The sequence below is a fragment of the Triturus cristatus genome, chromosome 2_1, assembly GCF_964204655.1.
Source record: "Triturus cristatus chromosome 2_1, aTriCri1.1, whole genome shotgun sequence".
Taxonomy (NCBI): domain Eukaryota; kingdom Metazoa; phylum Chordata; class Amphibia; order Caudata; family Salamandridae; genus Triturus; species Triturus cristatus.
This window is the reverse complement of record NC_140581.1, coordinates 685,167,418-685,239,506: the sequence shown is the minus strand read 5'-3', so window position 1 is coordinate 685,239,506 and position 72,089 is coordinate 685,167,418. Positions and strand designations below refer to the sequence as shown.

The window sequence follows — 72,089 nt, the reverse complement described above, 5'->3', positions numbered from 1 at the left end:
AGCATTTTCTCTTACATATTTGTGGAAGCAGGCAGATGACCAACGCCCTAAGCGCATTATCTCGCCCTGGGACCAACCCCGGTTATGCGCCTCAGTCGCCGCCCCAATCCTAAAAGAGTGCGTCCCAAAGTGGGCCCCATCCAAACCAATATGCTGTAACCCCTTACGCAGGACCATACGCAGCTGATAGTCAGAGACGCGCGCCCCATCCATGTGTCGAAAAACTAAATCACCCCCATCACCCCCTGAGAGAGTCTTCCATTGCCTCGCCAAACGCAGAGGGCATGTGCAACTGGGGGATCCTGCTTCTAACCACACCCCTTTACCAACCCCCCTCTGATCTGTTTTGGAACTGGGCAACCAAACGTTCACACCTGTGTCCGTGAAGAACACGTCCTGCCAACAAATACCCCGTTTCACCTTAGTCCCAAGGAGCTCAGAAACCCGAAACGCCCCAAAAAACATGAATACCATAAGGGTAGCAAACAATGAAGCCTCAAAATCATCTCTGCAAACTGCAGGTAAAACAGTCAACAAACGTGCCAGCATCTGCCAGGAAATAGGTAAGCAAGACAACCCAGTCGCACCCCTTTCTCTAGCCCAACCCTCAAGCATCCTGCGTCCTATTTCCCCCGCAGACGGGGCATAACCCCAAAAAAGCTTACCCATGAAAGCAATCCCTGCCAGTTTCCCAGCAATAGTGACTCTGGACAGACCCTTCTCAATGAGGTCAAGGATAAAATGAACTACATCATCCGAACTGCGCCACTCCTCCTCCCTCCTACAGGCTCCTGAAGACAAAAATTCCTGCCATGCCAATGCATATGCCGAACGCGTGGAAACAGACAAAGACCTACCACCAGTTGAAATACCCTACGTTGCCGACCGACCAGAGGTGCTCCGGCATCGGGGTCGGTGTCCTGTCCGCCTCCTTGGCCAGCCCATGGAATCTCCCCCACTGTGAACGAGACAAGGCATCCGCAATGTCATTGTCCACACCCGGCACGTGCAAAGCCCTGAATGAAATATCATAGCGCAAACAGCCCAGCACGAACACCCTCATTAATTTCAAAATCTGCTCGTCCCTGGCTGACTGCCTGTTGACTATTTGCACCACCGCCATGTTGTCCACCCGGAAGATGACTCTCTTATGTTCCAGCTCCCTGCCCCAAATGGTCAAAGCCACCAAAAGCGGGAAAAGCTCCAAAAAGGCAATGCTCCGCCCACCATTCCTCCACTCCTGTGGCCACTTTTCCGCACACCAATGCCCCTGCCAGTAAATGCCAAAACCATCACTGCCCGCTGCATCTGAAAACATCTGCACATCCCACTGCACATCCTCGTCCCTGGCCAATGGCACCCCATTAAAAGAGTGCAAGAAGAAGGACCACATGCGCAGATCTTCCTTCACACCAGCCGACAAACGCACGTGATGGTGAGGTAAATGCTGGCCCGCTAAAGCCCGGCCCAGGCGCCTACAGAAGGTCCGCCCCGCCCTTACCACCCTACAAGCAAAATTCAAATGGCCGAGCAACACCTGTCTTTCCTTCACCGTCACCTTTGGCCGCGCCAACATCTCGTCCAGCAAAGCCAACATTTTGGATTTCTTATCCTCGGGCAACCGAGCCTGCATCGCAACTGAGTCCAGCTCAATTCCCAAAAAGGAAATGACAGTATCAGGCCCCACTGTTTTCTCCGGAGCCAACGGCACCCCCAACTCTCCCATAAGCTCCTGAAAGGAAACCAGAGCATGCCGGCACTCCAAAGAGCCCGGAGAGCCCACAAAAAAGAAATCATCCAAATAATGGGTGACCCAGCTGTGACCCGTGCGATGCGTGAAAAACCACTGTAAAAAAGTGCTGAACAGCTCAAAAAGCGCACATGACACCGAACAACCCATCGGTAGCGCCTTGTCCACATACCACTTGCCCTCAAATTGAATGCCCAACAAAGGCCAGTCATCCGGATGAACCGGGAGCAGCCGAAAAGCCGACTTGATATCGCATTTTGCCATGCCTGCAGCTGCACCCGCGGTCACAACAAGTGACATGGCGACGTCAACTGAGGAGTATGACACCGAAGCAGCGTCTTCGTCGATAAAATCATTAACTGACGACCCTTCAGGCAATGACAAATGTTGGATCAGCCGAAACTGCCCCTCCTCTTTCTTGGGCACCACACCAATAGGGGAAATGATCAAATTATGAACTGGCCACTCTCCAAACGGGCCTGCCATCCTCCCCTCCTGCAATTCTTTGCACAGTTTCTCACGCACCACCTGCTTGTGCTCTGACGCGGATTTCAGATTATCCGCCCATCTTCTCTGCCGGGGCCCGTGGTACCCCAAATGAAAACCCCACCTGAACCCATCCAAAAGAGTCTGTTTTGCCACCAAATCCCCGTAGCCCTCCAGTGCATCCTGAAGCTGAGCCAATTTAATTGGCGTAGGAGCCCTTCGGCCCAGAACCCTGTGCGCCCCTACCCCCTCGTCCACCCTGCGACTGCTGCGCATTGCCAGACATCCCTGCACCTGCTTGCTGCCCTTGCTGTCCGCCTGATGGCCTAACCCCCCAGCAGTTGACGAGAGGGTGCCGCTTGCCGCACTTGGAACACTCGTGCCGGTATTTGCAATATTCCCGGGTACACAGGCCTTTATTGAAGTCCCAACATGCCCTGACCCCACTCTGTGACGCGGCTGAGCCTCCCACCCCACCCCGGGTGGGCTTTCCCTGAAAGGGCCGATAAACTAGAGCCGTAAAAATCGTCTTACCCCCTGGCGCAGCCCCCATGGTATGTTGCCACAGGTCATTATCCAGCTCACCCCATTTCGCTTCCGAATCCCATGCCATACGGGCCCTGAATTCCTCGTCATACTGAGCCCACGCATAACCATTACCTGTAATCTGGGCCTTTCGTATAACATCCATATACTTGAATATGGCAACACAGCGCTCGGGAAACTTTTCACAGTAGACACTGGCATAGATCAAAAACGCCGCCGTCCAATTCTCGATCGTCAGCGGCACCTTAGGGCGCTTGGCCAACTCATACTCCTCCTCTTTAGAGCCCTCCTTAGACCTCACCTCCCTGTGCAAAAGCTTCAAAATCTCCACATATTCGCCCTTCCAAATGCGCTCCTTTGTTGCCACCATTAAGTGGGCACATAGAGGCTTAGTCACTCCCATATAAGGGAGCTTCTTGATCTTCAACTCTTTACCCTGCGGCTTCTCTTTACCATCGCCTGCCTCTGCATTTGACCCACTCTCCACCTTGGCCCCCGGCAACGCTCCCTCCGTCCCCGTGCCAACCCCGGTATCTTTCACATACTTCCCTCTATATAACCTCCCCTCCGACACCCCCGCTCCCCCATCTTCCCCAGACCCCACAGACACCATAATAGGTTTGGCCCGTGTTTTAGCGCTCTCACCTGGCTCTAAAGAGGACGTGCGGACCGACTCCGACCGCTTCACCGCCCGTGCAGAAGAATCCCTTGGAGGATGCGCCCTCGTTGACGGGCCGTGCTCTCCTTTAGATTTCACCACCACGGACTGTGCAATGGGTGCCACACCCGGAACCTGTAACAGACTACGAGAAACATGAGAGTGTCCCCCCTCCTCCCAACCCCGTATTTCCCCTTCCTCGGGGCTATCTTCATCATAATCGAGCAGTAGTGGCTCCTCCACCAGTAGGTTCTCTTCAGCAAAATCCACCACTCGGGCCTTACCGGACCCTAAATGAGCACCAGCGGCCTCCACGGCCTTAAAACCACCTTGCGGGGGAGCCGACTGTACCCGCCGGTCCTCCCCTCTACCACGCTTAACACAAAAATCCATTTTATCAGAAAATTCCATCCACCTCGACCGCCGTGACGTTGGGGCCAGCGAGGTCGCGCCGGACCTTCGTGAGCCGGCCGCGACGGGATCCCCCGTCGGTACGGAATGTGCCGTGCCAGGCCTCATCCTCCCTTCTCCTCGGCGATATTGGGCCGCACCTCGCCCTACCGAGTCCGCTGCTCTGCCACGTGTCCTATCCTGAAAAGAAAAAGTTTGGACTGGTGTGCCGGGAGCAATAAAACTACCAGCCTCCCGCGACCCGATACCGCTCAAAAAACCCGCACCTGATCTAGAACCTCCAGAAACACCCGCTCGCCCTACCCCCACGAGCTGCGATGACACCACCTCCTCCTCATCCCCGCTCCACTCCAACATAGCGTGTCCCAAAGCGGACGCCGAAACCTCGCCATACTCCTCCCCTAAAGATAGCGACCTGCCCGACCTCCTCCTGGCATGACCTCTCGCCCCATAAACCACCCTCTCCTTGACACCCTCCACCCTGGCCTGCCCCCGAGCGCCTGACCAGCCCACTGCACCCTCCCCACTACAACCCCGGACACCTTCGGCCCAGGAGGGGAAAATGTCCAAACCCTCACCCTCAAAACCCCCCCCAGTCGCCTCACCGTCTCCCCCAAACCAACCTTCCTCTCCCACTCCCCCTTCCCCATCCCTCCCCCCGAACTCCTCGCCCCCTGAACACCAATCCGCCCCTCCCTGGGCCATTAACTGGTCCGAACTCCCCCACTCCGATATCCCCTTCATCCTTAAATCCTGCGCCGGACACCACCCCTCATCTTGCGCCCATTCCCCTTCTCCCATAGAGCTCCCCCCCACAGAACAAACCGCGCCCCCTACCGAAGAACCCGGAGAAAACAATAAGGGGCTGCTAGGCGCTGCTTCGCCATGCCCCCCGAGCCTCTCGTCGGACACACCCGCCTCAGCATACCTCAACACACCCCTCCTATCTGGCGCCTGCGTCCTGGACCGCTCAAAGCCTGCCTCCAGTCCCCCCGCACTCCCTGGAACAAACGAAGTATCCCTGAAACCAAAACCAGCTGGCCCGACCAAAAGATCCGTCCCACGCTCGAGTCCAGCCACCTGCGCCGAAACCGCCGACCCGCCCACACCCGACACAGCGCTCCCCTCCCTCGCGCTACATATCGCCACCTCCGGCACAGACGCCGAGCGTCTCTTAATGCCGCGCCCGCCCCCGCGCTTAACCCCCACCGCGGGGGAAGACAGGGAACGCTACGCTGAACCAATCAAACCCACCCCGAGCCTCGCCGCATCAACAACACCCGCCTCCCCCAGCACCTTTGCCCGACCGGCCTGGCCATAACCAGCGGGGACCGCCCTCCTCACATGCGGGCGTCCCCGCTCACTCACCGGTAACTGCCTCGCACGCTTCGGTGAAGTACACGCGGCCACTGCAGCCGCCACTCCGGCCGAGGCCTGCCGCGGGGGACGCGACGGCCCCGCAACCTCCCCGACGACCAAGTCCATCCGGCCTGCCTCCGACAAGAGCCTGAGAGCTTCCAGAACTCGATAATCATGGGAAGCCATCGCGAACCAAACACCAATAAACTCGAACTGCTGACAAGAAAGACAACAAAGAACACGCCACTAGCCTTCCCCCCCCCCAAGCCCCCCTTCTCTGAGCCTCATTCGGCGGAGACTTGTGAGATGATGTACAAACACCCAACCAGCTCCCGCCGCAGGCTGGACAAGGCGAGGCTGGTGCGGACTATTAATGCCTCCTGGCAGCAGGCGGGTACGAAGTGCTGCTGCTCTGGGCTTAGGAGCAGAGATTCTCCTTCAACAGAGACACGAAAACCGTAAATGTTTGGGGGTAAATCCGTGAAACTGCTCTCCAACTTCATTAGATCCTGTTATAAGAAAGCCACCCATCCTCCGCGCAGGCCACCCACACGCAAGCCTCCAACCCCTTCATATAATCCCAATCACCTGCTGTACCCTCACCCAAATAGTTACAGTCACCTAATCTAACCAATAACCCCGTTTTTGTACTGCGCGTCGGTGTTTTGTAGCTTGGTTCACGCGCTATACATTCTTTACATACGGTCCTGGTGTTTATAGTATGCCTGGGCTACAATATACAGAGGGCTCTCCCAGGTAACAGGACAAGCAGGACCAAGGAACAGACGCCTCTGCAGCTGAATACAGCGTCTCCACCCTTAGAGCGTGACTGTCATGGTTCGCCTTGCACATTGTTTCACGTCACCCTAATTAACCAATCGGCAGGGGTTTGCTGTTACTGATTACTATGTTCCCACGTCGCTGGATGAAACCATCTCATAGCTGGTAGTGTGGGCAAAAATATTTTGCTGGCATCCACTTCAAGTGCACCTCATGGACTGCTCTGCTTTCAGTGGGTTTCTGGGGGAACATTAGGGTCACTTAAACCATACAACTCGAACATTCCAGCCCTAAGAGACACTCACACAAGACGGAATCTCACACAGGGCACACATACATGCAAACATTTTAGAAAAGGAAAGAGGGAAATTAAAATAAAAAAACGGAATGCGCCCGGACAACGGGAGGAAGCAGAACACGGACAACGGGACGGGGGTGGTAACAAAGAAAACCACAACACAAACGGGAAGACGCGCTGTGTGCGTTCCACGTCTAAACTGCAACACAACACGGCAAGGCAGTACCAGAATGCCGATAATATTCTAAAATTGCTAATAAAAAATTATGAGACACAAAAAAAATACCTCTGCATGCCTGCAGTCCCTGGGGTCGTGCGCGCTGAAAGAGATGCCGTGAGCGTGTACCTCAGCTGTCTAGGCGCACGTTGAAAGAGACGCGGTGAGCGTGCACATGGGCTGTCCAGGCGCTAGCTGGAAGAGACGCCCTGAGCATGCACATCGGCTGTCTGAAAGAGACGCCGTGAGCGTGCACATCTCCTGTCCCCCTTCGGCAACCAAGTCGACGACAATAGATCTCGCCAAGGCGAGCAGCGCATGCGCTGCGTCGCTAGGCAAGACCTAAAAAGGACTATCCCATACTTTGCCCATTACCTATAAAGACATCAAAATAGAGTGAGTACCACCCTCTTTTGAGTTGCCACATGAATCATAATCATAAATTCATTCTATGTTACGCTCACGGGTAACCAGATGCATTACCTCTGATTAGCGGCACGCCACATGCCTGGGTTAGGCATCAGGATGTGTTCCTACATTATCATGTAACAGAGTCATTTGTCTTAACAAATCTCACACATCCCCTAATCCTATTTAACAGAGATCAACACCAAGACCTATTATAAGGGAGGTTCCACATCATTGATTCCTATTTAGCTTGGTACCCCCCCTAACAAATTTAGCTTTAACACTAAAAATCTCCACTTTTTCCCCACAGAAGTAGGAGCCATGTTGTTTTGAGGAAGACAGACTCGTCTCTGTTCTTGTCCTCAGCAGGGGAAACGCTCACACTCAAAATCCAAGGAGAAACCTTTATTCATGGAAACACCCCAAGATTTGGAAGAAACCAATTCACACCTATATTGCCCCAACTAAACAGGTACTCCTGGGGGACACTAACAAACGAGAGAGTTTATACAGCAAGCATTAAACTGCTATATAGATGAAAACAAGTTGGTGGAAGTAACATTTGTACAACTAGGTATTGTGATGTGAATGTTTTCTGTTTGAAGTGGGAAGGGGGGAATATCACAATCCATTTTGACAAAGAAGACACACATACTGTTTTCGTTGATTCTGCTTTATTTACTGTATTAAGATAGATCCAAGTCCAAACCCTGAGCGTGCCAACTACTACATTCAATTGAATAGCGCTAAGCAGCTCATTAAAAACATAAGTGATTCAACACAGGTCACATGTCACAGACGTGACACTTAACTATTCTAACAGTCAAACGAGGGCCCCCTTTCTGCAGCCCCAAAGCAATGAATGGATATTATGAGGCATAGCTCCCAGTGGTGAAGTCAATGGGATGTTGGGAGTTCTCGTAAAAAACTATAAGATTTTTAAGAGCACATTCATATTTTGTTGTGTTTCTGATTATTCCTATCATTCTACTCCAAAGGGTATTAAGGATGATGCTTCACAAATGGTGCACTTTAGTGCCAGTAATATTGGCCATTATTGGGTACATTTTGATGAGGCAGGCAGGTATCCTCCTAAAAATCTGCTTGATAGACTTTGAAGCCAAATGGACGATTAAGATGTGCTTAAACTTATTAATTATAAAAATAACTTCATTGGCGATCTGTGGAGTCTTGTCTAATGTTTTTGAAAATAATTGAAATATTATGTGTTGTAGTACAATAGGTCAGTAACATTTGTGAAGGCGGTTGTGCAGAGAGACTTGGGTTTCAGCTTCCACACTTCACTGCAAACAATTTACTCAGGAGCAGAACCTCCTTCCCCCTGGAGAAGTAGATTAATTCTGTTTCGAAGTGTCAGTACAATTCAACTGTACTTCTTTTCGTAATAACTTTATATATAGTACTTTATAATACACTTCAGATGTTACTATTAATATATTTAGTAGTAGTCAATTTACCAATCCCTAAGAGGGCAGAACGCGGAGTCTGCAATATCAGTATTCAAACGTGTGACTTGCTGATCACTGCCTATGGTAGTAGGAAGCCATCTTTCTCCTGACTCACAGATTCAGAAGCGCGTGCAATGTCCCTTACAAATGTTACCATTTTCGTTGAAGATGAGTGTTAATATGCCTCACCAAACAATATCTGCCCCATTTAGAAGATTCTTTAGTGTCTACTGAAAAAATTAGAGCCCGACTAATAAATGTTGCTCTATTTTGCTAAAAGGATGATAGCGTTGCTGAGAAATGCCAGTAATAGTACCTGATCACATATACAACATCCTACATGAGATGTGCGTATACCATCTAATTCTTGGTGCAGAAATCCTCTCATGAAGTGCTGGTGTTCTTTCTTTCAATTTATTGTAGATCTATGTTGAGCACCATGTGCTGTGCCACTGGGAAGTGCGGGGACTTTAGATTAACGTTACATTAACAGTACAACTACATGCTGAGAAGGTCCGATATTATCTCCTGGAGAGTAATGCTGTCTTGTTGAGCAGGGCAAACACAGGTCATTACCTCAGTCAGCTGAGTTTGTAACATGCAGGTTACATGCAGACCACTGAAGGAGGCCCACTGACCTACCAAACTATCCCACCAGGATAGCAGTGGGGTTCTGCAGATGTAACCCAAATATCTGCAGGAGGTACATTGACCAACAAAGTTAATTTCAGTAACAGACTAGTGACACTTAAAATATTTTAGGACTGGAGAAATGCTAGTGGTGGAAGGTTTGTGATACTATCACCCCCCTGACATTAAAAGGAATAATCTATGGAGACCTCTGAAAGATCTTGGAATATACGATCAACAAATGACTCTAACAGACTAGTAGGGATTATACGGTGTCAGTCACTTGGCTGGTAAGGTACAGGCAAGAAAATGTAAGGTGCAAGTATGGAAAGACTCAGTAGCGTAACATTAGCCCCTGTGGTACGGGGTGACCTGAGCTCCAGGGGGCCCCCTCCTGCACTGTGCAAGGGAAGGGGAGTGGGCCCCTGGCTTGAGAGTGCCTTACTGGGTTGAGGGGGCTCCATGTACTTTGCGAGGGGGCCACTTCACGTTTCATTACTCCATTGGAAAGACTCTTCACCCACCAGTAGCCATACATATCTATACATTTTTGACACTGCCTAGCAGTGTGCAAGAACCCTGATGAGAGGGTGGAACAAGTAGTATAAACATCTCCAGGCTTTTGTCCTTAAAGCTTGTGGCAACATATTTCTTTTGGATGCGAAGCCTGCTGTATTTCCTTCAGCATTCTTACCTCCCTTTGATATGTCCCATCTGATACAACCAATGGACTTTTACCTAAATCTGTTCTTCTTTTTAGGTCTTGCCATCGCAGCGCTTGCGTTGTCTCTTCAAGACATGTTGTATTCAGAATATGGGATTTAAGCTCCGTCCATGCTCTACTCATCTTCTGCCCATGTTTTTAATTGGCTCCTTTGACTGTCTTTTGCAAATGCTTTTTTTTCTTTGGGTCATTTCTTTACTAGTTCCTCCTTAGTCCCTCTCTTTCTACTGTTGTAACCTCCCATGAAGACTGCCCAAGTTACATGTGACCTTATTCAGTACGTTTTATTGACAAATTCTGAGCACTCTTTTGTGAATTACTTTTTTGGGATAGCTGGCGTTGCAGGCATGACAGCTACACAGTTTCCCCTTAGTGAGCTGGTCAGTAAGAGTGCCTGGATTAAAACATTCTATATTTTATTTTTGCAGTGCAGCACACCATGTTTCATCCTTAACATGGTGGCCGCGCTTTTGTTTTCTTCTGCCCAGCTCGCCCAACTCAACTTTTCTATAATTATTTGTTTAATTTGGCGCACCTTAACTTTGATAATAGCGGCTGCATGCCTTGCTTTTGTTCTGCATGACTTGCACAGGAAATGCCCTTATAATACCGCTTTAACTTTAGTTAGGGCGGCCACTTGCCTTTCTTTGGTTCTGCATGGCTTGCGTCAGTACAAATGTAGAACGTGGAGCTAGCATTCCTGCTGAGCACCAACCAGAAATCCTATCCACTTTCATGTAGCATTTGGTATTAGATGACAATTACACACTTCCCCCAGTGTGGCACACTGTGCTTTATATTTAAAATGGCAGCCGCGCTGTTGTTTACTTCTGTGCGGCTTGCCCAACTCAACTTTTCTGACATTATTCTTAAACTTTTTGTCAGGGCGCCAAACCGCACTTTCACTTTCATATTAACAGCCACGCACCTTGCTTTTGTGCACACTGCACTTCATCTTTAAAAATGGTGGCCGCACTTTCGTTTTCTTCTGGGCTGCTTGCCCAACTCAACTTATCGAACAACATTTTTTTTATTTTATGCAGCGCGCCATGCCACACTTTCACACCAATAATGGTGGCCAAGCGCCTTGCGTTTGTTCTGAAATGTGGGCAAGCACTCCTGCTGAGCACCAGCCAGAAATCCTATCCACTCCCACGTAACAGCTGGTACTAATTCCTGTATTGTTCTTTGCAGAGTTTCACTTACTTAGCACTCAACGCTTACTCCACTCTCAGCCCGTTCTGAAACGTTCACTACACCTGGCTTTCCCCTCTTATGCATTACTGGGACCTGAAGCATTCACCTCCTCTACTGTAAGTACATTGCTGTCTAATTAAAACATGTATCATTTACAACACCAGTAGGTCTAACTTTCACCAATGCTAGACCTATTGCATTGCATTTTTGTCAACAAATATCCCAGCAGTAGCATAAGTACTAAAAGAAAATGGGTTCAGTATCACAGGCTGTTACAAGGTGTCCCTGTGGAGTTGTAAGGGACCTCTATTAGCCTCATAAGGTATTGCACCTTTAATTTAATTATAAAAAAAGATTGCAGATCAGCATATATTTCCATTTGTTTTTATTGGAAGTGAGATGCTAAATAAACAACAATAGTGCATTTTTAGAACACAAGCTAACAAAAATTTCACTTACAATAAAAACAAATGGAAAGGTATGCTCAGCTGCAATCTTTCTCTTTATAATTGCATTAAGGGTGCTGTACCGTATGTGGCTAATAGGGGTCCCTTAACAACTCCACAGGGATACCTAGTAACAGCTTGTGGTACTGCACCCTTTCCTTGCTTTGTGGATATTCTTTTATTCCTTATGCTACTGCTGGGATATTTTTTGACAAAAACAAAATCTAACTAACCTCATTTGCAACACCAATAGCTCAAACTTTCAGTAATGCGAGACCTATTGCACTGCAAGTGCTTGTTGTTGTTTTTTGAAGCGGCACCCTGTAGGTCAGTTGTGAGGGTGAAGGTGCCAGAGTGTTCTTGTAACAGTCTTTTATGGGGATTAATTTATGTAGGGCTTTCTCCTCCGTGGGGTATGGGGTGAGATTTTGCATATATTCTTTTTGATGGTCTGTCAGGTATGTAAGGATGTAAGGATATTGATCCGTGCAGTTCAGATTATGTGTTGAGCTACAATTCCTGCCTGGTCAAAAAGATCGCCGCGGTAAAGTGTCTTCTGATAGATCTAATCATTTGCCCATTGATGCATGTTTGCCTGGACCACCTTCGGTGATTCTTCCCTATAGGTGCTTGTGGCCCACTCACCACTTGGTCAGGTGTCTGTAGCCCTCTACAATTGTATCTTCTGGTCTTCTGAAAGAAAGAGTTTGTGGTCTATAAATTTGGGGCTAAAGCTGATGCTTGGGCAATCAGAGTTTTCCATGGGATCACTTCTTACATAAGATACATCAATACCCTGTCAAGAGGATATGAATTCCTCTTGATGATTAGAACTACCATATGTAAATGCGAAGATGTCCTAAGTAATTGTGCATCTATTTCCATTAGGTAGAGTTCAATGCTCTAATTGCTAGTGTAAGAGGGGTGTTTATCGTGTTTTTTGCTGTTTGTCTGTTAGTGATAAAACTGGAGATGTCCTTGCCCACTTTGCTGCTAGCAATCTCTTAAGAAAATCAGTACTGGAAACTCTTATGCAACAATCAGCCATCCATAACTGAATCTGTGGCTTCAACAGGAACATTATTAACATTTTTTACCGCACACTATTAGTGGCAATTCTAATAGGTTTGGGTTGTAAGTGATTGTGTGTGTAGAAATATTTTGGTGGGAGATAAGACAGCAAACATTGCACATGATTAGTGGCAATTCTAATAGGTTTGGGTTGTAAGTGATTGTGTGTGTAGAAATATTTTGGTGGGAGATAAGACAGTAAACATTGCACATGGGTAAGTTCAGTGCTAACATGATGCTTGATTATTGTATTTGAATCAGGAATGGAAATTCTACAATTTGCATTTAAAACCACCATAATTAGGTCTTCAAGCCTGATTTTGGGAATTTGGTGCTTGACAAATACCAAATAAGACCTTTTAGGTGGTTGAATCAATGCAGCTATTCCTGTGATTCTGGCTAGCTGGGCATACATCTAATTCCAAATAGATTATAAATTAATATTTTAATTTAACTGAGTATTTTAGGAGATTTTATTAGCTTCAGGTAATTTCTCACTTGGACTGTAGATATTATCCAAAATATAGTTGACTCTCTATGATCCATTCACTCTAATATCACCGTAAAATTGACATTCACAGTGGATGAAGGCTGCGATGGAACCAAGAACATTTATATAAAATATTAATTGAAATGCCTATTGTAGGCAAATGCCTCTCTCTGCATGATCACACCAACGTTTTTGGACTGATTGTGCTGTTGTTTAGGCTCTGTGCATTGGAGCTCTGCTCGCCAGACCCCAGGGCATGTCTTCTGATCCCTAAGACGTGTCAAAATTGGCTTTATTCCTAATTGGCATACAACTTATTTATAAGTCCCTAGTATATGGTGCAAAGTTTATTCACGGCCTGTAAGTTAAATGCCACTATTTGACTTCAGCACACATTGTGCCACATGACTGCAGGCCTACCACTGTAGCCTGTCTGTACAATTTTAAACCTGAAAATGTGACCTATGAAAATAACCCCCCCTTTGACAGGCCTAAACCCTCCTTTTAAATATTATTAAATTCCCTTTAGGTAGGCCTTTAACATCCGTGCTATGGCAGTACTACTAGTTTCTAATCTGAACTATCAACTGTGACACATCGTCCTCCCCAGCCCGGGCACTCATCAATGACTATGCCACACACACGGGGTAATTTTACACGTCTTAATTAATCATTTTGTAATTGCGAACTCAGCATTCTAAACCAGCATTTACTTCACTACGCTCTAACACTTACGTCACCGGAGTTCATTTGGAGCCAAAGGGTTCCGCCATTTCTAATTCAGACGACACTACATCTCCCCCTTTGTTAATTAAAAGATTAAAAAATGATTACAAACATATACACAAATACAACTCTTCAATGACCCTTCGTGGCGCTCTCATCACACGTCCTGATCGTGTCGTGAGAAACTGGGGACAGGCCATTGAAGTGTCTACAATCTGCATTGGCGCTGTAGAAACAACAACAGTCAGTGGACGCTCGACTGTCTGTTCAGTCCCAGTCTCTGCGTTGACACCAATGCTCCACAAGCAATGGGCCACATGTCTGAAACGCAAGGAATCTCGTGTAATGGACTTCCCAGTATGCTGGGCGGTCACCATGTGTCCTCTCCTGGTCTCAACTTGAAACGCCTCCGTTTCAAAGAGAGCATCAGATTTCTTTTTCCAAGGTTGAAGTATGAGCGGTCAATCTCCTTTAGTGAAAGTAATGTTCTTGGCATGTCATCTCTTGTCGGCATAGGCATTATCTTAGCCTAGCCATAGGTACGAGTTTCTTCCTCAGTACTTGATCTCTGGTTGGTCCACTGAGGTAACTTGGTCATCATGACTCGCCCCAAACATTTGGGTTACAGGGCTTTCACCTGTGGTTGAGTTAGGGGTCGAACGATAAGCTTGAAGAGTGGAATTCAAAACAGTTTTAAGACTGTGCTTTTCCAACACAGCACGTTGAACATCTGTTTTTAAAATGGTCATAAAAGCTCCGACAAGGCCATTGGACTGTGGCCAAAGAGAAGTGCTCTTCTGATGTTTCACATTAAGATGACTGAGAAAGTCTTTGAATTCTCGACTGTTGAAAGGCAGGCAGTTGTGGGATTGTACGATCACAGGGACACCCCATGTCGCAAAGATGCCATATAATCTTTCAATGACTCTCTCTCAGGTGATAGATGAGATATCCTCAATTAATGGAAAAAGGGAGTATTCATCGACAATCACCATCAAGAGATGTCTATTTTCAAGAGGGCTGAAAAATTAACAGCAGTTCTTCTCCATAAAGGCTTTGGCAGCTCTGACATGTTTAAAGAGTGTTAAATGGTTTTCGATGAAAGGCAGTTGCATAAATGACAGGCCTTCAACTCTCTTTCAACCCAGTCATCGAGATGAGGAAACCAGACACTTTCTCAGAGAGCTTGTTTTGTAGCAATGATTCCAGGATGTCCTTCACAAGCCACTTTGGTTATCTGTTGTTGCAGACTCTCCGGAATAACATTCCTCAAACCTTTCAAAATAAGGAGTCACAGACAGTTCCTCTTTGACACTTCTGAACTGCTAGTATTCACTGTCACTGGTGAGAGGTCGAGAGTGCTGGTTCCAAGACTGATGAGTAATAATGTCTTTCAGTTTCAACATGTCACTATCTGGACTCGTGACAGTGACAGTTTGTTCCACTGAAATGGCAGCTGGCGTGCTAGACCTCACAATGGAATTTATGTAAGCTTCAGCTGTCTTGGAAGGGGTACCAGGGCAGCTCAATAGTACTCTTAAGAAATAGTCAGCAGGATTTTGATCTTTCCCTGGACAGTGCACAATTGTGTAATTGTATTTTTGTAACCGCAGACCCCAAAGTTCAGTATGTGGAGGCATTTTTGCATCTGGATTGCCAAAAATAGTCACCAATGCTTGATGATTGGTTACAAGTGTAAATGGCTTTCCATATAAAAATACATGGACTTGTTCAGAAGCCCACACCACCACTAACCTGTCTTTTTCAGGTTGAGAATTGGCATGTTCAGTTCGGGAAAGACTTTTGCTTGCGTATGCAACAATATGTCGTTGAACATTATGGGTGTCCGCTGTGCTGTGCAAGGATTGTGCTTAACCCGAAAGACATAGCATCAACAACAACCTATGTATGAAATGTATACAAAAGAACTTTATCCTGAGCAAATGTCCAGTAAAGTTCTGATTTCACAGATGTATTGGTTGTAAATACTTTTTCTTTCATTATTCCATTTTCAATTGCAAGTTCACAATGTTACAAACAGTCTTTCATCATTGAAGTCCAAGACCTCATAGATACTGAAGTCTATTCTGAAATGTTATCGCTGATGTAGCGAACACGTGTTTCGTCTGGGGTCAATCTCCCATCGACTTCCTCAGGGCTACAATAAGACAAAAGGCCCATAAACTGTCTGTACCACTCACCTTTCCCATGATTAGTATAGTGTGAATTGCCAAATTTAGAAGATGCATAGGAATCATGATCCTAAGTGTTAGAATCCGGGGTCTCTGGTTGGCGCAGGTATGCACTTGCGACAAGCAGGGACCCTTTTCATCTAAGTCAGGGCAAAGGATCACCTCTTTAAAAATAACCCCTGCTCACCCTCTAGGTAACGTGGCGCGAGCAGTCAGGCTAAATTTCCAGAGGGCATATAAGTTAAGCGTTCAAGTTGTCCCACACTATAATCACCTCCCCACCACACAAAGACACAAGGCTGTATTTATCAAAAGTAGAAGTCTTTATATATAAGCTCTCTTGCAGGTAGGTTGCACAAATACAGTTCTCTTGGTAAATTCAAGTTCCAGTTACTTTCAAATACTTAAGGGCAGTCCACAGGTTTTAAAATGGCACAGTTTTAGTTAAAATCAGTTTCTTAGGGTTTCTGCGCACTTCGTAGCGCCTTTGTCATGCTCTGGGCAAGGTTTTTAAAGTGCCTTGCCATTTCTCACGCTTCCCGCGTGAGCCGGAGTACGCTTGCCGAGTCCCACGCTTCTCGCGTGAGCACCGGCAATGTCTTTTAATGCAGTTCGGCTAAATGTAGGTACGGGTCGAACCTTGCTGCTCCCAGTGTAAGTACGGTTCGAACCAAGGCTGTTACGGTTCGAACTCAGCCAAAAGGATGTACGCTTCAAAGCACAATGACTTCAGCTGGCAGTACAGTTCAAACCACGGCTTAGTACGGTTCGAACTTAGCCAAAGGAAAGTACGGTTCGAACCAGGTGATTCCAGACGTCAGTACGGTTCAAACTGGCAAGGCAGTACGCTTCAAACTAACGACCCAGATCTCAACACTGTAACGATAGGTACGGTCCATACGAAGGCAAGTACGGGCCGTACTTTTCACGCGCTGGCACAATACCTTGCAGATTTCACGGGGAAGGTTCGTGGCGGCCTCGCGGTCCTGTCCAGGGGTGTCCCACGTCGTGCTGGCGTCCCAAGTGTCCAGGGGACGGCGGAGCTTCGTGGGGCGCTCGGGCAGGATGCAGGTTGCCACGAAGGGGGGTCTGAAGCAGAAGGGCAGCCTCTGGGGTGATTTCCCAGCGCAGCGCGCTGTCAGCTTCGTCCCGGTACGGCGAACCAGGGCACGTTTCAGGTCCTTACAAGAGCCTCCACAACCCGGCGGGGTCACAGGGGCTCGGCGCTCATACGCAGGACTCTCCTCTTTACTTTGCGAGCTACGGCTCGAGGGGGCAGCTGTTCACGGTGCTCGGGCTGCCAGGCCTTTACTTTGTTTGCAGCCACGCCAGCAGCAGAAGTCGCGTTGCTCAGTGAGGTCAGGGGATGCACAGGTTCCCTGAGGTCAGCTGGCGGAATTACCCACGGCACTTCTCCTCTTCTTTCAGGGTGGTAGCGCCCACTGTTCCTGGGGCGCAGGTCAGGGGGCAAGTTCACACGCAAACCCTTGGAGATTGTTTGTAAGAGCACAAGTTGAATTAAAGTCTTTTTCTTCAGGCTTTCCTTCTCCTTCCAGCAGACAGGCACCCACTGCAGGCCAGTCTCTCAGGCAGAGAGACAGCACTCCTCCTTCAGCTTCACCAGGTCCTTCTCCTTCAGGCAGAGTTTCTTCTTGGCGCAAACAGGATCTGATTTCTTAGGAGCCAGGCTCCTACTTTTATAGCACAATTCTTTTGTTCTTTAGCGCCAGGGGGCCTGGGCCTGGCTCAGTCCGGTTTTGGAGCACTTTGTTGTGGTGACTCTGCTCTTTCCTTTCAGCAGCAGGGCAGAGACATCAGCCGCTCCACAGGGGGCGGAGCCGGCTTTGTGGTGGCAGAGCACAGGTCTATTCAAGAGTCAGGGTGTACTCCTCCCACCCATCCTGGTGTAATCTCTCTACCCACCACCTGGCAGCCAACCTGTCTCCTGGAATTCCCCAGCCCTGCTCTTTACTGTTGCTAGGCAGAACACACACACACAGCGCAGAGGCGGACTGAATGGCCAGATCAGTAAATACTAGCTTTCTAAAAGTAGTATTTACAAACGCAGGATATTAAAATAAACTTTACTAAAAGAAGTATTTTATTATTCGTTCAGGCATACTAAACATGACTTTCTACCATGCTCTATGAGTCCACTGGGATTACAGGGTGTAGTAATTCCAGCAGCCCATTCTGGCCTATGGAGAGCAGGTAGCCTTCAATAGTGAAAAACGAAAATGGCTGTAATTCACTATTAAGACATGCCACACACATCAGGGCATGTCCTACCTTATGCCTACAATGCACCCTGCCCTTGGGCCTACCAGAGGAGTGACTAATATGTAGTTAAGGGAAGGTTTAGGGACTGGCAAGCGGGTGCACTTGCGCAGTCAGCGCGACAGTACCAGACTGCGCGCAGGTTCTGCAGTGGCAGACCTTAGGCACATTTTACTAGGCCGCTTCTGTAGGTGGCACAACCAGTGCTGCAAGCCCACCAGCGGTATTTGTATTTACAAGCCCTGGCACTCCTGGTGCACTTTACTAGGGGCTGACAGTAAACCAAATGAACCAATCATGGACACCAATCAATGTATACATTTTACCATAGGGAGAGCATATGCACCTTAGCACTGATCAGCAGTGGTAAGGTGCCCAGAGTCATAAAACAGCCAACAACAGGTCAGAAAAACTACCGGAGGAAGGAAAAAAGTTTAGGGATGACCCTGCAAAAAGGGCCAAGTCCAACACTAAGTCTTAAAAATTATTATAGTTTTTAAATAAGAGAAAAGGGATAATGATAATTCGAACCAAAATAATCCAATGTGCCACCAAATGAGCATTTATTTTAGTCAAGCCCCAAGGTGAAACCCAAAGGGGCAAGTATAGAAAAGAGTTTCAGACCAGAGCAACCCTATGCCAATGTGTGAGAGAGTTAACTCACCACAGTAATACAAATAATTCAGTTCACGTCACCAGCACAAAATATGTGCTATCTCCAATACCTAATCATCAAAGTCAAAGAATCAATTATAGTCTGAAAATCAATCTGCTCATAAGTACAGTGTAAAAAACCTCATGTGGTTATATAATAATGATCAATACCTATAACTCCATTGCTCCTTGATAATAGTCACTTGTTGATATGTAATCTGAATATATATATAAATATATACTGTGTAGTAAGTTTTATATCAACTACTTATTATCTGTGCAAAGAATTCTTTATACAAACATTATTCCAAACAGGTTTACATATCACGTGCAAGTCAATGTTTGTTCCCTTCTTAATAGGAGTCTTTGTAATCCGTAACACATAGGTCCAAAGTTAACACGCTATATGCGCAATAATTATCGAGAGAAACAATACAAGTTCAACTGTATAAATTACGAGATGTCAAAATATCACGATGCCGCGTGATAACTTGCAAGTTTGTAGGTAACAAGTATATACAGCATAGTCATCAATGACTATGCCACACACAAAGGATAGTTTTACATGTCTTTATTCATCAGCTTGTAAATGCGGACTTAACATTCTAAACCTGCATTCCCTTCACTATGCTCTAACAGTTACATCACCGGTTTACAGAGTCCGTCAGGAGCCAAAAGTGTTCCGTCATTTCTCACTCACACGACACGTACTGTGAACTGCCATGCACGGTTTACTGTTGCAGGTATGCGTAGCAGCCCCATTTAAAAAAGATCCCTATTCATTGAATAAACACCACCTCAAGCAGGTCTGGATCCCACACGCCACAGTTCAGGCAGCTTTACAGGTATCACATTTAGCCACAGTGTTTCTCCCAGGCAGAACTGCAGTTATTGCAATTAATTATATGAATAAAAAGTTAAAAACATGATATACCCGAGCTATTTCAAACAATGTGAGTTTTTCTCATAAGAGTTTAAATTAGTGATGTCAAAAATAAAAAAGATAAATTAACAGAGTTGAGAATAATTTGGTATATATACGTGCCCTTCCCTGTAGCGGGTGCCTCCGCCACCTGCGACTGTAGCTGGACAGTTGAGGACCCTGCACTTCAAGAGAAGGAACCTCCCTGCCTCTTCCAGATCTAAAGACAGAAGCCTCCAACTGCTGCTGTGTCTCAATAATGATATTCCAGCCTTATTTGATGATGATTGGCACACAAACCAGTACTGGCCAGAAGAGGAGTGTTATTCATTGCCATGCACTTGAGTGAGCATTTTTACTAGTCATAAAGATGGAAGCCTGTAGCTGCTGCCCTGCAGCCACTTGTTAACGTCAAGATTCAACATCCATCTTAGGTCAGGTGATTTGTCTCAGAATCTAGTGGTTCTCCATTGAACTTTGAAGGGAGATCAATAATGTAAGATAATTGCATGCCAAATGTATGACATGACAGCCATTTTAGCTACGGTATTTTCCCTCGCATTTCAGTAAGGTATGGCACATAGAGAAAAAGAGCTGCTGGCAGGAGCCAAAGCTAACAGGAGATGACCCCTGTGACGAGCACAGATTGGAGATGCTGTAGCTTCCAGGCACTACTGAGAGGCTGGATCACTTGAGGTTGTTGCTGACTGCCCCAGACACAAACTACTTTACCCATCATAACTATACCTGCCCACTTTTCCTGAGGCCTGAAACAAAATGTAAAGGACACTACAAATAGGCAACAGTTGAAGGGGTGACCCAAAGCAACCAATGGCTGAAGGGGGCTCCACCACAGCCTCTCTCTTTGTATTGTTTTACTGTGGCAATGACATGCGCACTGCATTCATTATTTAGCAGAGCAGTATGGGTGCATTCATGCAGACAAGTGTGCTTAGTACAGGTATAGGAGACGTTTTTAGTTTTAATGCACGTTACTGGAAATACATAATCTCACTGTTGCAATAATACGTACTGTTGGCTTTGAAATACAGTAAACTAAAGATAATGTTTAAATATTTTATGGCGACTAAATAAAAAGGCAAAAACGTATAGAAGAAAGAAGCAATGGTAAAGCGAAGAATTTAGGCCGCCAACACTTTCAATAAATTGCACTTAAATTCAGGCAGATGTGCACGTGATCAAGAGAGCCAATGGTAGAAGTGGGCTAACCCATCCTCCATGAGGGATGCTGTGGTCGGCAGAAGCAAAATGTGAATGACAGTTGAGCAGACAAATGGATGTAGAGGGCTGACCTTTCTATGCATGTATTTTTGTTTCAGATTTTTTTTATTACTTTAGGCTGGCGAGACAGCTAAAGTTAGCTCTATGCCAGACCGAAAAAGGACCTGCAAATTGTTGCCCGAGCTTGCGCATGGATAATTGGTATGGTACAAGTTGTTCTGATTGTCGAACAATCACATATGTAAATTGCTATTTCCCTTTGTATATGTAATTACCCGTCGTCAACTCACTCCTTGAGCTTTACTTTGAGAGAGCAGCGCATTGAGCTCAGCTTTTGAAACTGTCATGACGTTGTGTGTAGCTATTTGCACACTGAAGCCCGTGACTGTCATTGTCACAGACGATGACTAGCGTCTTTTGAACCTTTGCTTTCAGTCATGCATGCACTGGCTGTTTGTGTGAGGAAAGGGCGGCGCAGCACAACAAATCATGTCTGCAGCGCCGTGGGGGGAGCCTGCCAGGCAGAGCTCGCATGCCACGCCTGCCATGCCTCACGCATCAGCTGAACGCTGCCTTGGCATCTTGCTCAAGTATTTCAGGAGACGGGGCTTGTAAATAAAATGTTTTGCCAGTCACCATAACAATGACAGCTGCGCATGGCAAGAGAGTCGTGACTCAGAGAGCGCTGAAATAATATAGGACTCGACTCTGAAAGGCGAGGTTCGTGTAAAGGGCATGTTTACATATCTATCTGCGACGCCAAACGTAGTCAACACGCCTTCGTTGTCTGCACGTCTGCTCTTGTGCACCAGACTATTGTAAAAGGAACTGGAATTGTGAGCTCGGAAGAATACCTACCTACAAAACCCCAAACAAGACTGAGTAATAAAATGTGTACTTTAGAACCATTGAACTCGGGACGGTGAACTATGCCCGATTACTTCACCACACGCACAATGCGAAAATGAAAACACTATTAAGCATTGGCGATGCCAATAGGACTCGCCGTATAGTGATGTTTAGTACCAGGATAGTAGTGAAGAGTAGTGCCAGGAATTAGGTTGAAGTGTTGTGAATTGTTGTGGAGGAGTATGGTGTTACAGAGTGGATTATACAATTAGAATGTAATATAGTGTTGTAGTGCGTTTTGTATTATAGTGTTGTGCAGAGTATATTGTAGTAGTGTAGTGTGTTGTGTAGAGTGTTGTAGAGTATAATGAAAGTACAGTGGTGTAGAATATATTATGTTTAAGTTTATTAAATTTTTGCTAAGTTACTTAAAACCATTGCAATACAATTTGGCAAGTTACATGGTTCGACGACGTACATAAAAAATTAGTTTAAGATTGAATCTTTATAAATATCGAGGAGATCCAGTGGTGTCTCCAATGGTGGAGCTGGACATGCATAGAAGTACAGAAAGTGCAAATGTGATGTAATATATACTTTTTGTCTAATGATGGTTCATTTACCATATATGCCAGTCAAAATTGTCGTCCTTTTTGTATCCATGAATGTGATGTCCACCAATAAACACATTTAAATATAAGATTGAATCTTTGCATTTATATTCAAGATTATCAGTTTGTAAAAAGGAAAAGTGAGGTTCAGAGATTTATAGTGACCAAGGTCAGCCCCATTGTTGCCTGTTAGATATAGTTACGTACTTCGATTTTGCAAGTAAAAAATAGCAGTTTTATTGAATCGTTACATTTGTATTTAAAAGTATCGGTTTGTTAAAAGAAAAGTTGGGGTTCAAAGTTATAGTGGCCAGGGTCTGCCGCAGTGTTGCCTATTAGAAGGTCGCACTTTTCCTGAATGATAACGTGTCCATTAAGTTGAGGTTTCGATCTAATGGGCTGGACAAATTGTATTGTGATGCAGTCTTTGTTTGACTTTTAGCACAAATGTAACAAAGCGGCAATTCAGCTGGGGGTCCCCTGGATCAAAGCAGGCCAGAACCGCCTGCCTTCTTAAACGGATTCCCCTTTGATTAAAAGCCCTAGTGAGTAGCTGGCTTCTTTCTTTGTTGACAATATTGCAAGTGCAGGCTAAATGCAACAGGTCTTCCTTACCGGTCCCACGGAGGCGCCAGGCATCAGGGAGATTTCCGCGCAGCCAGGGTGCTAAGTGATACTTAACTGGTAGTAGCCCCAGCCGATATCTTAAGAACTGCAGATTGAGGAAGTCTGGGTAGCCAGTTACACAATAATTTTGGAGATTAAAGCTTTTGTAATTGTTGAGCGTCATCCACCCGTGTGCTCTTTTCTATAGTGTGGCCTTGTTCTCAATGACAGACTGAATTGTTAGTGACTTCATACCCAGACGCTTGAAAGCCTGAAAACCTGTAGGTGTATCCCAGAGTTGTGAAGCCTATGATGTCGAGGGACTCTTGTAAGTAGGCTCTTGCCGGCGATGTGTTGAGGCACTATAGTTATTTCCATAGCATCATGTGGTTCAGGATGCTTGGTTCGGCTTTCTGGATATTGTTCCAGCATATTTTGCATTCTTCGCGCCTGGCTAGCAACTGTTTTAGCAACCCAAATTCCAATCTTATCTATGCAGGTGAAATGTAACTTGGCATAAAAAAAATGATTCTGTATGCACAGGTGATTATGGTGTCTAGAATGCTGGTGTCCCGCCCTCTTAGTGATTCACTTCAGTATGAGATTGTTGGCAGAAGTATATTAGTATACTGTAGAGTATACAGTTATAGAGTGCAGTGCTATAGTGAGCATTTGTTTTGAGTAAAGCAGTGTAGAGTGAATTGGTGTTTTTGAGTGGTGAGGTAGAGTAGAATCGAGTGCTGTCGTATAGAGTTGTGGAGTACAGCTTCTTAATGATAGACAAGAGTTTTATTTTTTTGCCTTTTTTTTTGTTCTGCACACATAATTATTTTGAATACTTATTATAATAAATCTTTATTACGTGGTTGTTAAAATATTTTTTTTGTTTTATACATTTGGTAATTCCTTTTGACATTTTCGGATGCATCCATTGCTGTATATTATTTCACAGCTTACTGGTAAATGGTCCATTAATTTGTCTGCCAAGTCTTCTACTAATGGACTGAGAATAAAACAGTCCATTAATATTTTATTACCAATGTTTATAGATTGTAACGTTTCAGTATCCAACCAGAGAGGCAGCTAGCATCATTGCCTAGAGGACTTACAATGAGGAATTACCGACGAGACCAGAGAAGCAGCTGGCAGCACTAATTAGAGGATTAAAAATGAGGAATTAGCACTGGCACCAAAGAAGCAGCTAGCAGCAATGTCTAGAAGAGTAAGTATGAGGAATAACCACTGGTACCAGAGTAGCGGCTAGCAGCACTGTGTAGAGGACTGAACAAGCAGTTGAAGCACTGTCTAGCGGGTTGAAAATGGGGTATTACCACTGGGAGCAGAAAATCAGCTATAACCAATGCCTAGAGGACTTAGAAATGAGGAATAATGGGTGAGACCAGAGAAGCAGCTAGCACCACTGTTTAGAGAATTAAGAATGAGGAATTTCCACAAGGACCAGAGTAGCAGCAAGTAACAATGTCTAGAGAACTTGGAAAGAGAAATTACAACTGGAACCAGAGAAGCAGCTAGCAGCACTGTGTAGAGGACTTACAATGAGGAATTACCACTGGGACCAGAGGAGCAACTAGTAGCACTGTGTAGAGGACTTAGAAGGAGGAATTATTACTGGGACCAAAAAAGCAGTTAGCAGCACTGTGTAGAGGACTTAACATGCAGCTGAAGCACCATGTGAAGGACTGAAAATGGGGGATTGCCACTGGGAGCAGAGAAGCAGCTAGCACCAATGCCTAGAGGACTTAGAATGAGGAATAATGGATGGGATCAGAGAAGCAGTAAGCAGCACTGTTTAGAGGATCATGAATTATGAATTATCACTGGGACCAGAGCAGCAGCTAGCAGCAATGTCTAGAGAACTTAGAAAGAGGAATTACCACTGAAACCAGAGGAGCAACTAGTAGCACTGTGTAAAGGATGTAGAATGAGGAATTACCACTGGGACCAAAGAAGCAGCTAGTAAAACTGTCTAAAGAAGTAAGAATGAGGAATAACCACTGGTACCAAAGTAGCAGTTAGCAGCACTGTGTAGAGGACTTAACAAGCAGCTGAAGCACTGTGTAAGGGATTGAAAATGGGGCATTACCACTGGGAGCAGAGAAGCAGTTAGCACCAATGCCTTGAGGACTTAGAATGTGGAATAATGGACGAGACCAGAGAAGCAGCTAGCACACTCTTTAGAGAATTAAGAATGATGAATTACCACTACGGCCAGAGTAGCAGCTAGTAGCAATGTCTAGAACACTTACAATGAGAAATTACCAACGGGACCAGAGAGGTACCTAGCAGCACTGTTTTGAGGAGTAAGAACGAGGAATTACAACTGGGACTAGAGTAGTACCTAGCAGCAATGTTTACAGGACTTAGAAGGAGGAGATACAGATGGGACCAGATAAATAGCTAGCATCACTGCATAGAGGACTAAGAATGATACATTTCCACAGGGACCAGAGAAGCAGCTGAAGCAGTATCTAGGGGACTAAAAATAGGGAATTAGCACTGGAACCCTGGGACCAAAGAAGCAGCTTGCACCATTGCCTAGAGGACTTAGAATGAGGAATCACGGACGGGACCAGTGAAGCAGCTAGAAGCACTGTTTACAGGACTTGGAATAAAGAATTACCACTGGGACTACTGTAGCAGCTAGTAGCAATGTCTAAGGAATATAGAAAGAGGAATTACCACTGGGGCCAGAGAAGCAGCTAGCAGCACTGTGCAGAGGACTTACAATGAGGAAGTACCACTGGGACGAGAGGAGCTACTACCAACACTATGTAGAGGACTAAGAATGAGGAATTACCACTGTGACCAAAGAAGCAGCTAGCCCCACTGTCTAGAGGAGTAAGAATGAGGAATAACCACTGGTACCAGAGTAGCAGTTAGCAGCACTCTGTAGAAGACTTAACAAGCAGCTGAAGCACCTTGTAAAGGATTGAAAATAGGGAATTACCACTGGGAGCAGAGAAGCAGTTAGCACCAATGCCTAGAGGACTTCGAATAAGAAATAATGGACGAGACCAAAGAAGCAGCTAGCACCACTGTTTAGAGAATTAAGAATGAGGAATTACCACTGGGACCAGAATAGCAGCTAGTAGCAATGGCTAGAGGATTTCCAATGAGGAATTACCAACGGGAACAGAGAAGCACCTAGCAGCACTGTTTTGAGGAGTAAGAATGAGGAATTACCACTGGGACTAGAGTAGTAGCTAGCAGAAGTGTTTACAGGACTTAGAATGAGGAATTACCACTGGGACTAGAGTAGTAGCTAGCAGAAGTGTTTACAGGACTTAGAATGAGGAATTACTGACGGGGCCAGAGAAATAACTAGCATCACTGCCTAGAGGACTAAGAATGAGAAATTACCACTGGCACCAGAGAAGCAGCTGAAGCACTAGCTAGAGGACTAAAAATAAGGAATTAGCACTGGTATCCTTGGACCAAAGAAGCAGTTTGCACCATTGCTTAGAGAACTTAGAAAGAGGAATTACCGGCGGGACCAGAGAAGCAGTTAGAAGCACTGTTTGGAAGACTAAGAATGAGGGATTACCACTGGGACCACAGTAGCAGCTAGTAGTGATGTCTAGGGAACTTAAAAAGATGAATTGCCACTGGGACCAGAGAAGCAGCTAGCAGCACTGTGTAGAGGACTTACAATGAGAAATTACCTCTGGGACCAAAGAAGCAGCTGGCAACACTGTCTAGAGGAGTAAGAATGAGGAATAACCACCTGTCATGTAGTTCCTATAAAACCGATATAGGATGTGCACGTTTACAACATACACTGCAGGACTGGTGTCCAGACTAATTCCAGACACCCCCACCGGGTATATTGGCCTGTATACCAGCTAGCTGACAGTGCCACTAGAAACTCCTCTTACTAAGGAGAGAATTATTCTTGACAACTATCAAACATGACAACCCTGATCCCTCAGGACCCTGGAAACAGAGCAATACTTTTCGCTCAGTCACCCGTGCTCACTTTGTCTCAGAGAGATACACAGAATAAACCACATGGACGTTTTTCAAAAAGCATTTATTGAACATTCGTCATTCTAGTGTACAACAGGTGTGCTGAAACAACCACTAGACAGAAACAGATATAAATGATTAGAAGCACTAGGAAAGTAAAAGGATGGTAGATTTCTACCATCTTGCTATAACCATGAATACAGGAAAGTACATAAAAAACATGATGATAAAAATGCGTACTCCTACGATGCTGCCCTAACTAGATGTACCAAAGTGTACCTAGCATGTGTGTAGGTGTTAAGCCAAGAATCCCTCTAGGATAAAGTCAACCCCATTACCTGAAGTGAGAGACTGTGGGACCCAGTCTTGGTCTCGAGCTGGACACCCCGAAAGGGATGTTAGACCACTGCGAACTGGAGTATCTGCATGCAGGAACCTCAGCGCCTCATGTTAGTGTGTCGGCATGAAAGTCCTGATCTCCTCTGACTATCTCAGCAAGATGTGATGTTTATATACCCAAAGCTATCCCCAAGGGTTCTACCTTTGTTGTGCCATTGTCGGACTTAGGATGACATCGAGCATGAATCTTCTACCTAGTTTATATGCAGGAGATGGTAGTCCTGCTGAGTTTCCAAGAATCCTCATGCATAATGTATGAGGCTATTTTTCAGGGAAAACTCCACGTTCTGTAAGCAGTACTGTAACTAGGTAAAGGGTCAGTCCTAGCAGCCCGTTATGAATAGGACACGTTACAACGCATGCCTTTACAACGCAGTTTTTACATCGTAACATCCATTACAACGCAATAATTTTACAGCGCATGCCATCACAACGCATTATTAGAAACTACACTTACAACGCATTCCATTACAATGCATACCATTACAACGCATAATACTTTTAGGACAACAGCAGTGTAAGTGTTGGATAGTGTAGGGGTAAAAATTACTATTCCAACTCCAGTGAGTGCAACAGTAGGGTAAGTGTTGGTTAGTGTAGGGGTAAAAAATACTATTCCCACTCCAGTGAGTGCAACAGTAGGGTAAGTGTTGGATAGTGTAGGGGTAAAAATGATTATTTCCCATTACTTACCTTATAATGCGTTGTAATGGCATGTGCTGTAGTGGCATGTGTTGTAATGGCATGTGTTGTAATGGCATGCGTTGTAGTGGCTGCGTTGTAATGGCATGCGAAGTAAAGGATGCTGCGTTGTAATGACTGCATTGTAAAGGTAGTGCGTTATAATGACTGCGATGTAATGGCTGTTTCCCCCGTTATGTATATTATGTAGGGACGAATATAGGTGAAAGGTTGGGATGTTACCTGGGCCTATATTTGGGTACCTATATGGAATATAACACACCGGAACCAGAGTAGCAGTTAGCAGCACTGTGTAGAGGACTTAACAAGCAGCTGACACACTGTGTAAAGGATTAAAAATGGGGAATTACCACTGGGATCAGAGAAGCAGCTATAACCAATGCCTAGAGGACTGAGAATGAGGAATAATGCGTAAGACCAGAGAAGCAGCTAGCACCACTATTTAGAGACTTAAGAATGAGGAATTACCACAAGGACCAGAGTAGCAGCTAGTAGCAATGTCTAGAGGATTTACAATGAGGAATTACCAACGGGATCAGAGAAGCACCTAGCAGCACTGTTTCAAGGAGTAAGAATGATGAATTACCACTGGAACTAGAGTAATAACTAGCAGCAGTGTTTACAGGACTTAGAATGAGGAATTACTGATGGGACCAGAGAAATAGCTAGCATCACTGCCTTGAGGACTAAGAATGAGAAATTACCACTGGGACTACAGAGGCAGCTGAAGCACTATATAGAGGACTAAAAATAAGGAAATAGCACTGGAGCCCTCGGACTAAAGAAGCAGATAGCACCATTGATTAGAGGACTTAGAATGAGGAATTACCGACGGGACCAGAGAAGCAGCTAGAAGCACTGTTTATAGGACTAGAAATGAGGAATTACCACTGGGATCAGAGTAGCAGCTAGTAGCAATGTCTAGAGAACTTAGAAAGAAGAATTACCACTGGGACTAGAGTTACACCCAGCAGCAGTGTTTAAAGGACTTAGAATGAGGAATTACAGACTGGACCAGAGAAATAGCTAGCAGCACTGCCTAGAGGAATAAGAATAAGGAATTACTCAGTGCTTAATCTGTAAAAGAATAAGTGCCAGGGCCTTCCTCAGGAGACCACCACAGCTTGCACCACTGCCAGTGACAGTACCTACACAACTACTAACCATCACCCTGCTACAAATGTGACAATTCAGACTGTTCAAGGCCCCCAAAGCAATAGGAATGACTTGGCAGCAGGTTTTAGTTGTTTTAAATGCACATTGAAATAATAATCAACTGTTGTTCAGCTCAACTTTAAATTACACAAAGAGCGCCACCATGTGGCAGCTGTCATAAGTGCCGGTATTGACAATTAAGTGCCGGTGCTGAGTACCAGAAACCACTGGCTCACATTAAGCACTGGAATTACTACTGGGACAAGAGAAGCAGCTGTAGCACTATCTAGAGGACTAAAAAATAAGGCATTCATACTTGGACCCTAGAACCCTGGGACCAAAGAAGAAGCTAGCACCATTGCCTATGGACTTATAATACATAAGTCATCGCTGGCTCATTATCCTCTAGAAGTTTGAAAAATTAGGGCAATTAGGAAATTCTTATACTTTCTGCCAAAGGAACTTCGGAAGACAGTAGTCCATGCATTAGTCACATCTCAATTGGACTATGCAAACAGCCTATACTTGGGGCTACCTGCATACTTACTGCACAGGCTCTAAGTTATTCAAAACTCCACGGCAAGACCAATCAGGAGGGTACCCAGCCGCCACCACATCTCTCCACATTTGAAGCAACTTCTTTGGCTTCCCATAATCAGAAGGACTGAATTCAAATCACTGATCCTTTTATTTAGGCCACCAGAAGCTTGGGACCCAGGTACCATCAAAAAATGTTGCAGCTATACCAGCCAAATCAAGTTTTGGGATCCAATATTCTGCGACTCTTGAAAGTCCCTCGATACAGCAAAGGTGCAGTCTTCTAAACTATGGAGCTCCCTCTCACTCCATCTGTTGGAATCAGAAACAGAATTCCGGGTGGGCTTTAAAAACCTGGCTCTTCAGGAAGTGACTGCGGGCACACCCAACCCACACGTGAGCTTTCGCTAACACCGGGACACCTCAGGCTATGGTAGAAATCCTCATTCATTCATTCATAAAAGCTGCCCCAAAACTGCAGCCTGTTTGGAAAATGCCAGAGTGTCAGAATGGTCTGTCCAGCACTGCTTGTGAGGAACAACAGCACGTTGACACATCACTCACAACTCCAACAGATAAGACCACATCCTCAATACATGACACCACAAAACCAACAGATAATATCCCCCCATCAACAGATCACACCAAAACACCAACAGATAATTGCCCACCCTCAACACATTCACACCACTACACCAACACATAATACCCCGCATCCAACACACCACACCACATTACCAACAGATAATACTGCACTCTCAACACATAGGACCACGGCACCAGCACACATAATTGCATCACCACACCAGCATCACATATACCACAGAGAAGCTCACAATCAGAGGCATTACAGCATCACAACAAACAGGCCAACTGTCACCATAATACGAACTATTCATACAAAACAATACATTACACACACACAAACATCATCACACAAAGACACAATCACATGTCACATACATCACAGACCCTACTAACAATCATTCACCACAAGCACACATTATACTATAGCTGTGCCATTACTGGTCTGTGTATAATGAAGAAACATGCATTCAAATGATGTGCTGGTGTTTGTGTGTGAGGATGCATGCACTGCTGCTGCTTTTACTGCAAATGTATTTTGTACAGGACTCATATCTACACCGATGCTGCATGTGCTGTATAAATTGTCTATGAGGAATAGTGCCCAGCTGCTGTACTGTGGCTGCATGTTCTGTAGATGTCTGTGTGTTTATTAGGCAGCATGCATTGCTGGATGTGCTTTCACTGTTCTGTGTACTGAGCACAGCGCACACTGCTGCATACACTGCTCCCTGTGCCTTCACTGTTTAGTCCACTGAGTGCAACTCGCACTGATGCTGCACGTGCTGTATGAACTGTGTGTGGGGAAGTGTGCACTGCCGCTGCCTGTGCTATAATTTGCACTGCGGTTGCATGTCCTGTTCTTGTCTCTGTGTTTATGAGGCAGTATGCACGGTTGACTGCGCATTTACCTTTCTGTGCAGTGAGTGAAGCTTGCACTACTGCTGCACATGAAATGCCTGTTCTTTTTGTTTCATAATACATGCACTGTTCCTAGCTGTAGGGCTGCCAGTGTAGCACCTGTTCTGTGTATTCGTGGGAGCCTGGCACTCCTGTCTCTCAGTTATTTTAGGGACACTCGCACTGCTGAAACCCCTTTATGGTATTTCAGTGAAGCTTAGCAAATCCTTTCCTAACTACAGATATGCCAAAATTATTTCCTTTCTCCAGACCAGTTAATATACGGCAACAAAGTAGGAGTCAATCTTCTACTGCTAAGGAGCCTACAAAGTGGTGGTCTCCTAAAAACTGCTGGAATTGAAATATTAATGTGATTAATATAATTGAAATACAGGGAGACAGGGGATCAACAGTGATCCAAAATTATCCAGGGTGGGACAAAAAAGACTACCACAAGTGCATGAAAACTAATTCTATATTAGGTGCAAAGTATCCCTGGGTGGAGTTTCGCTACGCGAATTTCCGCAGGTGGAAAAAAACTCCACCGCGCTACGCGGAGCTCTGCAAGTGGTGGAGTGCGATAGAAAAATTCAGTTTGCGGTGATTTTCAGTGCCGGATGCATGTCGGCACTGTGTAATCATTGCGAACGGCACCATGCACAGCGCAAGCGGGCACTGCTTTCCTTTCTGCCACTCGAGTAGATTTTTACTCGAGCGGCAACTTTCTCTACGCAAACGGGCAGTTTCTCAACGCGAGCGGTCGCGAGCATACGCGACCAATCGCAATGAGAAATCTAACCCCCCACATTGAGAAATCTCGCTGGGAGGTTTATTTTCCATGCAACCACTTGCCAACTTGATGTTGACGATCGCAAAAGAGGAGAAATCTCGCTGGGAGGTGGATTTTCCTCGCTTGCGCTCGCCAACTTTACATTGACGAACGCGAGCGAGGAAAAAAACTCCATTACGCTACGCAGAACTGAGTTTTTTGGAACTCTGCAAGCTCCGTGTAACGCGGAGGGCTGAAAACTCTGTAAACTCCACAAGCGGAGCAGAGTTCACCACCCAGGCTTAGTACAAAGCCTGATATACGCATTCCCTTTACTTACGTATTTCCTATTTTTGTCAAGCTCAGCTCATCCAGAAGGGTACTAGCGTGCTAGATATCACAACAACATGTATTATCGGGAGCACACCAGCCCTTTACAGAGAGCAAGAAACCAGGAACAACAGACACACACTTAAAGTCTTTCATGAAGGCGCAGACATTGAGCACATCACAGACTACACCCATCTGTGGCTCAGATTAAGTGACTCCAGAAGCCTTAAACTAGCATTAGACATCTTAAGACAAAGTGTGCTTGCTATCTGAAGGGTCAGTAATCAACAAGAATACTTCAGTCCAGCACAAAATGAATTATAATACTCTTCATCATCATCACGTGGGTATTACTTTATGGGGGAGAAGTGACACAGAAATCCTTCATCCCCAGTTCAGCAAAATGGATGCCTTACGTGCACTGGAACTGCACCAGTCATGGGGCAGAGCAGACGTGAGAGGATTCCTTTAAATTCTGGGGCTGTTTCAAGAAGAGTGGCACAAATACATTACACTGCCAAACGTTAAAAGACCAAATAGCGCCTCCTCACGTATCATCAGATCACAGAAATTGAAATGAGATCTGCAGAAACAACAGATGAAATGAGGGAAATTGCCACCGACTTGCAAGAGGTCCTGAACCAAGCTGTTTAATATTTTAAATGTGTGAGAGCTCGGGTCATTTTCCAAAATGTAAAGTTTTGTGCTCTCCATGTTTGGTTTTGAAGCATAATAACATCTGACACCTTTTTGTGCGTTGTGCCTGTGGGCGTTGTTGATGGAGAGGTCACGTCAAGGGTTACAGTGGAAGACTCACCCGCTCCAGCCCAGGGGTGTGTGACAGTGCTGAAAATGATATTGCTTCACTGATGTGATGACATCACTTGTAGGACCCACATCCAGGAAATGACTGCCTGGGTTCCCTGAAAACAGCTCCATTCTTTGTGCTCGCAGGGAACTGGGCTAGATGTGAGGTAATCAGCTTCCTAGTGATAACTTACCTTGCCCAAATAGTGCCAAACAATCACAGTGGGATGTGATCACCTGAAGCTTCCACTAGACACCAGAGGCCATATTACACATAGTGCCCCGGGCCGTAACGGGTGTGGGCACCCTCTTTTTGGCTGCGGTATTACAGAAGGGACCACAGACGCCTGTATTTATTGCTCATAGCGCTAGCACACATGTAGCACCGGTACTATCCTGACAGGCCATTCCCTCATTTTGCCTCTGCGCCCACGTCGTATTACCAATGCGGGCACAAGGGCAAAAGTGCACTTAGGAGGTGCACTGATAGGGCGCCACAAAAAGGTGGCACACTGTCTTCATGCTCCCTGAGGGCAGCCTTTCAACGGGTTAAAGGCAGACATCCTCCTACAGGCGGGTGCAGCTACTCACATTTTCGCACGTTTGGCTTAGAAAAAGGCCAACTTTCTAAAAGTGGCATTTTCAAAGTAGTAATTTAAAATCCAAGTTTTAGCATTAGTTTGGATTTTTAATTCCTATTCCAATGAGTACTTAAATAAGTTTTCTAGCTAATCCCAAACTAAAGTTATGCATTATAAGGAATTCTAATGTAACCCAGTGTTTTCTTACAGGAGAGCCAAACCGTGCTGCAGAGGCCTGCCAGGACCTGAAAAACGTAAGTAGACATGTGGGCATTTGGGCCTACCCTAGGGGTGACTTATAAGTATCAAATAGGAAGTTTTAGGTCTGCCATTTTTTTTTTAAATACACATGGGGGTCTAATAGGAGTGAGAAACGGAACACGTACTTCTCCCTAATTAATCAAGCACACATAAAAGTACGTCCGGTTAAAAAGGGGGGAATGCTTTCTTTTGGACAAGAAGCCTCACCCACATGAGGATGGCATGCTTCATCATTGGGTTCCCTCCTCATGCCTGCAGCAAATGGTGCCTGGTGTGGGCTATAACTCTCCAATGGAGAGGAGCTAAATTGTGTTTTTAGTTTCAGATGAGCGCTACATATGGGTGAGAGGTAGAGTGCGATATGTAAACATAGAGAGAACAACTTTATTCGACAAACGTAATGCCAGAAAAGATCAAAATTAATAAATACAGAAACACGTTTCATTATTATCATAAACACAATCAGTCAATCATTAATGCACATGACCGCTGCATAAAAACACATCTCATTAAAAGACATTCCAAGAAATGATAATAGATACCAATGGATGCATATATAAGAACATCAAAGCAGACCTTTCACTAAAGAATAGAATTCCGAATGTTTATACACTGAATAATGAAATAAACATTGGACAGAAATACATGTACCGAAGTTAGTGGCTGTACCCAGAGATATGCCATCTTGTAAGACCTTATGTTTTTCTGGAGTGAAATTGGAACCAAAAAACGCCTCCTACGTTCAGTAAAAAATTGGCAAAAAAAAGAATAAAATGAACAGATAATTGCACAGAACGAGGATCACACGGACAAGGAGGTAACTTAGACGCCAAGTCAATTTTAGACTGAACTCATTAGGTACAGAAGTCCTGCCTAGACAGTGTTGCCTTCCCACCACTATGTACATCACGGCTGTGCTGCCAAATGACTTCATTTACTGCTTTTCTCCAAGATGTGAATGATACATTCCCTCCAGTTGCCACATTTCACCCTGATTGTGGGGCACCACTCGTTGCAAGTTTCTGCGCTGCCCAAGGTTTTACCCTTTATTTACAGGACGCCAATGCCATACCAGTTTGTATTTTACCGAAAAATGTAAAGCACTATCACTATGCCAATTTCTCAATGCCAAAAACAATGTCAGCATACCCCAGCCCCACCCTTTGCTCGGGCCCCTCTCTGCAGCTGTGAGCAGGGGTTGAGGAGCTGGGGTTGTCCATCCCAGTGCAGTGGTGCATGTGTGTGACATCCAGCCGGTGACACTTGCTGATGCGGCACACTCTTATAAATGGCGCGTGAGTCCAGCTAAGTGTACAGATTTCCTAGTGGCCGCTTTAAGACTGTCTGCGTCAGTCAAGGGTCAGACTAACTGAGAGAGGAACCTGCTCGGTTTCTGGTGGGCGGGGACAGCAGCTGAAAGGGGAATGTCAGATCATTCAGGCCCGAAAGGACCTGCCCAACACGCGGTACCTCAAGGAATTGACGAGCCTGACACTGCTCTCTGCAGACAGAGGGGCAGATTTACAAGTCCCTTGCGCCACTTTTGCGTCACTTTTAACATGGGAAAAGTGACGCAAAAGTGGCGCAAGGGGCTTGTAAATCTGCCCCTGAGTTTCTTCCAGGGCTGAGTGAGTGAACTGCTTCCCCGATCCATCCAGACTTTCTTTTAGCCCCCAGCTCAGATCGCCGGGGGATGCAAGGCGCACCTGATAGTTAATTGTTTAATAATGACTTGCCTCTCTAAACTAGAGAATCTAAACTGGAATAGAAATGTCTCAAAAATAAAAGTTACATAAAGGATATAGTCAGTTTGCCACGAAATGATTAAACACCATCATTTCAAAATTAATACGTAAGCTAAGACACGTTTTGAGACATTTAAAATACCTAAACAGATAGTGGAAACTTACTTCCAAAAGAAACAAAATCACTCCCACTTAAGATATCAGTGCTGAAATAATTATTTCAGTTAGATGTCGAATGATCTCAGCCAATATCATGGAGGTCTCCCAACTGTAATTCCACTGCAACCTCTTATTCCTTAAATTCAAGTGCATATCTCTAGAAGACGTCATTAAATTAGTGAAGGCTGGGAATCCGTACAGAACTCCATCCTCTCCATGCCCAGCCTAGTTTTCCAAAGCTCGGTTCTACACGGCTCCCGCTCTGTCATTCATCATACATGCCAAAATCTTCTAAAAATGCTGCCGAACGGCAAGTGGCAACCTTAACCTATCTTGAACTGGCAGTGATTCATGAGAGAGTACCACACTACACTTTGCGAGACGCTATAAGCCAACTTGATCATGGCCACCACGCAGATTAAAGCATCTGGTTCTTTGTCTCAAACAGAATGAACAAAAATCTGCCCGGTTGAAGTCGATTGAGATTCAATAGACATTTCCTGATGTGTTCCCAGGGAACAAGCACTATCCCATCACCTCTTCATTGCACACAAGCAACTGCTAGTGGAAACAGCTTATATTCCAGATGTGAAACAAAGACACAGATATACTTTACGTAAGGAACTGAGTGTTGAGTGGATCATCTCATGACCTCGCTCATTATCTCTCATAGCCTTACCTACTGCCAAGGATGGATTTGCAGGATCTACTTATGCTCTGATGGTTAGAAAAAGAAAGCCTCCTCATCCTGACCTGATATATATCCCCCTTTCCTGCTCCAACAACATAAGAGAACAAGCATTTGCAATGCAATAGGTCTCACATTTGCAAAAGTCTAAGCTATTTGCATTGTAAATGACAATGCCTGATTTTTGTGTTTTGAAAACCAACACACATATAAAAGGCATTGTCATTTATAATGGCAGTAGCTCAAACTACCACTTTAATGGTGGCAGCGCCCCTTTTTTTAGACGCTGCTCGCTGTATACAGCTTACAGTGAGCCATGTCTAAAGAAAGGAGCGTAGCCGCCATTAAAGTGAAAGCACGGCATGGGGCGCTTTTGGTTCTCTGTAAACTGGATACGGCGCGCAGCGTCTAAAGAAAGGGGCGCGGCCACCATTAAAGTGAAAACACGGTATGGGGTGCTTTTACCCCAAAATAAAAAAAAACAAAGGTTTGTAGCGCGGCCACTAAAGTTAAAGCGGACCATGGTGACAAATAAAATAAATAAAGAAGTGCGGCCGCTGTAGTTAAAGTGGACCGGCCGCCATTACTAATAAAAATATGAAAGCGGGCGGCATGCTGCATTGTAAGAACACACCTCGTAGGTGGAATAGGGGAAAATCGTTAAAGAAAATAATGCTCACAGAATATAGATAAAGCAGACAGTGTAACAAAACAAGTAAAAAGTCCAGTCCTCATGGGAGGTTACAAATACAGACAAGGCGGTACCAAGGAGGGACTATTAAGCCTATTCAGGAATGAAAAGCAACGATTTAGAAAGGACAGTAACAGGAGCCAATTGAAAAGATAGGCGGAAAATGGGCGGAGTTTCAAGTCCATACCTGAATACCGCATGCCTCGCAGAGCAGCACATGCGCTGCCCAGGCTCGACCTAAAAATTGACCCAAATGAAAGTCTATGTTCTCTGCCTCATCTTTAACTCTGAAGTAAAAATTGATGCAGTCACAAAAGGGCTTCCATATGTCTCACCTCTCCTGATCTTCACTCCTAAAAATCAAGCCCAGATTAGCTTCATCGGCCTGAGGAAATCAGGTCATTGCTTTGTTCAGTCTGCCATCCATCAGTTTCCCCACCATTCTATGTAACCATTCTATCACCAATAAGATAAGTTATATCCCTCTACTCTGTACAGTATTTCTGAAAGAAGCATTTTATCCACATCTAAATTTGTGGAGGAAGCGCTACATTTGATGAAGAATCCTTCCTCTGCCATAGGCGTGAAAGATTGATGAGAATTCAACCAGTGGATTCCACACTGGTGGAAGACTCTTGCTACAAGACGATCATTAGTGAGGCAACTAACACTGCACCAGTTCCCTCCCAGAACCTACAGTCCCTTCTTCAGTCAAGGTTCAAGGTTCAACGACACTTTATTCGGATAACGTCGTATCCATAAAAGTACAGAGACACAACAACATGCAAGTAAAAAATGTGCAAATTAAAGAGTAATAATAAAATCATAGCAGCATACAGTATACAATAATCTTTGGGTTCGTAAAAATTCATTAATAAGTGATATAAAAGCTCAAGGATTGGACATCGTTTAGCGTGCTCAAATTGCAATTTTCAAAAAAGTGCCTGTGCGAAAGACCAACTTTTCATCATCCAGGGTAAGTAATCTCAAGTAAGCGTTTTCCAAGCTGATGGGCATATGCTTTTTAAAATACGGAGTTAAGAACCACTTAATATACTTTAAATAGTATTTACAAAAAAACAAAAAAGTGTAAGATAGATCGGCCACCCTGGCCATCACACGGGCAAGGTCTGCAATCAAGATCGGCGTGGTGACCAAGGGGAAAACATAATACAAATTCAATAGTACTAGCCCTTAAACGAAACAGAAGGCTCCTCTCCCAATGACTCATCGGCAGGGTAATGTAATTAGCCAGCGAGTGTAAAGAATTTTCAATAGCCATATATCTATGAACAAGGGATTTTTTGGATTCCTTTTTGAACCTTTCTGCGCTATATTTTTATTTATTTTTGTGTTTTATAGATCACGAACTTGACCTGTTAGGGTATCAGAGCGCTTTACAGGAATCATAGGATTGTACAAAAAGACTTAGAATCACACGAGTAAAAAATCAATTAGGAGGTGGCGGGGTGCAGAATACATAAGCGATAGGACACATATTTACATTTAGAATTAGTCAAGACAAGACCACAGGTTTCTTGGTGGGGTGACTAGGTAATCTGAAGGAAGGCAATAGCCAGACGTAGTTCATGGTCATAGTGGTGGTTGAAGGCAAAATTGAAACAAGGAATTTAGCCATAAGGAAGGTTTTGGTATCCTTTTTGAAATGAGACAGAGAAGGGATTCTTCTGATGGCGGGTGGGAAAGAGTTCCATATTCTAGGAGCGGCCACAGAGAAAGCACAATTGTAAGTTTTTTTTCCCCGAAAGTGAGCAGGTTGCAGCAGGAGGTCTCTGGCGGACCGGGAGTTTTCTGATTCCTCCAGAAATCACAAGTTTCCATGCAAGATATGCAGGGGAGTTTGAGTATAAAGCCTTGTGTGTAATGCAAGCTAGTTTAAGCTGTATTCTTGCCTCAAGAGGAAGCCAGTTCAGAGCTTTCAGGTGTGGGGAAATGTGGTGAATTTCCTTGTGCCGGTAAGTAGCCTGGCGGCCGCATTGAAGCAGGCTTTTAAGGGTGCCAGGGAGATCTTCGGTAAACCCGAGAGGGTAGAACAGCCATACTCCAGTCTAGAGATGACTAGTGCTTGGACTGCCACTTTTAGGTAGGGAGCATCCTTAGGTAGCTCAGGTGGAATCTGGCTGATTTGGCCATCAAGTTGATGTGGTCCTGCATGTTCAAGTTGCTGTCCAGGGTGATTCCCAGGGATTTGGCAGAGTCCACGATGTTCGGTGGGCAATTTAAGGCTGAGATAGCCTTGATCCATATTTGCATCTCAGGGTTGGTTTTAGGAGGGGAAATTAGGAGAAATTCTGTTTTCTTTGCGTTGAGTTTGAGTTGATTGGAGGCGAGCCATTGGATAGTCAGTTTCAGGGCTTCGTTCAGGGAGAGGATCTCCTTGAGAGATGAGGTTTTGATGTAGATCTGAGTGTCGTCAGCATACATATGGTAGGAGATATTGGCAGTGCGTAGTACTTCGGCAAGCGGTTCTAGGTAAAGGTTAAAGAGTGTGGGGGACAGGGTTGATCCTTGGGGGACTCCAACCGTGACCATAGAGGGAGCAAATAGGTTGTCGTTGATTAGGAATCTCTGTGATCGGTTATGGAGGAAGGACCTAATCCATTCTAGAACAGAGCCTTCCAATCCCAGCCTGAGTTTGAGGCGTTCAAGTAGTTTTTCATGGTTTACCGTGTCGAAGGCCGAGGATAGATCTTGGAGGATTAGGAGACAGGTTTTGCCGTTTTGCCTTGGTCAAGGGCTTGGAGGGCATCATCAACGGTGTGGAGCATGGTGGTTTCAGTGCTGTGCCCAGGTCTAAATCCGGATTGGAAGTCATCGAGTAGGTGGAAATTGTTGATGTGTTGACTTAGCTGTTGTTGCACACACTTCTCCAGCACTTTGGCTAAGAAGGGGATGTTGGAGATGGGTCTGAAGTTGTCGGGGGAAGCAGGATCTAGCGATGGCTTTTTCAAAATGGGGAGGACTTGGCCGGCTTTCAGAGAGTCAGGCATCGATTCCTGCTGTATCCCTGCCTATATAGTGAGTAGAGTGCACTCATGAGCTCACTTTTGTTCGCAGCCATTGCTGTGCTAGGATCTGAAAAAATTCTTCCCTTATTAATGCTGCAAAGACTCTGATACATCCCTGACAGCCATGGTATGTCCTTCCCTTTCGCGCATCCTATACAGTCACTGATAATCTCTCTCGTTAGGTATGCGGCCGGGTTCTTGCAGACCGATAACCAGAAAAGGGTAGGGCGGGCCCTATTAAAATCTTCGATAAAATGTAAGTTAACTTCCTTATGGTAGGTATATTGGGGAGTGGAGATTGGGGCGCCTAATAGCTTCCTGCAAAATCTATTCTCTTCCTGTTGGATGCAGGTAATATTGGCGAAGCCCCGAACCTCAGCACCATACGTAGCTGTTGGCACACATTGGGACTTAAAAAATGTTTAAATGGCTAAAATGGCACCTGTTCTCTTTCGGTGTGGGAGACTAAGAATCGAGTTGGAGGCCTTCGAGAACTTGCTCCTGAAGTGGGCCATATGCTCACTCCAGGAGCCATTCGCAGCAAAGACCACCCCAAGATAAGGAAAGGTGCTGGTACTCATCAGCTTCTGGTTACCCACATATATGGAACTAAGTAGATGTTTCCTTGGACCACACAACATTATAAAATACTTTTTAAAATTAGTGCGTAGGTCCAGGCTGTCCATATGGTTAACAAAGCCCTGCACTAGCGTACGTAAAGAGTTCGGCCCTTAAGGACCGCATCATCCGCATAGAGTAGTACGGGGAGTAATTTTCTATTAATTTTTGGGACGTCCTGGGTTAATGGTTTTAAAGTTTTATTCAATCCATTAATGTAGATAATAAAAAGAAGGGAGGCCAGAACACAACCCCGTCTGACCACCCTACCTACATCAATGGCTTTAGTAACCTTACCCCCGCATTCAATCCTCACCCGGGCTTTAAGATCTTTATGAAGGTGTGCCAAAAAATACACAAGGGTCTCATCCAGTCCATAGGTCAGAAGGCTAGACCAGAGCTTTGACCTATTAACAAGGTTAAAAGCAGAGGTCAACTCCAGAAAGGCCAGATAGATTGGAGAAGCCTGCGCTATGGTGCATTTGCCCATGATTAGATTAAGGTTAAGGCATTGTTCGTTGGTGCCCACCTTACTTCGGAAGCCCAGTTGACAGGGATCTAAAATTCAATTTTCCTCAGACCACTCTAAAATCTGATTGTATAGGACTCTACCTAAGATTTGTAAAGTATTATCAATTAGGGAGATAGGCCTATAGCAATTGGGTTGTGAACGATCCCTTTTTTTAAAATCGGAACAATAATGCTTGTGGACCAGGAACAACAGCAACAACCTCTTCTTCACTGAGAAAACAACAAAATCGATGTAAAACCATTACCTCTTACAAAGCCACCTCATTTCCAGCTAGTCTCCATTGCTTTGCCACCAAATGGACCTACTTCAATATAGTGTGGTACATGGATCGCTCCAATATCCTGACCTCTGTCAGGGCAAATTTTTCTGAAGACAACTCCCTTCCACCTTCCATCACCAATGTTACTCCAAGTTGAGGCTTTCACACTCCTTCTTTTTGTCACATTGTCATTGCCTCACTAAGCCAAGAAAAATTCCCAGGCCCCCTTAATACAGTTCAGATCCTCCTCTGCTGAAGAAAATAAATCCCTGGATCCAGCCGACTACACCAACGTCCACCCAATTTCTCCCCTTATATTCATAGAAAGGAAGCAGTTGCCACCCAGCTACAGGAGTACATCAGCAAGAATAATCATCACCAGGGCTACCAATCAGACTTCAGACCAGACAGCCACACCTCAACTAACAACAGCAGGAATGACCACTGCCTCCTGGTCCTGCTTGTCTTTTCTGCAACCTACAACACAGTTGATGATCCATCTCTGATCAATGCCCTTAGTATTTTCAGGCACTTTCTTCAGATGGTTCAAATCCAACATGACCAACGGGCGCCAGTTCATACAGACAGGTTCCACATGGACACTCCCTCTCTCCTGCAAAGTGCACCAGGGCTCCATCCTTTCTCCTATCATCTTTATCCTCTACATAGAACCGCTCTGATCCATTCTCAGATACAGCTTCATCAAGGATCCATCAGTATGCAGATGAGACCCTACTCTGTCTAGACATATCCTCACCAAGTGGCATACATAAACTCAAAGCCTGCCAGTCAACCTATGAGAAGGGCTTTTTACTGAGCATCAATTTGTGTTGCAGCAATTTTAGTACCTTTTGTTCCGTTTGAGTTAGAAACATGTTTTCAGTTAAAATCTACACATTATGCAACAGTTGAATGATCCAAATTATGTGGCAAGCTCCACAGTCACAAAATCTTACATTTCCAGTGACCCTCATCATAACTAACATTCCTACAATTCAGAAAATAGCTGACAATAAACCATAAGAAGGAGCACTACCCTTGACCACCCCTGAACTGAGAGTCTACCCTTGAACTATGCCCCCTGTTCAGTGCTCTGTTGCTTTTGAGCATGATTTGCGCTGTTCAACCTCCAACACATACATACAGACATACACATATATATTCATACATACATACATACCAGATGTACCGCTTTCTCACAAAACCAGGGGATCGTTCGTTACTACTGAAGTGTATATTAGACCCTAGATTCTTCTGGCCAAGATTACCTTTGCAAATTTTGTTTCCATTTTTCCTCTAAGCAAGAACTAACATCAGACACAACATACAAAATTGCACACTGCATTTTGTTTGGTGACTGCTGCAAACAAAAGGCTTAAAATGGTGAGCACACTCTATATTCCTGTCCCAGATTTAAAAATCCAAAGAAATTACCTTAAATTTTAAAAAGAAAATAAAGCCTTCATATCATGCCAAACCTTTGTATTAACGCATGAGCTAAGCTGATCACCCCCATCTGAATGTGATATAATGCCTACCAGGAGGAGACACATGACTCCTAGACCTTGTAGCTCTCATTGTTTTTTGTAACATTTCCTATACATTGATTTACACATTCATTAATTGTCTCTGTATAATATGTGTGTGCGTGATATAAAGTGCTCTGACACCCTATGTTGGTATGAGGAGCGCTATAAAAAAAATTAAATCAATGTGAGAAAGGGGATAACGAGATGAAGGGCATGATTGGAGTGTCATAATGAGGGAATCTGTGGAGAAAGATGTCACCGGCAGTGGCGGCTGTCACGGACCAGGGTGGCAGGGCGTGGGAGGGGGTGTAGAAAAAGAAAAATAAACTTACCTGTCACCGCGTCTCTCCTCCGTCGTCTCTCCACATCCGGCTGGTACGGAAGCAGGAAGCATACAGGCTCCCGTAAGACAATCACCACGCTGCTGTTAGCAGCATCGTGATTGGTCTGAGCGCTATGGTTCGGTGCTCAGACAGGCAGTGGGAGCCTGTGCATGTTTTCCACCAATTGGATTTAATAAAGAAACATTATTTAAATTCCTCTGCAACGCAGCAGGATAAGTCAGATTTATTAATATCTTGGGGCCTTCAAGACTGACGATCTAGAGAAGCAGTCAGGTAACTGGATGAGAAGGATATGGGCCACTGAGTGCTGTCTCTATGAGCCATTAGATTTCAGCCATACACTATTATCTGCAGAGCTGCAGGCACAGCACTTCAAAACAATTCTTTACTTATACTACACTCTGGCTAAAATAGCGACCTGGAGGAGGGACACCAGTGTCCCCTGCCCACGTTGTCAGAGTTTGGAAGAAGACATTGTTCATATGTTTTTTAGCTGTCAGGCCCTAGTTTCCCTGAAATAAGAGATAGCTTGCTTTTTGTGGAACGTCTTACACACTGAAGTGGGACTATCTCCTTAATTTCTGCTCTTGGGAGTACATGACAACGTAGGTGGGACTGATGGGCAATTCTTGGTGGCTATTACAACAGCGGTAGCTCACGTTTGCATTGCCACAGCCTGGCTAAAGTCTGACCCTCCTACTTTCCATCAGTGGTTGGCCAGACCGCTCTCACTATTTCACCCTGTGGGCAGCCTATACTTGAGAAAGGGCAAAAAGGCCAAAAAGAGAGGAAAGAAGATCTGTGGGGTGGAGGGAGGAGGCTCAGCCAGCAATGAATAACCCGTGTCTTATATTTCTTTTGCGTAATAGTCATCTGTAGATCTTTTTATCACTGATATAAGTTAATTATTATCAAGGATGAATTCTGATTTGATCAGCTATATATCTACTGTGCAATAGCATCTGTTCTTCTTTTTATTACTGATATAAGTATAATATTATCATTGATGAACTTTGATATGATTAGTGGAATAAGTCAGTATTGGAGATGAGCTAATTAGCAATGACGGAATGTGCCTTCTAATCTTATTCTCTCCGGTCTACGTAAATGTATATTTTTGGTACTGTCCTTAATCAGTATTTTCTAGAATGAATTTCTGATAACGTTTCGGGCGAAAATAATTATAAAACATTTAAAAAAGATAAAAAATGAAATGTCACACACCAGGCATGGAAAAAATGGGAATGCTAGACAAAAGCAAACTTGAAAACCTGCCACCTACGTAAAGCCAAAATTTATTCCTGTTTTCCTATTATTGGATTGTCTTTTCCTGATATTTAGTAATAACTAGAGGAACAACATTTCACATAACCGAAAGGGAGCTGTATTGAAAAATACAACGATCCTCCAGTGGTTTGAGTTTCTCTGGGTATGAAGGTTGCAGGCAGCTCAGATTTGGATGAGATTCTTTTTGTATTTATATAGTGCTTACTACCCCGTACAAGGCTTTGAAGTGCTGTATGGCGAGTACCACGCTACTCTGGTACCCACGGTTAGCGGTTAATGTTGGCTACTGCAATTAGTCAGGTGCTCCCAACAAAAACTGCATGCATTTACTCCGGTTACCTTGTGATACATTAATCCAGGTAGGTGTGGTCATTAGTAGGGGCTATGTGGTTTCCGGTAAATGGTTGTTGAGATAGATAGGCTGGCAGAGATTAGGTAATGATACATTACAGGGAGAGGGCTTTGAAGAGGAGAGGTTGTGATCTATGAAATTAAGTATCAATCAATTACACAGTTACAGTAAGAAGGAATGAGGGAGGCAGGCATGAGACTGGGAGGAAGCTATACTCAGAAATAGCAGGTATGCAGAGGATGGATGGTAAGAAGAGGGTCACTCGGAAGAAAGAAAGTACGTCAAGGTCACATTTTCAAGCATGGTGTAAGGAGTATAGTGGGAGAAGTCTTTCTAAGATAGCAAGCACTCAGAGAAAGTAAGCCGTTGAAAGAAACAACATAGTGCTAGATAGCTGGGGCAGACAGTTTAAACCTATGGGGCCTCATCCACAAGAAAATCACACCATTTAGCTGCACCATGCTGCATCATTTTCAAAGCACTGGGATGTGTCGTATTAACTTAACAACAATACAATGGATCACTGTGCTTTCTCCCTGCTCTGGCGCACAATTGGCTGCAAAGCGCCAGCGCAGGCATCCTTGTGTCATTTTGCAAGGGTGCCTGCACTGCGGGGATGGTTGTTTTTGTGCAGGAAGGGACACCTTCCTGCACAAAAACAATAATTATTGGCATTTTCCTTTTTCTATGTGTGCTACAGAATGCAGCATGCATCAAAAGAGGAAAAAAATACAAGGAGAAATAAAATGGTTTCTCCTTGTAGCGCCATTCCTACGCTTCCCCTCTGGAGGCGTAGGATTTTGACGCATTCCCAGTTTTAGAAAATGTTGTAAATCAGGGAATGCGTCAAGCTCCATGGATGTTGCATGGGAACACCCACAGCAACCTCCATGGAATGCCTCTTCCACACAGAATAATGTGTGAAAGGGGCCCATATTTACAAGGCCATGAAAAGTCATGCAGGGTGACTTTACGTGGCCTTGTAAATATAGGCAAGCCCGTTTCGCCGCCGGTGCGTCACTTTTTTTGACGCTCCAGCAGCGCAGTGGGCTTGTAAATAAGCCTCACGGTTCAAAGTGTACACATCATGTAAACATTAGGGGGTATACACAAGAACGTGTGATAACTACCGCAAGAGTAGCCTAACGCAACTCTCAACATCGCAGCCCATCGCGGCAAAATCACGCTGTGCCAACCAAGTATTCACAACGCGGCGGTAGCATGCGATAGTCACCAGATAATGCTTCAAATGGCCACGCAAAATCCAACGCCACGCTGCAAAAATGCGAAACACGAACACAAAAAATCATGCGTTGAGGCCAATCGCGGTACAAAAAGTAGCGAAAACCAGCCACAGGCCTGCAAATACCACGCGTCTGGTGGGAAAATGCAACATAAAAACCACAGAAACAACACACCAGAAAAAAGCCAAACCACGTAGCAACAGGATGCACCCTGACCCAGCGCAGAGGCCAACGCGAACCCCACAACCCCCACAGACCACCAGCAAAGAACAACAGGGTCGGGGGAAGGCCAAGGAGAAGAGGGAGAGGAAGACGGTGTGTAGACCGCAGGAAAACAAGACCAGCGTCACGGAGGTGACAGAACACTACCAGCAACTGACCCACAAGCAGACCACCTGGAATGCAGTCGGAGTGCCGAGGAGGCCAATCCAGGAGGCCAAGAGGCGCCGGCATGACGTTACAACCTAAACCAGGCACAAACCCGCTGCCAACAGGAAGGCAGCAACGGCGACAGGAGGTGGGAGTCCTGCGCCACAGAAGGACCTGGAGGAAACCGAGGCCACAGTCATCAGTGTGGAGATAGTGCAAGGAGTAGGGAGTACGGACACAGCTCGAGAGAACCTGACACAACATCAACAGGGAGAGTAACCAACAGGGGCTGGGGGGATGGGGGGAGATGGGCACAATGGCACACATGCACAACGAGGTGTAGCACACTGCACACCCACAATTACCCTGGATCATGTCCCTCATCCCCTTGGCACACTGCAGCACACACACAAAGCAAGAACAGCACACCCACATTGACGACAACATGGTACAATGCGCATAGCCGACACTCCAGAACAGAGGACACAACTGGCTCCGCACACGCACAGAAACATGCCTACTACAGCTGAAAGAGCAGGAAACTGTGAAATGGAAATGTAGGCGTACGACCTCACATCCGTCATGTAGTCCAAATGTACACTGTCCTGCAGCAGAATTCAGCACCTCAGAAACAGTCACAATGTACATTGTCATACAGTCTACATGAAGACCAGAACAATGCGCAAACATACATGTCAACACAATATCAACATGCATCTCCCCTTCACATTGCAGAGGGGCACACAACACCTCCAGCAGAGCACCGAAGACAACACATCTGTGATGCCGGAGTGGACCACCACACCTTCGACAACGACGCCCTACAACAGACCATGGACATCCCACGCAACCCACCACCAGGACCCGGTCAGCAAAGCTACTCAGAGCAGGACACAGAGCCTACAACAGACCAAATAGCAGGAAGCACCCGCAAGCACAGCTGGCTCACGACACTTCACCCACCCACACATGGCACCCTGTTGCCATGTGTCAGCACGCCAAAAGGAGGTGGCCGAACAGGCGTGGGTGGGGTCCGAACCCATGGAAGGCGAACTAGATCACATACGTTGGTGTCCATTACACTTCAGGGACCACCCACACCCCACAAAGGAGACCCACACAGCCATAGAGAGACATGAAGATGCACATTCACAGTACAGAACCACACCCAGGGGCACGCAAATAGCAGTCACACACCCACGTTGGCTCTGCCTACGACGGCCCAGCCCACTCCCATTAGGAATTGAGTGGGTGACGACAAAACTACATGTCCAAGCTCCAACCCGCTGGCTGCGGTGACATGTCTGCACCCGCTGTACACAGCACAATGTAATGTCGTAGGGCCCAGGGCCCTCATGCATACAACAAGACCACAGGAACACACGCAGATATTGAACTGGCTATGGGCATGTGCGCCCGGCCCCTTTATTGGCAGGGCAACATGTACAGTGACGCCTGTGCTGGATGTGTGTGGGGTGAGTGTAAGTCAGCACGCAAGGAGTGCTTGGTGCTGGCAACCACTTGAACAGTGGACACCAGTGCAATAGGAACTGAAAACATCTGCATAACAGAGTCAACTGCTGAGCAACATGGAGGGAGCCAGAGAAAGTCCAGAGGACACACTACATGCAAACAGAAGTGTCCGTGAGTTGCAGTGCACTGTGGTTGGGACACTAGAGATGAGCACGCTCAAGTGAAGAAAAAGTCTCGGATTGTGTCCCTTCGAGATATTCCTGAGACAGATCCAGTTGGGTGTGGTAGACCTGCATCAGCTTCCTCAACAACGTCCCAGGTCTCCCACACTGCTTGAGATGACATTGCTACGCAGCCTCTCCACAGCACAAAACACAATCAGTAACAGACGATGGCTTGCGGTGCACTGAATTAGTGGCACATGGAGTGCTGAGCAGGGTATCAGTCTGATGATGGCATCCACGACAGGTGTTTTGCAACTCCGTAGGTATGTCAGGACTACCGTTTCGACTCTGGCAGATGGCGGTTGGAGGTTGTCCTGGCAGAGGTGGCGTGTGCCTCCTGCGGTGATGCGACATCTGGGCTGGTCAGGAGTCGATTTCATGTGTGAGCCCTGGTGGACCGCAGTTGAGGCCAGAGGTAGCGGACAGCACAGAGGCCACATGGCGTTGATGACACTAAGGCCATCGCCTCAGAGGCCATCCAATACCCCATAAGAAGGGGTCACGGACATGACCAGCGCAGAGTTAGTGGCCCCGGATGCACAGCGGCCTGCACAGGCACCCTGCCACAGGAAGGTGACTTGTGGTGAGGTCAGATGGGACATGTGACCTGAGCGAGGTGTCCGAGGTGTATGTTGCGGAGTGTTGCGGAGGACAGTGGAAGGTGTCCTCCAGGGCATGAAGTGAAAGGTCTGATGTTATCCGGAAGCAGCAAATGGTGGAGTGGAATGCCACGGCCTCGTTTTCGCCATGAAGTCAGTATCACCGCCATGATGGCGACAACAACCCCAGGTCCATGGGGTCAGTCGCCCCCAAAGTCCAACCAGAAAGTGACCATGGGTCTCGGGGAATAGACATATTGGCACCGGGGCTGAAAGGGGATGTTATGTTATGTTATGTTATATGGTTCTTATAGAGCGCTTATCACCACTGGTCTCTAAGCGCTAAACAGGCGACCAACAACATCGTACCGCCTCCCAACCATCTGCCAACTCCAATTAGACCGAAGATGTTACTGTACCAAACAAAAATGTCTTCAGTTTTTTTCTGAAGGAAAGAAGGTTAAGTTCCTCCTTCAGGCTAGAAGGAAGGTCATTCCAGAGTTGAGGAATGAGCACTGAGAGAGCACTACCTCCTTTAGTTTTTAAATTGAATCTGGGTTGAACCAGATTTGGGACAGACCCAGAACGTAGGGACCTACCGGGAACATACTTCCTTAGGCGCTGTTTGACATATTCCGGGGCATTGCCAAAAAGTGCTTTATGGGCCATACAGAGGCCTTTGAAATGGACCCTAAGCTTCACTGGAAGCCAATGCAGTTTACGAAGGAGAGTGGATGCATGTGCACTTCTGGGAAGAGAAAAGACCAGTCTGGCAGCATCGTTTTGCACGACTTGCAGTTTCCTCATCAGCTTCTGTGACAGGCCCAGGTACAGAGCGTTGCCATAGTCTAGCCTCGAGATGACCGTTGCCGAGACAATAGTCTGCAGCGTGGGGGCAGAGAGAATGGCAGTAAGTTTACGCAGCTGCCGCATCACGGCAGTACAGGAACCTACCACAGCCGACACCTGGGGGGCCATAGTGAGAGCCGCATCGATCTTTAGGCCAAGACTCTTCACTACCGTCCCAGGGCTGGGGGTTTTGCCAAGTTCTGGGGGCCAGTACAGATCGTCCCAAGGATTGGCTATGTTGGTCACCACCAAAACCTCCGTTTTATCTGCATTAACTTTAAGGAAGTTGTTAGTCATCCAGTTGACCGTGAATCTCAGAAGATCTCTGACTGATTCCTGGGCCTCTGGTGTATCACCCAGCTGGACCAGTAACTGCGTGTCGTCTGCGTAGTTAAAGACCTCACAGTTCTTACACGTGAGTTCCTCAATCAGGGGTTGCAGATAGATGCTGTCTGCGATGAGGCCTGTACAAAGACAAAGTCTTTCATAAATAAATCGAGGCTGAATTTGAAAGTGTGTGTGACCTATTCGACTGCAGTGTAGGCCGGGGACAACGGTCAGCAAGGGCACACAGCCACCTGTTGTTGTTATACAATGCACATGGTTGCTGCCACCTGACAGAAAGGAGTACAGTGAAGTGGAATCTTCCTTTTAATGTGCACATGGACAATGTACGATCAAGACTCAGTTCCAAATGTGTGACCTACTTGTCCGTAGTGTAGGCCGAAGACAATAGTCAGCAGGGGACCACACACACCTGTCGTTGGCTCGCAAAGCACAGAGTTAGTGGCAACAGGGCAGTTGTCGGTAGTGTTAGATCACCTCCGTGACGATGATCCTATTCTGTCCGGACTGCAACGCGTCATCCTCTCACGCCTCTCCTTGCATGCGAAGATATGTAATCTGCCTTTGAAAAATCGATGTTCAGTTCCAATTCTGTGACCTACTCGTGCGCAGCGTAGGCGGAGGGCAATAGTCCGCATAGGCCCACAGACATGTGTGGTTGTAATGCTATGCACAGAGTTGGTGCCACCACGTCGAAGTGAGTACACTGATGTAAACTCTGTAATGAACATATGTACTCTGCCATCGTGTAATCAAGACTCAGTCCCAAATGTGTGACCTGCATGACTGTGGTGTAGGCCGGAGGCGGCAGTAGAGTACGTCAACATGAAAGGACTACAGTGGGCCTGTGTTGTGGAGGCCATGATGGTCTGAGAGGCTGCCAAGGACGCGGCTCTCGGGCTTGGAGCTTGCGCAGGCACGTGGTGGGCCCTCCTTGACACACGCCGGTGTCGGAAGGTGATCAGTGTTGCCTGGCTGCGCAGGGGTCCAGCGTGCGGGGTTACGGCATGTGCACAGGATCGCAGGCAACTCTGCTCAACAGGACAGCGTTGGCCTCGTGGCGTGGTGAGAGGCGCCGCCCCGGCAAAAACGTTGGGCTTTCGGAAGAGGACCACGTCCAGGGCTACGTACTTTTTATGCACACCCCTACGCCGGCCTGGCGTACGCCGGGCCATCCCACTTCGCTCACTCTTACGGGGGGAACGTAACAGGCAACATTTCCGGGAACTACCCCACTGGCTGGGGTGACATGATTGCCTCCACTGTCCAGTACACTCCATACACCAGCGGTGTATTTCGCCATGGATATGGGTGTGTTCTGCATGCTGCAGTCTGTCCAGCACATCTCCGCCACTCTTAGCATTGTGTACTTTCCCAATCGTTGGTTCTCCTGCCTCCTTCACACATGCCTGGTTGCCACCTCTCCCCACATTCGGCTATTGTGTGGCTGAGGTGCCATGCCGTTGATGGCTCATGTTCACGGCTTGCCCAGGTTACTGTTGTGAGTTGTTCTGTCGTGTCTGGTGGGTGGGCATGTTATTTTGCATGTTGGTTGTGATTTTGTGTCATGTGCATTGACAGTGTTGTGAGTTGCATGATTTTGGAGTTGAGGTGAGTGGGGTGTTCATTTTGTACTTGCCAAGGGACTGTGCATTTCCCTTGGTGCCATCCTGGGAACACTGGGTGCTGATGGACTGGCGGCAGTTGAAGGTATCATGCACACTGGCGGGGAATTAGGAGACAACATTGGTGGAGGTTCCACGGTGTTCGGTTGTTGCCTGCACATTGATGTGAGACGTATGCTTTCTGTTGTGGGGATTGTGTGCTGTGTCACCAGGGGGCACAGATAGGACATGTGTGCTTTGGATTGCCCCCAACACGTGTGTGCATCCAGCTGTGGCGTATGGTCCTTGCTTGGTCTCCAGCGGATCCTGCGCATTATGTTGGACGTATGTGGACTGAGGTACCAGGCTGATGGTGATGTCTAGGACAGGTGTGAGGGACTGGGATGTGGCTGGCTGTGTGACTCCTCCGACTCTGGCGGGTGTTGGTTGGGGTATACCAGGGGCCAACAGGTGCAGCACAGCATGCAGCTTTGTGTGGGGAGGGATGTTGGTTGTCCGCTGTGTTGGTGACGTCAGCCTGTTGGGCGTTGTTGGTCATGATGCGTGCGATGGTTGTCCTTTTGAGCCTGTAATGGGCAATTACATTGTCAGGTGTTGGGTCTGTGAGTCTGGTGAGTTTCCTGGGGGTCCGCTGTCTTTGTCTGCGCTGCATCTGTGGTGGTCCCAGGGGTGGGGGGGGGGGGTGTTCCGGGTGCTGTATAGGGTCCTGGGGTGGTGGCAGTGGGTGTTGTGGCCCTCTTGGGTGTCCGGGCCGCATGACCAGTGGCTCCATGGCACCTGTTGCCCTTCCGATGTGGTTGTGGGCTGGGCTCCCTTTTGTGGTGCAGGCTGTGGTCCGACTTAGCACCAGGTCAGAGCAGGTATTATTTTCCTGGTGCTAACGCGCCTTATCTCCTGTTTTGTGTTCTTATCGCAGTTCTGGCTGTTCGTTGTGAATGTTGTGGACTGGTGTTGTCGCAGCTTTTGGCACGGGAACGCCTACTCTGCATCTTATTAGCGATCGTTGCGGGGATCATCTGTTGCGATGTTTTTTGCGTCTGCTATAGCGGGTAAACTGGTGCTGTGGGATGTTAACACCAGCTTGTGGTTGGGGTGATAAATTTATAGCAGCTTTGGTTGCAATAAAGTGCTGTTAAGTCGGCGATAGATCCTTGTGAATATGGCCCTAGGAGCCCTAGACTGTCGTGTGCCAAGCCCAGCCTCTCTTTCATAGTCTGGAGAATCCCAAACCTGGTACAGTGTCTGCACGCTGCAAAAGGGGAGATCTTCGATACAAAGTTATCGGATCAACAGTCCTGCTTTCTGTCACGCGGAAGCGCCAAATGTAAGCAGGATTTCTTTGATTTCACTGGGTCAGCAAACTTCTGTGTACTGGCCGCGTGCAGGACACCAAATCTGGAAACCAGACAAAAACCGCATTAAGCAGCTTCTGTTTCATGAGGTCAAATTTCTGCAGCGTAAGTGGCTCACAGGAAGCCTCTACTTAGGGAGGGGAAAGAGCATCTGCCACTGACGAGTCCACTGCCACCATTGACCACTAGATGTCATTGTGTATCGGCCCCAAGCTGACCAGATCAATAACAGCATGTTAAATGCAACCTTAAAAGTGCTAAATCATGGCGAGGTTAAAGGCCGACTTCAATAGGTTATGGTTTTGCAACAGAAAAAAGTGTACTCCTTTTTTTTTTTACAGCTGTACCATTCTGAATTTCTGTCAGACATGGTTTTGCTTCCAAAAATCTTATACAATGACGCTGGCGGGGGACATATCTGAGCAGCAATTTAACAAATAGAACGTCTAGATTTCACGACTTTTCAATATTATTGTTGAACGAAATTCACGACACGCTTTTCGACCTTATAATGACCTCTTACACATTAATAACGACAACATTAATAGAAGAGATTAATTTATTGGATGTACAGAGGTCACGCAGTATTCGAGCACATTAACGAGTGTGCAGAACAAACACGAGATTGACAGAATGTTCAGACAGTCAACACAAGATATGTTTGGCAATGCTCTATCTTTAAGCACTGAAAGATCCTGCAATATGCAAATAGATCTCGGCCCTGACCAGAACAAGCATTGGCATAGCCAATAGGTCTCGCTTTTGGACCCGTATAAGTATTTAGTTATGCAGCACAATATCCTTAGTGCAACAACACCAACTGTTGCATGGCTAAACACTTCTACGGTCCCAAAGGCGAGACCTATTGGCTATGCCAATGCTTGGTTTCGAAGCTAACAATTCCAAACACCCATGTCTGAAATTTGATTCAGGGCTAGGCACCATTTGTGAAGTGGTCTGTGAATAAGACACTCACGCACACCCTTAAAACGCGTCAATAGGAAGACAAGGTTCTAGCCAAATTGTGTTTTTTCCCCCCACAGTGATGCATGCGCATCAATGAAGAAGACCTACAAAGCCATTCAGGTTAACCTTTATCTCCTGGTAAAATGGCATGTTGTGCGACATATTACCGTCTTCTCTGCTTGCTCGCCTTTTTATTTTGCGTGGGTGCAGGAACATTTTGTGGAGTTTACATTGCACGGAGATTTGAATTTTTCTGTACAGTTGGCACTATCTTAGGCTACTGACCAATCAGATGTTGTTGAAATCAAGGTGATCTTTTTAAAATGCTCAGCTATAGCTGTCTGTTTTTTTTTCTCGGAGTTTTATATAGCGCAAACTTGACCCAAAGGTATCAGGGCGCTTTTCATGAGCACCAGTTGCGTTACATAAGGACACATTCATTTTTGTTAGGCACAGGGAGATTAAGTGATTTGCCCAGAATCATAGGATGTTGAGAGTCGTTGCCGAGACTTGAACTCAGTTCCTTAGATTTGAGGTCCACCACCCTAGCCGTTAGGAATTTGTTAAATAATTAATTTATATAATATATCAAATACATTAATTTATATTGCCCCTTTCTCCTGCACAAAAGGACTTCAGGATTTTTGTCCCTGCTAAAAAAAAAAAAATGTGAAAGAACACAAATGGTACATACTTGTGTAGAGTATGGGAAGGGATGGACCATGAAAATGCGACAGACATTTCCTACAATGCGTTAGTCCCTTAATGCTTCCCTCTTGTTGAGTAAATGAGGACAGAGCATTCAAAGTAAATGGAACAAGAGTGACACACTTTTCGTATTAGTTGAGGGAATTTTCACTGTTTGGTTGTGTGTCTGCAAGACTCTGGAGTAAAGGGCAGATGAAGGCACAACCTCTGAAAACAGGCAAATATGTTCAACATCAGGGCAGAAGGAGCGAGAAAAAGTGACCTCCGTTTTACTCACTCAGTTGCTATGTGACAAGAATTGGGACAGTCACAGTCTGTTAATAATACTTCAGTCCTTTATGATCGGAGGTCTGTGAACCCGGCTTCTGGTGCAGAGAATGGGGCAAGCAAACAAAGCCAACTAAAGCCCTCCCACCAGGACCAGTAGAATAGATTGGCCAAAAAATGGGAAAAGAAAAGCTGTGATGAATGACTACAGATCTGCAGATAGGCCAACTAGGATTGAGACATGAATGCAGAATATATCGGCCAAACTCTATTAATGACTGGAATGGCTTCAATCACTAGAGAACTCTCCACTTTCGTGAGTGAGTGCCTTGTGTCCTACCCTGAAGACAAGAACATGGTCATTGTCCGACAGTAGCAGACAAGTAGTGTAACAGCCTAACCTAAGGATGCTCTTTCAAAACGGTGACTCCAGGTTCATGACTTTGGAGTTACTTCTTATGTAAAAAGGAAGCATTAAAAACAACAGATGGGGCGATGATGCCCTGAAGCTGTATACAATTGCATGAACTGCTTGCAAATATGGAGACAGGCAAAGTATGAGTCTTATCCTAAGCAAGGACTCAAGGAAGAACGTTTTCCATGAGTGTATGGCTTTCAAAGTTGCTGCAACACTTTTAGCTTCTGCTTCACTTCTTTGAAGGATCTCTACATTCACTGTACATGTGTGGTGTATATAGGATATATGTAAACACATGCAGATTCCAGTTTCAAATCAACTACTTAATTAATTTCTCTGCAACGTCAACCTAGGTTGCCTTTATGGACGCACAAGGAGGGCTCCAGTATTACATACATACTGGAGGACGAGCACTTTCATATGAGACTGAGCGTGTACACGAGGTACTACGTTAGATTTCAGCAGCAAGCTACTAGAGCCCCGAAATGCATTTGGTCTGATTCAACTGCAATTCCTGCTTCACGCCGGGGGTAAGGATGATCTTTGAGCTTGTATAACGTGCACTTCTGTAACCTTGAGTCGTTCGCATTGCGTTATATTTTACCCTAAGCTTGGGCGACCGTTTTCTGTGTGTTTTGGACTGGTATATCCGCACTGTATTGTTAATGTTTCAGTGACTTCTGAGCAAGGAACCGAGGCTGAGCACCACCTTGCAGCACCCATAACCTTAGCGCACTTGGGTCCCCGGTTACCACAGAGGGGTGGGATACAGGGCAACAGGAAGGGGTAAGGGAAACACATAGGGACGGAGAAGCAGAGCAGCACTGGGAGGGGAACAGAAGGCACAGAGAGTAAGGGGGGGCTGAAGGCTCAGAGGGTGACAAAAAGAGACTGCTCCTTAAAAGTGACGGATAGCATACAGCACAGCGGGCAAGGGAAACCATGAATATAGGAGCAAACCACCCAGAGGGTAAGGGGAAACTAAGCCACAGGGGACAAAGGCGAGGGCGGCAGCAGGTACAGGCAGGAGCAGGTTAAGTGTGTAAGGGCAGCAGGAGCACCCAAGGTAAGGCCCGCAGTAAGCACAGAGTGTAAGGGTAGCAACATGCACAGAGGGGAATAAAAAGTCGAGAGATCCTTAAAACGCATGGGTAGGATACAACGCAGCGGGCAAGAAAGAGCTCAGTGCATACGGGCAACGGCACGCCCAGCAGCTACAGGGAAAGCAAAATCAAATTAAATTTTAAAAAAGCACGCGAGTGTTGCGTGCGCCCGGCTGAAAAATTGAAAGCAGCAAGCCCGGGAGTTGTGTGCGCACGCGCCAAAATAACATTTTAAAAAAGCACGTGAGTGGTGCGCGCAGTGCGCGCCCAGCAGCGGCAAAAGGGAAAGTGATCGCGCGTCAGATGGCGCCTCAGGTGCTGAAAGCTACCGGCTGCGCGCGTGCACGCGCCCGTAACCGCAAGCGCTAGGCCAGCAAAAACGTGTGGTAGCACTTTGAAAACACCACTTACTAAATGTCTCGCAGGGCAGCGCATGAGCTGGCTCAGGCGAGACCTAAAAAAACAGTCCCGTCTGTAGTGATAAGCCATCTCCCACGTCCCCCATCGCCCTCGAACAGGAACACAAAACAGACAAAGAGGCACAAAACAATTATTCAGAGGGATGGTATATGGAGTAACTCGCAGTGGTGTACTCAAACATTTCCATGTCTGCACAATGTGAGATAGCATTGAGAAAGTTGTGCAAAAAATGAAAAATAAAAATATTTGTATCTGTATACCCCCACTTACTGGTCTATATCTTGTTACATTTAGCTTGGGATACGTGATCCTGGGTGCCAAAAATACAGGGGACATTGAGATCCGTAACCTACAATACATGTGGTGAGGTTCATCATTAGTACTAATAATCATGGGAATCTGATTGTCTTTTTATGAATCTCAACTTATTGAATATATCTTAAGCTGTAGGAACCGAGATGTGTTCCAGTTCTTACTGAAGATTAAAAGCATAGGAGTGCCCCTTAATCAGAAATCACTCTGAGGGTGCGATTATATAAAAATATATTCCATAGTCAACATGGTGATACCTTTTAAATATAGGTGTGTCTATATAACTCTACACAAAAGAATGGTGGGGTCATCGTATGTTACAATCTCCACTATTATACAGGGACAAGAGAGATTGAATCCTCATCGAAACCCAGATACACTCCAAAAAGATTACCTTAAATTCTACTAACATCTGTCAAAGGTAACTATAGTTGGTTTCACTTTAAATGACTCAGCAAGTAGTAGAAATGATACAACAGGGTATGCCTTTAAATGATAGGTCCCTTTTATCATTGTAGTTATCCTTGGAGCACCATCGATTTAGTCCCTTTGATCTGGAGAAACATCCACCTGAGTGCAGTTGCACCGGTGAGTTGAAATAACGAATAGAGATGAAGAATGTTTGATGATGAGCGGTGCTGAATAAATGGTGTGTGAGCGGACTGATGTCTGTTTTAGACGGACTCCCAAAAGGAGATGATTGGAGCACTTGTAGGCCTTAACTTATAAATGTAATTGTTAAAATTATGATGCCATATAAAGGTATAGCATTATTGCAAATAGCAGGAATGTAAGAATATTTGCTTGCCTATGATAATCCATTTTTTTGAAGTGATATGTATATTCTTTTATTCTATTTTACAATAGGTGTGATTATTGATCGATATGAGATCCATTGACTAAAGAGAAAGCAGTTTTGTCCTGAAGAAGGTGGTCCCATTGTAATTATACCACCAAAACGCGTCGACGCCCAGTGTTTTTTGGTGTTAAATTTGGCAAAGTCAGCAACTAATCTTAGACAGGGAATTTACATCTATGCTTTGTGCTGTCTATTTTGTGTCCAAATTAAAATGTGTAAGACAAATTTAACTATCTAAATTAATTCTCCTTCTTAGATACATGAAAAATCTCATCTAGGAATCATTGTGTTTTTAAAGTTTTTATTAAATTGTTCATGTCCACTTAAAATTTGTACTTTTGTATTTATTAAAAGGATTTCTATACATATCTACTTGTGTGAATAAAAGTGCCCTAAACATCCTTCGTGGAAAGCCGATTATGTCTAGTATGAATGTGGTCGGATATCTATTATAATTCATCGCTGGTAGTTCTTATCCAAAGGGAACATTTATTTGTAACCCTCAAGCATTTCCATCCAATTTTTGTTTTTTAGGTTTAACTTACTGGATAGTGCATGCACTGTAATGAAGCATACTCTTAGCTTACAGTGTTCCTAGAGCCGCCCATTGCTTACTACTGGTTGGCTTCATAGTCACTCTCATTGCTTACTTAGTATTCACTGGTTTGTGTGGGATTTACTTCCTCCTCGTGAGTTTGTCCCTCCCCTGAAGCATGGGCGTATCCTTCCACTGCTCCCTTTTCAGGTGCTACTTTTTTCTTTTTGTTTAAGCACTTTGGGGCATATTATCAAGGAGGGCGTTTAGTGACAGAAAACTGGCGCTAATGCGGCGATAATGGGCTTGATAATATGCCGCAGAGAATTCCAATAGAAGCCCAAATTCACACCAGAACCTGGGCTTCTATTGGAATTCTCAAGGGCATATAATCAAGCCCATTATCGCCGCTTTAGCGGCAGTTTTCTGTCGCTAAACCGGCGATAATTTTTAACGCCGTCCTTGATAATATGCCCCTTTGTGTGTTTTCCATCTGTCTCCCTGGTGTACTTCTTCCTCTCCGCTGGGCTCCCTTGTGTTGTTCTTTCGCTGCCTATATACATCTCCCTCAATCTCCACCCTTATGCCCTGATATGTTTGCCCTTCTCATGTTCCTTTTTCACTAATAGTCTCCCCCCACGTTCTTATCGCTTATGCATGTTGTTCTCTTCAAATGAACACAAACAATAATTTTGAATGCCAAACTTCCTATATTGGGATGAAGTTACAGAATGTATTTATGAAAGAAATTGCCTTGGTGGTTGGCTGGGGTGTGAGTCCTGGTCAAGCAGCAACCACAATCCTTGTCAGGATGAGGCACAAGCCAACCCAAAATTAATCCGTTTCCAACTCTCTGGTATCTTGGCTCAGAGCAATCAGGCTTAACTTAGAGGCAATTTTTAAAGTATTTGTGAAACACTTCAAACAATATTAAAGTGAAAACCTAGCACAAGAAAAGTTTCCAAACCATGTTAGAAAATAGAGCTTTCTTTAAGACCAAAGTGTCAACAATCCAATCAGTAGAACAGGATATAGTCAAGTTTAAAGATTTTAGGGAAAATAGCACCAAAAAGCAAAAAAACGCCACCTGTGGATCTCTGGTTGTGCCAAACCTGGACAAGGTCACAAGTTCAGGGTGAACATGGAGTGCGGGCTGGCTACAGGGACCCAATTTAGCCCGCTGAGCAAAGTACCTTAAATCCTGGTCTGTGTAGCATTGCGAGGATTCGCATCAAAGATGCGTCGTGCAGCTGAAGCGATGCTTCAGTTCTAAAATGCGGCGAGGCTGTGATGTGAGGGCCTGTGTTGTCATCAGGGATCCCATTGACTGGGCTTGCGATGCGAAGCATGGGGACAAGGATGTGGCATGCAGTCGGGATGATGCGTCGGTTCCGAAGAGCTGCGAGGCTGCATTGCAGATTCAAGCACCGTCGTCAAGGGATGCCAGGGCACGTGCCCAGGATACATGCATATTGGAGGTTCTGATGGACTGTGGCTGCGTTGCTAGTGTTTGCGACAGGCCCAATCCACAAAGCAGTGGAGATACGTCTGTTCTGCTCTGTGTTGAAATGCACTGCAGAGTAGATGTTTTGGTTCCTGCTGGATCCAAAGAGTTTGCCTGAGCCCCTTAAGCCCACTTCCATTGGTCCAGGGCAGGGAAGAATCCAGCTGCAGGTGCAAGATTGTTGGAAACTTGTAGTATCCCTGCAGCTTCAGATCAGGAGGCCAGCCAACTAGCCCTTGGAGCCACTCTGGGTTCTATGTTCAACAGATTCAGGTCCAGACCTCCTCACCCAGGCAAGAGTGCAGCAGGTCAGCACAATAGGGCAGCAGTTCTTTTAGAGCAGCAGTCCAGCAGAGTGGCAGTCCTTTCAGCAGCACAACAGCCCATCTTCCTTGCAGAGTATCCATAGGTTCAGAAGTCTACTGAAGAGTTGGTGTCTGTGGTCCAGTATTTATAAACAGTTGTACCTTTTAAGTGAGGAGAAGCTTCTATAGGATTGCCTTTGAAGTGCGCAGGTGCCCTGCCTTCCTGGCCCTGTCTCCAGACTAACTGCAGGGGGTATGCACCCTTTGTGTGGAGACAGGATACAGTCTCATCAATTGTAAGTGGGGTCCAGATCCTCCCTCCCATCCTTCCGTTGATGACCCATCCAGTCACACCTAAGCTCCCCATTGTGTGAGGCTGTCTAGGAGGAATGCACAAAGCCCAGCTGCCACCCACACTCAGTCATGTGACCCAGAGACAGGCTGCAGACACCAAATGGCTAAGGGAAGAAAATTCCCACTTTCTAAAAGTGGCATTTTCAGAATTGCAAATTTAAATCCAACTTGACCAGAAGTTAAGATTTTAAATTGAGATTCCAGAGAAACCAAACATGAAGAGGTTACTGATTCCCATTTGGAAATTACACTTGTAGAATGTAATAAGGTAACTTCAATGTTATTGTTGCTTGAACCTGAAATACCTTGAAAAAACAAAAGACAAGGGGCTTTTGGCAAAACAGGAACAGAACTGTTTATTTAATTTAACAGTGCGACCGGGAGAACAGTATTAGGCATAGGGTCTGAGGACTGCTTCAACTTACAATCGATCGGCCGTGAATTTTATACAATTTGTTGAATGCAATAAAGCAGTTCCGGCAGTCCTTTTTTGGTAAGGAATGCGAACTGCTGTCTTTGGAGTCATAAATGAATGTATTCGATGAGGAATCCAGGTGGTTCTCGACCTTGTGTGGACACAATGCGGCCAGTGTGTAATGTGTCCAAATGTCCAGCATGGGGAGCACATGATCACTGCGTGTCCTGTATGTGCTATGTCCTGATTGGCTGTGTATTCCTAACTGCATGTGGCATCTGACTTTATGGTGTTTTGGGAATGCATATACCACTCCAGCCATGTGTGCTTTATTGGAGCCAATCACAATGGACCATTGTGGTGTCGCTGCACCTATCTGTGGGATTGATCTGGGTTTCCTGTTCGCGCATTTGTCTGCCATCTACTTGCCACCCCACCTGTGATCAGTCAATCAGTGACCTCAGGCTTTGGCCACAGTGCCTGCTTGACTACATATTTCTAAGTCAGGGTTGACGTGGAGTTCACAACGGCAAATTTGTCAATAAAGATACAATCTTATTTTTATACATGAATGTATTGTTATTCATATTGACATAGCGTTTCTCAATTTTAACATTATCCTATGGAAGAGGTAGGCCTTGAAGTAGTGAAAAACTAATTTATGAGTTTTTTACTACGAAAACATGTAAAACTGAAAAGTACATGTTCAACTTTTTAAATACACTGCACCCTGCCCTTGGGCTGTCGAGGGTCAACCTTATAGATGACTTTGATGTATTAAAAAGGAAAAAGGTTTATATTGCAAGGTTGAAATGGCAGTTTAAAACTGCACATACACAGGTTGCATTGGCAGGCCTGAGACATGTTTAAAATGCTACTTAAGTGGGTGGCACAATCAGTGCTGTAGGACTACTAGTAGCATTTAATTTACAGGCTCTGGGTACAGGTAGTGTCACTTTACTAGGGACTAAGTACATTAAATATGCCAATTAGGTTTAAGCCAATTGTTCATGTTTTAAGTAGTGAGCAAAATCTCTTTAGCACCGATTTGCAGTGGTAAAGTGCGCAGAGTCCAAAGGCCAGCAAAAACGAAGTCAGAAAAAACAGGAGGTATGAAGGCAAAAATCTAGGGGGAAAACATGCCAAGGATGCCAGGTCTAACAACGTGTTACATTCTCGTAGTGGATGAACTTTCAAAAACAGTCTTTGATCGCACAACACATAAACAGCTAAAGGGTTGTCAAAGAAATCTTATATGCTACTCAGTCTGGCAAGACCCACATTTTGTGTCTACTACGAACAAGCTTCCAGCATTGGTGACACGGTAATATATTACACAAGGCAGAGAAGCAGGTACCTAACTGAGAGCCTGAAAGCAAGAGAATGACCTTCACTAATAAAAACCAAAACAGTTTTTGGCTGAACAAGCTATTCACTTATTTCACACCTTGAAAGCCAAAAAGCAAAGTGCTTTAACATTTTCTGTGGGAAATGTTATCCTAAGCAAGACACCATGACTGAAGCAGGCGATTGTTACACTAATATAGCCAAATGTCTTTCATGTTTTTCACAGGGGAGCGTCTCCAGCTGTAGGGTATGAACTGTGGGACAGAGCCGACTCTTTGCATCTCTCTGTAGTGATCATGCTAAACCGTCCAGCCTGTCCTGTCCCTCACACTATTGCACACACGCCCATACACTGCAACCTGTTCACTTCAGCACACCTTTTGCAGTCATTGTTTGAGTTCTTTTAAAGTCGATGGACAGATATAATTCACAAAAAGTGCCAATGGTAAAGTGATATTTGTCTCTTTAGGCAGAGATATGAAAAAAGGCATGAAAAAAGATGTGACAAGGCCTGGGGTACAGGTACGGAGCTAAGCCACTGCAAGTTGATTAGACCCAGTATCACATGTCTGAAAAGTCACAATACTAATATATGTCGGAGTGTTTCAAGCCAGGTACATTGAGGACATAATGTTGACGCAGTGAGACCTGTCTGTTAGGCCTCAGTCAACAGCAGAAATCCTAGGATCTATATTACATATAACACAGCGAGAACAAGCAAAGTAGATGTTTGTTTCTCACATTAGGCCATGTCTGGAGACGGCATTTTGGTAAATGCTTGCTCAACTCTGGAAGTTTCCCTCAGTGTTGACACCCTTGGTTCCCAAAAGGACAAGCTACACCACAAGTGTCAAATTTAGGATTTGGGTGACCCTGGACAAGGCGAATTTTGGGGGCCACTGTAAGGCACAAAAACAGTTGGAATATCTTACCCAGGGCCCCAAAACTCCTTAAGATGACACAGGGTAGAGAGACAGAGTCAAAGGTAGAAATAGGCATCTAGGGAAAAACGTTTAGATAGAGAAAAAGAATAGACAGAGGTCAGAGAGAGGAAGTTCACTTTCCTGGGTTGGGGGGCACCCTGGAGGGTGTGGGCTCTGGGCAGTTGCACTTTTGCCCATGCCTTAAAACGGCTCGGTTGCACGTTGTAAGCTTTCATTCATGCTTTATATCTTTTTTTCTTTTTTTTAGGTTATATTTTTATTGAGAGTTCATAGACACAGAATGAACATTTCAAGGCTCATCAGCCGTAGGATTTAACATCAAAAATTGAGAATGGAATGGATATGCATACACATAATATAGATAATTCATTGTACCATAGCAGCGATGTAAATACGACAAAAACAGTACATTAAACATTAGCAGCCATTTTAGTGAATAAAGTGCATAGTGAAATAAGTGTATAAAAGAAAAAAAAACATATAGAAAAACACAGATAATTTTTTTTTTCCCCCTCTTTTTCCTTCCCTTTTTCTTTCCTCTCTTCTCTTCTTCTCCTTTCCTTTTTCCCTCCCCTTTTCCTTTTTTAAAAAACGGACTCCGCTGTAGGTTTCACCTCTTATACAAACCTGTCTGAACATATAATATGCAAAATGTCATTCTCATAGCAAAAATTATCAATCCATCTAAGTATCAAACATGCTCCAATGCTTATGGTAATTCCTAAGGGCTCCTGCTCTTAATGCATATTTTCTTTCCCTACCCTGGATCCGAAGTAGTTTTGCCTTCCATGCTTGAAAAGTTGGAGCTTTCTCTGATTTCCAAGATTGTAGGATTAAGGATCTAGCTATTAAAGATGCTATAAACAAGGCCTCATCGTATGGAGTAGGGCTCGGAGAGCAACCTAAAACTGCGATTGATATATCAAGCAGGATATTGGCTTTAATCGTAATACAAAGATAATTTCCTATTTCTTTCCAGAATTCCATTATTTTGGGACATTCCCAAATGATTTGACTCCAGGTGCCCTTCTCCACGCATCGGAAGCACCTATCTTCAACCCGAGGGTAGACATTGTGGAGAAATGAGGGAGTTCTATAAATAAGCCATTTACTGTAAAATTGCATGCGTTGAAAGTTCGCACCGCGGAAGATTATTTTATTAAATTTATTAATTTTATCCCATGTTGGTTTGCTAATTTGAATGTCTTCCCTCTTTTTCCACCTATCTCTGGCCTTAGAAAATGCCTCAGTTGCATTATCTTGTTTTAATAATTTAATCCACATACTAATTTTCTTTAGTGAGGGATTATTTAATGCTATTGATACATCTCTTTTATAAAATAAATTAGCTATATCAAATTGTCTAAGCTCCGCATGTAGCATAAAAAAAGACCATTGCAAGATTGTGCTCGAGTGGTGGATCTGTCTAGAGACTTCTTCCCAGGATTGCCATCTATTTCCCACAAGGAAGTCCTCTATTATCTCGAAGCCATTCTCAATCCAAAGTCTCGCTGTGTTAATATCCAAGCAGCCTCCTTCGCCAAGACTAAAATTAATTAGCTCAGTTGAGCTGCTTAAGTTAAAAATACCATAAAATGTCAGGAGCTGGGTTTTAATTTTAAATAGCCATTGGAGAAACTTATAGCGGACTTTCTTTGGATATTTCCTAATTCTGACAGGATCCGTTATTTTAGATTTCAGCAGCATCCTCTTCATAAAAAAATTATCTGCCACATAGTCATTTAAAAAACTAAATCTAAAACTGTGGTGTGCAAAAGTAGCAAAATAATATTCTCTAATATTTGGGAGGGACAATCCTCCTTGCACTGTTGGAAGAGATAAAGTGCTGAGTGCTAACCTTGGAATTTTTTTAGTCCAAAGAAAAGAGGAAAACAAAGCATCCACTTTTTAAAAAAAAGAAACCTGGATTGGGCAAGGGGCAGCGCTAAAAAGAAAATTAAAAAGAGGTAAAATTGACATACGTATTGAAGCGACCCGACCCATTATGGAAAGTGGCAGTAAATTCCAACGATCAAGGTGGGACCCAACCTTTTTTAACAGAGAATATAGATCTTCCAAGTTATCCGAGATAAATATTCCCAGGTATCTCTTTGGGCATGAGTTGTAATTCTGCCTAAATTTCGGCAATAAAGTGTCTACAGTTCAATTAACTAAAATTATTTCCGTCTTATTAACATTTATCTTATAACCTTCTAATGTTTGAAAATCAGAAAAGATTTTTAAAATTTTCGCTTGGCTTGCAGGCTTTGAATCTAAAAAAAAGGGCAATATCATCGGCATAAAGTTTAATATTTGCCATTCCGGCTACTGGTACTGTATCGGACGTTATGCCCCTAATTGCGATGGCTAGAGGTTCAATAAAGAGAGCAAATAAAATTGGCGACAAAGGGCATCCTTGCCGTGTACCTCTACTAACATTACATGTCCCGAGATTGCAATTATTAATAATGATATGTGCCCTAGACTTAATAAAGAGTTGTTTTAAGAGAAAGATAAAAGCCTGCGGAAAATCGAAACTGTGCAAAATAGCAAAAAGACAGTCCCAAGACACCAGGTCGAAAGCTTTTTCAGCATCCAGGAGCCAAATTTGTGCTTTCACCTTATTGATTAAAATAATCCAGTGCCTCAAGTAAAAATCTTGTATTTGTATGGAGGTGCCTTCCTGTCATAAAACCACACTGGTCCGGGCCTATAAGAGGCCCTATTATTTTATTCAGCCGGTTTGTTAAAAGTTTCATAAAAATTTTATAATCTGTATTTAAAAGACTTATGGGCTTATACGAATTTGAATTTTCCTTATCCTTTCCTTTTTTTAAAATACTAACCACCACCACTGAATGGAAACTTTCTGGGGGAGATCCCCCTTGTATTAAATAATTAGCCAAAAGGAGGAGTTCTTTACGCAAAGTCCCTCAATTTTTTTTTTAAATTCCGCGGGAAGCCCATCATCCCCATTTGCCTTACCATTGGGTAGGGAAGAGATTACCTCATCTAGTTCTGACATTGTAAAGTCCTTGATCAAATTTTTTTTATCCTCGTGGGCTAACTTGGGTATTGCGAGTGGCTCTAGAAACGCAGAAATAGCTTTGCGTGCAGCCGGTTCAGTAGCTTGGTACACTTCCTTATAATGGTCTAAAAAAATCTCACCAATGGAAGCTGTGGTTTTTACCTGAATATTAGTGGCAGGGTTCATTAATCTCTCAATCCTATTGCGTACTTGATTTTCTTTGGCTTGCCAGGCTAAAAGTTTACCTGTATATTCGCTCTCCTCATATATCTTCTGGGCATAAAGATTGCTGTTAATATTAACCCGATTATAGTAGAAATCTTTCATTTTGCTCTTTGCCTCAAGGAGCTTTTGCCCAGAATGTAAGGATCTTGCCCTATATTGTTCTTGAGTTGCCTGCGTCAGATTTACTTGTAGTTTAAATTTAGCCTCCCTTCTTGCCTTCAGCTTTGGAATTTCTTGAGATGTAATTATACCACGCAAGGTGGCCTTAAAGGCATCCCATGTCGCATTGAGTGGAGCTGTACCTCTATTCCTTGCAAAAAACTCACAAATCTCTTCCTCAATGTCTGCACACCATTGTGTATCCAATAAGTTAAGCTTATTAAAATACCATCTCTTAAGTGGTTTAAATTCTTGTCTTCCTACATTTAACTCCATAAAAATTGCTGCGTGGTCGGAGAATGTGTTTATTAAATGAGCATATTTGTGTACCTCTAGCCCATGTGATGTTAAAAAAAAGTCTAACCTGGACGCTGAATTGTATTTTGCCGAGTAGCAAGAATAGTCACGTCCAAGCGTATTGCATGATCGCCAGTAATCGGCAACATCAAGATCCAACTTGCAACTCTGTTCAGCGATGGCCACTTGGGGTTTATTCTGGCGCCTATCTTTTTTCGAAGAATCAACTAAAGGGTTCTGTAAAAAGTTGAAATCCCCTCCCCATATTATTTGCCCAGGTAGTCCTGTTAGTGCTTGCTTCAATTGTAAAATTGGAAGAGGGTCGTCTATAACTGGAGCATAAATTGTAGCTAAAATTATAGTGCCCATCTGCCACTTGGGTCGGAAAGTGTACCTTCCAAAATGAAGCTTACATGTCTTCCTATTAGAATACAAACCCCTCTCTGCGCCAATCCAGCTACTGAGGAGATTTTCTGGCCAGCCCAGCCCTTAAAAATTTTATCAGATTCAGTCTGGGTTCTATGATGAGTTTCTTGTAAGAAAATGACATCTGGGTTCAGGCTCTTTAGCCAACACTCAATAGCGATTTTTTTACGGGGGTAATTCAGACCGTTTGCATTAAAAGAGACAAACTTCAATGTATTACTCATCCCTCATTAATTGTGCAAATACGCAAAAAACAGTACTTCAATAGTTCAATAATAGCAATTAATTTAGGAAAAAACATCAGTTAATCTAAGCATTTGTGCAAACATAGCAGTTAAAATAAGGAGGAAAGACAGACTTCGATGTATTACTCATCCCTCATTAATTGTACAAATACGCAAAGAACAGTACTTCGATAATTCAATAGCAGCAAATAATTAGTACTATAATATTAAAGTGCAAATTTTGCCAAACCATAAGAAGAGAGGAAAAAAATACAAGAAAAAGTATGAGCATCTAAACGGAGAAAAGCAAGAAAATTTAGACAAAAAAAGAAAAAACTCCACCTGCATCTTCTCACACTGACAATCCACTACTTTTTTTTTATTTTTATTTTTTTTATTCCTAAATTCTCCATTCCATTCTGTAGCACTAATTGGTCAAACAATTTCCTAATATATGAACTCTCTTTTTCTCCCCTACAACACCACCGTGCACCCCCCCAACCCTCCTCCCTCCCCCCAAAGAGGACGGTAACCCCCCTTGACCCACTTCCGTCCCTCTTTGTGTCTTATCCTTCTGCATGGATGCCATCTTATTGCATCCTTGTGTGCTTCCTGTCCCTACTAGAACCTGCCCCCTTTTTTTTTTAGAACCGAAAAGAAAAAAGAAGAGAAAGAGAAAAAAAGATTAAAAAAAAAAGGGAATTTTTAATGCTTACTCCTCATTCTCACCACCCCTCCTCCGCCTCCCCCTTTTGTTTGCCTAGTGATTATGTACCGAGACCCTCGAGGAACAACTGGGCTTCTTGTAGGTCCGTAAAAATAAAGAATCTCCCCTTAGCTAACACCTTCAATTTAGACTGTTGCACAATCATAGCTTGAGTTCCTTTGGCTTTAAAAGAATCAATCATCTTAACAAAGTCCTTGCGCCTGCGAGCAGATGCCGCTGACATATCTGAGAAAATTCGAAAATTATTTATTCCGTCTGCGTTAAATGTCCTCTTTGCAAAGGCGATGTTAAGAATTTTCTCTTTAATCCTATAGTCTGAAAAGTTCAACAATATTGTGCGAGGGAATTTCAGATTATTAGGTTTATGTGCAGGGACTCTGTGCACCCTGGTGATTGTTAAATCGCATTGAAGATCGGGTATAGACTTTTTTAAAAGAGACTCTGACCATTTTACCACATCTTTGTCTTCCAGGCCCTCAGAAATACCTACTAGGCGTAAATTGGAACGCCTGTTAAAATTTTCCAAGTCCTGCATTTTTTCCGCCAACTGTAATTTCGCTCTACTTGCTACTTGGAGATCTTTCTACATCGATGTCAAAGTGTCCTCTAAAGTCGAGATGCGGGTCTCAGCCTTAGAGACCCTCAAGGGAAGACTCCCAAAACACTCCTCCAATTTTGTAAGTCTAATGTGTAGAAGCGATACTTCTTGAGCTTGGGAAATTTTAAAATCCCTTAATTCGCGGAGTATCGTAAGGAGCATATCTTCCACAGAATTTGTTTATGGAACGTTAATGGGCTCAGAGATATCAAATTCTAGAGCCTCAGGTGGACATAAGCCCTGTCCTGAGGCTGCTGGACTCAACAATGGAGGCAATGAGGGTGGTAGATATAACAAATCGATATTTACAAGCGTCTTTCCGGACTTTCCAGGCATGTCGGGACCGTGTGGTTGGAAAACGGAACATAGAGGGGTCTGAGATGAAGGCAGCGACGAGAGCAGACCAGGTGATAAGAGAGCCGGGATTTTGGAGGTTTGTGAGATGTTTATAGAAGGGGGGAGACTTTAATTTTCATTGAACACTCCCAGGGACAGTCCTTCTGAGCCTGGGCCTAACTGTGGCCCAACCAGGGACATTTCTGGATTTGATAGATTCCCCTTTTTCCCATTAGAGATCACCGATTCAACAGCACCATTGACACTTATCTGGTTTCTCTCTTCCTGTCCAGGAGTACTAGGGGGCTGCCCCTGATGTTGTAGTGGTCTGGAGAAGAGGAGGTACTGCTTAGAACCTGAGTGAGTGTCGACCTTCTTGACTAGAACCTGGGCAGTACTTGCACCATCAGTTATGCTGTCCATTCTTTCCACCTGGTCTTCCACATTGCACTCTCTCAACTCGCCACATGCCCGGAGGTTCAGCTCAGCTGAAAGCTCCAATAGAGTTTCGTAATCTTCGTCTATCTCCTCATCTTCGGAGTCCTCATCCTCCCCCCCTTCCTCCTCCTCTCCTGCTTGTTGTCTTAGAGCGCTGCGTTTATTTTGTCTATGTTTTTCTACAGCCTCCGTTGCTTTAATCTTTAAAGCGCTCTTTTGTCGTGTTTTCCCCGCACCTTTCCTTTCAGCGCCTTTGGACTTGGGTGTCAATATAATCACTGGTGGCGATTTTAACAATCCCCTTGCTGTGTCGATTTTATTCTGCTTACCTCTAACTCGCGCCGCCATAGTTGTTATAAATGCCGTGGCTGTCTGAGCTTGAATCGCCAACCAAAGTTCAGCGCGCCGTGGCTGGGAGAAGAGCGGGGAGAGGAGCGGTAAATCAAGCTGATTTCCCAAAAATTTCAGCGAGGAGAGCAGAAAGTTGAGCAATGAAGAAACCTCCGTGACAGCACCATTACGGCAAGTAGCAGCGAGAGCGCCAAACAGCCGAACAGCGTTGTGGGTGGGGCCAGTGGAACAGGAAGCACAACAGCGGCATATGTGGGTTACGCCGTCATCCCTCTTGCCGTATGATTAGCATGTGATGGGCCAGGTCCTTGACGAACTGCCATTCATGCTTTATATCTTGAACCTTTTCCACCGTGCAAGCCACCCTTGCTAGGACATAAAGTTGAATTCATCGCATAAGGAAACCTGACCACTTTTCAATTCCTTTTGCAGTGCTTCACTTGTGGTCCTCAGACCCGACTTCAGCATCCAGCTGGTGCGCCTCTTACACCTGGCTAATTGATCTTCATCACTGACATGGCCCACCCCGTCCTTTGTCCAGGTCTTGTCCACAGACCTTTTGCTCCCCAAAATGTCCACCACCAGTTCTAGGACCGAGCTTCCAACTTTTTTCCAATGAGCTTCAATAAACCATGACCTTGTAATGACCCACGCTTCCCTCGCTATCTGAAGACTAGGTGGACCTCAAGATTACAGTGCAAACCTTGGTCCTCTTTCACTTGATGGAGTCAAAGCTCTGTTCAAAGGCACCCCTGAAGGACAACCTACCCACTGTAGCATGTCTCGCTAAAGGCTTTCTGAAGTTTGACCATATCACCTCAACACTGGAGTAACTCCTAGGCTTACCTTCCAAGCATGCAACCTCTTCAAGACCAGATTTTACAACTTGAAAGGAAACCCGGCATACCTGGAACAAAAAACAGGAGTCAAGGAATAGTGAAAGTGGAGGTGAAGAAATACAAGAAAAAGAGATTAGGAAGCAGACCTTCTCCATCTACGCATCTAGGGTCTGGAACAACATAGGGGCATATTATCAAGCACGCGTTAAAATTATCGCCGCTTTAGTGGCAGAAAACTGCCGCTAAAGCGGCGATAATGAGCTTGATAATATGCCGCAGAGAATTCCAATAGAAGCCCATGTTGACACCAGAACATGGGCTTCTATGGGAATTCTCAAGGGCATATTATCAAGTCCATTATCGCCGCTATAGATAATTTTAACGCAGACTGGGTCCTATCCTGCTGCAATTTATAAAACAATTAACCCCCTTGCATGCCCGCCCCTTTCCCCGCCCAGTGCCGCGCCTTGCATTAGCGGGCGGAGTTCATGACGAGCTGGACTCGTCATGGGCACAGCGCCACCGCAGCCCATGACGAGTCCAGCTCGTCATGGGCACTGAAGGGGTTAAAGACCTATATCTTCAAAAAGCACTGCCATACCGCACAATAGTAGCCTCCATTTGAACTGCCTGGGACAA

General features: G+C 45.1%; 1 long non-coding RNA gene across 1 annotated transcript; it reads left to right on the top strand.

Moving 5' to 3' along the window:
• Positions 1 to 21,082: 21,082 nt before the first annotated feature.
• On the top strand, positions 21,083 to 58,508 carry LOC146865758 (uncharacterized). The gene is made up of 4 exons (XR_014976695.1): positions 21,083 to 21,154; positions 33,982 to 34,025; positions 58,058 to 58,127; positions 58,407 to 58,508. It is a non-coding gene; the product is annotated as an uncharacterized LOC146865758 (long non-coding RNA).
• Positions 58,509 to 72,089: the final 13,581 nt, after the last annotated feature.